At 41.3% G+C, this 59,955-nt stretch overlaps 5 protein-coding genes and 1 long non-coding RNA gene across 9 annotated transcripts in view; all 6 read left to right on the forward strand.

Moving 5' to 3' along the window:
• LOC126995480 (uncharacterized) overlaps positions 1-1,462 on the forward strand; it is an 8,852-nt gene extending 7,390 nt beyond the window's left edge. For all 3 annotated transcript variants that reach the window (XR_007750338.1, XR_007750336.1, XR_007750337.1), the window contains exons 3-4: positions 870-967; positions 1,411-1,462. This is a non-coding gene — a long non-coding RNA (uncharacterized LOC126995480). The remainder of the gene's footprint in view (positions 1-869; positions 968-1,410) is intronic.
• Positions 1,463-16,509: 15,047 nt separating this feature from the next.
• On the forward strand, positions 16,510-25,572 carry LOC126995481 (glutamate receptor ionotropic, kainate glr-3-like). The gene is made up of 13 exons (XM_050855061.1): positions 16,510-16,640; positions 17,260-17,467; positions 17,997-18,158; positions 18,349-18,595; positions 19,136-19,329; positions 20,152-20,259; positions 21,184-21,345; positions 22,229-22,369; positions 22,680-22,834; positions 23,847-23,960; positions 24,222-24,303; positions 24,926-25,030; positions 25,428-25,572. Exons 2-13 carry the CDS (start codon positions 17,282-17,284, stop codon positions 25,545-25,547), a joined length of 1,776 nt encoding a protein of 591 aa, XP_050711018.1. The 5' UTR covers positions 16,510-16,640; positions 17,260-17,281; the 3' UTR covers positions 25,548-25,572.
• A 1,823-nt stretch (positions 25,573-27,395) lies between these two features.
• On the forward strand, positions 27,396-28,978 carry LOC126995483 (uncharacterized). The gene is made up of 3 exons (XM_050855063.1): positions 27,396-27,572; positions 27,683-27,881; positions 28,170-28,978. Exons 1-3 carry the CDS (start codon positions 27,397-27,399, stop codon positions 28,407-28,409), a joined length of 615 nt encoding a protein of 204 aa, XP_050711020.1. The 5' UTR covers position 27,396; the 3' UTR covers positions 28,410-28,978.
• A 2,599-nt stretch (positions 28,979-31,577) lies between these two features.
• On the forward strand, positions 31,578-33,988 carry LOC126995484 (uncharacterized). Its single transcript, XM_050855064.1, has 4 exons — positions 31,578-32,771; positions 33,218-33,299; positions 33,379-33,483; positions 33,660-33,988. Exons 1-4 carry the CDS (start codon positions 32,668-32,670, stop codon positions 33,768-33,770), a joined length of 402 nt encoding a protein of 133 aa, XP_050711021.1. The 5' UTR covers positions 31,578-32,667; the 3' UTR covers positions 33,771-33,988.
• Positions 33,989-34,918: 930 nt separating this feature from the next.
• Positions 34,919-52,206, forward strand: LOC126995482 (transmembrane protein 115-like). Its single transcript, XM_050855062.1, has 3 exons — positions 34,919-35,822; positions 42,874-43,047; positions 43,945-52,206. The coding sequence occupies exons 1-3, from the start codon at positions 35,110-35,112 to the stop codon at positions 44,297-44,299; spliced, it is 1,242 nt and encodes a 413-aa protein (XP_050711019.1). The 5' UTR covers positions 34,919-35,109; the 3' UTR covers positions 44,300-52,206.
• A 3,002-nt stretch (positions 52,207-55,208) lies between these two features.
• The window catches only part of LOC126995485 (cartilage oligomeric matrix protein-like), a 50,978-nt gene continuing 46,231 nt past the window's right edge, over positions 55,209-59,955 (forward strand). For both annotated transcript variants that reach the window (XM_050855065.1, XM_050855066.1), the window contains exon 1: positions 55,209-55,467. In XM_050855065.1, coding sequence (XP_050711022.1) covers positions 55,224-55,467 — 244 coding nt within the window. In that variant the 5' untranslated portion in view covers positions 55,209-55,223. The remainder of the gene's footprint in view (positions 55,468-59,955) is intronic.

Raw genomic sequence — 59,955 nt, forward strand, 5'->3', positions numbered from 1 at the left:
TCCGTATTCCTTTAGAGTCTTTTGGCAGCACAAATCTTAATCCTAAACAGTAACTTGGTCAACCAGAATAAAGAATTACTCCTCGCCTCCAAAAGACGGTATTGCCTCTGTATTATAGTTAGGGAAGTGAGTACATATCCCTGAATCTAAATATCAAGGTGAAATTAAAAATCAATACATAAAGCACAACTAAGTGTAAATAAATATAATAAGATCAAAAGGTTGGAACCCCCCCATTGTTAGAAGCTTATGTTAGGATTAGTTAGGTTAGTGGTGGGATCAGAGGGTAATAAAGGCCCCCTTGTTAGGAAATTATATTAGGTTTGTTAGATCTGATGTTTAACCCAATAGCTAGCAGTGATGGGCCAAATTTGTGGCTTTACCGTGTACCAGCGACGGGCCAAATTTTTGCCATGACATAAACCCCCCAAAATAGATGATGCATAAACTGATCACAAATGCGTTGATATATATTATGAAATGGTTTGCATGAGTGATGATTTTTTCTCGTTATTCTCACTTAGAGGGACCTTTAACCCCTTCACTCCGGTGATGCCGACGTTGGCGTCCGACGGCGTCATCGTTAGTCCTCTTCTAAACCTCTTAATCCTTTTCCATTTCCTCTTAATCCTCTTCTAAACCTCTTAAGAGGAAATGGAAGAGGATTAAGAGGAATTTAGAGGAGGATTGAGAGGTTTAGAAGAGGATTAATCCTCATCCATTTCCTCTTGACCCTTTCCATACTGTGATGCTGACGTCTGCGTCACGGATGGAAAGGGTTAAGAAACATGATCCCCGCAGCTACCTAGTTAAGTTGGTTGCGTTATTCTGATATGTAAATCAAAGCTATTTCTGTTGTCTTCCCTCAGTGGGGGATGAGGTTACGGACCCCGCTATGAGGAGCTGGCCAGGGTCATCATGGCAAAGGTTCCTCAGGCGGAGGTGACGGGCTTCGTGGGCCGCTCAAGTAAGTGATGGGGCCGGGAATGGCTTGTAGGGAACATTGTCATTGCCATTTTATCCTGAACACTACTGATGTTCGTAATGGGTTGTCAGGCAGTGCAAGTCTTTCTTGACTTTGTGTATTCTATCAGATGGCTATACTTTTACCTAGCATTCACACACACACACACACACACACATACACACACACCATATTTGATAAAACTGTACGAGGGTTGAGTGTTTTTATGGATTTATATGATGTTTATATTGACATGTAGCAAAATTTCCTATCAAACCTTTTTTTGTGTGTGTTACATGGTAAAGCACTATTCATGTTGCACTCCTCATGAATGGATGAATAGTGATTACATAAATTTACACATGAACACATGGTGTGCTGGGAAGAAATGAAGAGGACACTGCTAATCTATGATCTTTTGATTTTCCCTGGTGTTTGCCAAACAGCTTCTTTTGAAGTTAGTATAGACAGCAATGAAGTACACTCCAAGTTAAAGACTATGAGCTTCCCTGACTTTGATGAGGTGGCTGAAATCACCAGTGATGTTGCTGAAGGCAAACCTACACGCCAGGTGTCCAAAACTGAATCGAGTGGATGCCAAGTCATGTAGACCACACGTCTTACCTCTTAACTCACTTTATATTTCAGCATCAAGGTAAAGGTTTGTTTAATATTGTTCGGCATTCATTATCAGCTTGAGTTTTGAGCCTCTTTTGTTAGAACTGCAGCATGTACTTCATCAGTGTATAATGCTAACCAATAACAGGGTATAATCATATGACAGTTATTGTGCCTTCCCTGTTATTTCTTAATGGTGAAATATCTAGCCAGTAGCTACCTGAATTGTTTATAGACTAAGTCTGAACCAGGGGCTTGTAGGTAAACATTAAAAAGTAGAGTGGATCAGTATCCAGATTTGGTTAGGACCTTGTCTGGTGTTCGCTGATAAATTATAATATTGCATACTCTCGTTCAGACATAATAAGGTATACTTTTGTTAAGACTTACTTTTACCCCGAGTATATGATTACTGTCTTAACCTTTTTCATTTGCGATATTAATCCCAGTACTTTACTGAAAAGTAAAATATTTACAAAACAGGAATGTAGACTCACTCATTGTCATTATTGAAAACATTTTTTTTTTTACCCTCCTTTTTTCAGAATCCTTCGAAGTTCATCAGCGATACTTCCAACTTTTTCAAGCATGATCGTGGAGCCTCTCCAATCCAGACTTGAACTGCTGACAGTTGTGGAAAAACATTTTAAGAATTGTGAAAGTCCTGCACCATCATTTAACTTCTGCATTTGGCAGACACCAGCTTTGGTAGAAGAAATATATATATTTTCTCATTGGAACACAAGATGTATAATTTGGTACAGAATATGTTAGGCAGTAATGCTCAATGAAAGGAACTGTTGAAACTTTGGACTTTTCCTGGAAGATCTAGTTTTAATGCTTAGCATATTTTTTCCCCTTTAGTACATATTGATGAAATAAATGAGCAACATTTCATTAAATTAGATTTTTCCTGTTGTTTCAAAGGCTGTTGGTTACATCATAATATCAGAATTTGTATTAACTTTTGTGATTTACAATTAATTTAAAATAAGTATAAGGGACATGTCAAGTAATTTAATGAGACTACACTACAAAATTATCAGGGATTTGATTTCTCCATTTTTTGTTATTATTATTAGTATTATTCCTTTTTTTATATTATTCTATGTGAGCTATGTAATATGTAGATCTGTTGAGAGACAACAATGAGTATGACCATGATAAGAGAAAGGTTTGGCAATCATGTGCAGTACTTAATTATTTCTTTATAACTTTGTAATTTCTTACTTAAAGAGGTGACAAATATGTCAAGAGTTTTAGATACTTGTTTCTTTATGACATGTCCATTATTGTTGTTATTTTTTTCTGTTTGTTTATCTTATTTTCCCCCTCAGTAGCATGTCTTTTCCACAGTGCTGTTGTAAATCTAAAGAATTTCCAGCAAGTCTGTACAAAACTGTTTTCACAATGTCAACAGTTTTGTCATAACTGCTTTCTCACTCTGACTATTTACACATGTAAATGTTTTACTTTGAGCTATATTATGATATGCTTTCTTGACAGTTTTGCCACAGGAATAAATACTGCAATTGAATAATGTTCTTTATTATTGATACATGTTGGAATTGATTGAAGATTATGGAAAGTTTCATGAATTATCTGCCCACTTTATAATGTTGTGGTAAATGGTACAGATGGAAAGAAACAAGGGTGTTGCCATGGTGAGTTTCATTTTGAAGAGATGGAATGGGGTAATTATTGTGACTGCAAGCTAAAAAAAACAAAAAACAAAACAAAAAAACAATATATATATATATATATATATATATATATATATATATATATATATATATATATATATATATATATATATATATATATATATATATATATATATATATATATATATATATATATATATTCAAGACCCAGTCAATCATCCAGTCAATAGCAGCATATGCTGGAGTGCTCATTGCCTTACCCACTTTATGACACCATACCTGGGGCTCCTCTGAGCATTTCTCCATGCAGAAAGAACCTGGTGGGCAAAAAAAAGTCGTTCCAGCACTTCCCTATAATTCTGCAGAGGCACATATTACCAAATGTGTCAGTTTGCCTCTGAGCAGAAGTTATTCAAAGATCCAAATCTTTGTCTTTCTGTATAATTATCAACAACATTACATAATTATGCTGAGCAAGCTCATATGATGCCATGGGTCAAACCAATCCCAGAGGAGGCTACTTAACTACCTTGTTAGTGTTTCATCCTCTTTTTTTTTTTTTTACCTTTGATTGACCTATTTGACCTCTCATTTCTGACACATTTTCCATTAACTTGCTTCCCTGTTTAGTTAGTTCACCCACCCAACCTTTATCCACCATCTGATGCACCACTCCCTCCCCTGTCCCCCAGTCCACCCACCCAGCCTTTATTGATCATCCCTTCTGTTATCTATCTGTCTATCCACTAAATCTTCCTCTATCCACTAGTTCCCCTCAAACCCTCTCCCTATTCACTAGTGTCTTCACTAACCCTTCTCTTTTGAGCAGTCTATCTACCAAGGTCCTCCCTTGCCTATCAGTGGCCCTAACAACCCCTCCATCCTCCACCATATTTGCACTCATCCCTAAGACTGATCCACCAATATCCCCACCAACCTTTTGCCTCTTTAACCAATTCTTTCAATAATTTCCCCCTAACCATGACCAAAAAAAGTGTTTCATAAGTAAGTAATTTTGAATGATCCATATAATTTTAATTTATTTATAATAATAATAATAATAATAATAATAATAATAATAATTATTATTATTATTATTATTATTATTATTATTACTGTTATTTTCACTATTTCTAAAAATCTTATCATTTTAAATCTAATGTCAGTAATTTCAGCCACATAATTTATGCATATACTATGCACTATGGCTGCAAAACCACATTTATTATTATTATCATCATTTCACACACTCACACACACACACACACACACCGAGACACCGTGGAGAAAGGACGTATGTAGAGTCCCTTGATAGAGAGAGTCCCGACAACCTAAGATTTGGACGCCATTATTGGCCCTGTTTTCGCCGCGCTTTTCAAACGCAAGCACACGCTCTCTCTTGTATTTGTGTTTCACAGCCAGATGGGTCGCCCACTGAAACTGAACACACTTGTGTCAGACCTGCACACCTTCCTCTAACAGCCAGCAAGAAGCCAGCAGCCAGCAAGCTCTGGGAAAGTAAATAAGAGACGGTATGTGTCTACATCAACAGGTATCGCCATCCCACCATTACGCCCTTATACTTTACCATAAATTGGTCACCAGCCGTTGGAACGTGTCGTATGGTGACATGAGATTATTATTAGCCTTATGAGCAGCCACTGTCTCAGTATAGGCACTCAGTAACCCACGTTGCCTATGACAACTATAGGCGTGTCACGGCGGGCTGCTGACGACCTTGAGAGGCGGCCGCGGCAGCGCTCAGAGGGTACTGAGAGACTTCAAACAAGTCTGTTGCTTCTCTTTTAGTGTTGCTGCTGTGATGGATGGATTTAACAATACTTATCACTGTAAAACATTATCGGCAACAGTTTGGGAAGTCTTTTTTTTACCTACATATCCCTTCATCGCCTGACCCTTGCCTGCAGGGAGGGACGCTGCCTCCTGGGCGTCATGAGTCTTGATATACTTGTCATGGGCCACGTGGCTGACACCCTGCCCAAGCTCCATCAATGCAAAGGCACTTTACTTCCTTTCCGTTACCTGGTTGCAGAAAACTTTAGCATATGGAGAGAAAATTAGTGTGAACTAATTATCTGGGGGTGAGACCGTGAGGGGTCACTGATTCCATTACTCGCCGGGCTGCTATCTTTCAACACACACACACACACACACACACACACACACACACACACACACACACTAAGATGAAGTTGTTGCAATAAATTTTGTGCGATTACCAGGTATTGTGAAAGTAAGTTATCAATGAGTTCAATAACATATAGTTTAATTTAATTTAATTGAAACACTTATTGTTGATTGAAAAATAATACAGTAAAATACTAAGGGCATGTAAACGTGTTTCATTTTGCTCGAGGGTCAAAATAGGTTTAGAGAATATTGTAGGAAAATGTCAACATATTATATAATGACATTGGTACCCATGAAAATGAAGACTGTACTACCTTATAAATTAGGCTATTAAATAAAGATGGACTTATAACTCAAGCTAGAGGAGTTTCTAGCTGAAGACCCTTCACATGAGAAAATAGTAATTAACCTTACCTATCACCGCTGAAATAGTAATATTTTCCCGCATTTTAAAATCTCAGAAACGAGTAATAATAATCGAAACGGTTAGCAGAGTGATGATTAGCAAATACAATATAAAGAAAAATCGTATGTCAACTCTTTAGAGTGAGTTGGGTGTGATTCTAGAGTTTTACCAGGACAGGTATGGCTCACCAAAAGCTAGCTTCTGTTCATCTAAACTCTTGTAACACGTCCAGTCTATTAGACTGTGGCCTTGATGAGACTGTGAAATATCCATTGTGAGTCTGTTATAGCAGCTAAAGCCCTGTGGGAGAGATCAGACTGAATAATTTTTGACATAAGGACCACAGCTTCCTTCATCAGCTTCGGTGTCTGGACCTGATGCGAACGATAGTTTCGTCCTTGTAGCTGTGTCTCTCTCACAATGGTTTCCATACACAGTACAAAGGGAGGGCGGTTATGACAGCAAGACACACACAATGGCAGTGTGTGTGTCTTGCTGTCATAACCGATGGTTTCCTCCCAAGACGACAGACTGTTAGCACACCTCTGTCTTCTCAGCGGCTTTGCAGCTAATTAATACACTTTGTATCCCCTCTGTGGCATGTTGCTATAACCGAAGGCTAGTCAGCAAGGCATTGTTACATTGAAAAGCAGCCGAATCCGCTTCCAAAATAGGTAAAATTATGTTTTTAAAACCTCAGTTCAAAGTCGCGCGGTGCTCGAAGGGCCAAAAATGGCGCCCAGCAGCACCTATGTCGGGGCTCTCTCTACAAAGGGACTCTAGCGAGCTCCCCACTATAATATAATCAGCTGATCGGCGCTGTTTCCAACGGGGCCTGGAGTAGTGTTTAAAAGGCCTGGGTGATGTTCAAGGTGGTACTCGTCTCCTATTATTGACCTGGTTGTAAGATGAGTGGCCGGGAGGGAGGATGATTTCGGGTGGAATATACCGGAGAGGAGGAATTGGATCACAAAGGAAGGAAAAACAGACGGATATATATGGAAAGTGCTGATGATGCAGGTAGTTTCTCTGGTTTTGAGAGTAAGGAGTCGGTTAATTACAAAAGAATTTTGCTTATGGAAAGGAAACTAGATAAATGGATCGGAATAGTGAAGAGCAGGGACGAGGAGGAATTACAGAGCAGAGAACTTCAAAGAGACTTCAGATCACGAGTGCGCAATTTAGAAGACAGGAAAAAAACCTGATTCAAGAAAATGAAGAGCTGAAGGAGAAATTGGCGAAATATAAAAAATCGATGAAGGAAGGACTGGGAGAGGCAAGAAAGGAAAATGAGAGTCTGAAGGAAATAGTGAGCACAGAGGAACAAAGGGTTAGAGAAGAAGTGTTAGGGGAAATAAAGACTTGGAAAGTTGAAAATGATAAAGTAAATGTAGTTCTCAAAGAAGTAATTGAACAACAACTGAAAGAAGAGAAGGAAAACGTAAAGAAAGAGGTGGTTAAGGCTTTAAAGCAAAACAAAGAATTAGTAAGAGATGTGGCAGATCAGAAGAAGAGCGTAATAATATTTGGCATGAAGGAAAAGAATATAATGTACAAACCAAGAAGGGAAAAGGAAGAACTGAAATCAGTAAAAGACTTACTAAAGAGCTTAAATGATGAAGAACTTCAAAACCTTGAGGAGGAGGTGGAAGAAATCTATAGGATGGGCCCTTACATAGAAGGAAAAACAAGGCCAGTTAAATTAAGATTAAGATCACAAAAGGCAACAGAGGAAATTTTGTACAGAACAACTAAGTTAAGGGAAATAGAAGAATGTTAGGAAATATATATAAAGAAAAATAGAAATAAAGAGGAAAGGAAGAAATGGAATGAACTTCTAGCAGAGGCAAAAGAGAGGAATAATGCAAGATCTGAGGAGGAAAAAAGGTTTTTTTTTTTTTAGAGTTCTTGGAGATCGAGTAAAGAAATGGTACATAAGGGAAAAGCCGAAAGAGAACAGAACCTAGACAAGATTGTAACTAATAAGGTATTAAGTGTGATGTATACGAATGTAGACGGCATAATATCTAGTAAACTGGAACTACAAAACAAGCCCAAGATTGTATGCTTAACGGAAACAAAGCTGAATGAGGTCATTCAAATAGTGTTTGATAATAATTATAATGTATGGAGGAAGGATAGAAAGGATAAAGGTGGTGGAGGAGTGATGATAATGACGAGGAAGGAGTTGTTAGTGGAAGAAGTCATAGTAACTAAAGAGGAGGTATATAAAATGATGGAGGAGCTGGAAGAGAGGAAAGCAGTAGGAGCGGATGGAGTCTCAGGTTATATATTGAAAGAATGCAGAAGTCAGCTGGTTGGACCGGTATATGATATCATTAAATGCTCAATAACAACTGGTAAAGTACCAAAGAAGTGGCGGAGGGCTGAAGTGGTCCCTATATAATAAAATTATAAAAGTGGAAAAAAAGGAAGAACCCTTGAACTACACACCTGTATCATTGACCAGTGTTGTATGTATTATATGTGAGAAAGTGATAAAGAAACAATGGACGAACTTTCTAGATGAGCATAATATAATCACAAGAAAACAATATGGTTTTAGAAAAGGGCGCTCATGTGTAACAGACTTAATGAGCTTTTACTCAAGAGTGACAAGCATAATACCCTAAAGGGACGGATGGGTTGATTGCGTTTATTTGGACCTGAAGAAGGCGTTCGACAAAGTTCCACATACAAGACTACTATGGAAGCTGAAGAATAAAGGAGGATTGAAAGGGAAAATGAAGAACTGGATGGAAAGTTACTTAAGGGGAAGAGAGATGAGAACAGGGGTAAAGGACATGGAATCGGAATGGAGAATTGTAGATAGTGGAGTGCCTCAAGGATCAGTATTGGCACCATTAATTTTCCTAGTACGTAGCCTATATGTAAATGATATGCCAGAGGGAGTAAACTGTTATATGAGCCTGTTTGCAGACAATGCAAAACTGCAAAGACATATAAGAAACAGTAAAGACTGTGAAATTCTGCAAGATGACCTGAACAAGATTTGGGAATGGGAGATAGAATTCAATGTGAAGAATTAGAAATGTCATGTAATGGAAATGGGAAAGAGTGAAGGGAGACCAAAAGGGACATATAAAATAGGAGATGGAGAAATATTAAAGAAAGTTCAAGAAGAGAGAGATCTGGGAGATCATGAGAAACAAGATAATCAACAGCCTGAGAGTCATGTTAATAGGATATTCGGTGATACATATCAAATGGTGAGAAATATAGGATTAACATTCCACTACATGGATAAGGATATCATGAAAAAGCTAATAATCACTATGATTAGACCAAAATTGGAATATGCGGAGGCGGTGTGGTCTCCCCATAAGAAGAAACACATAAAAAAAAACCTAGAAAGAATACAAAGGATGGCAACAAAAATGGTTCCAGAACTGGAGGGATTGACATATGAAGAAAGAGTAAAGGAAATGGAGCTACCAACACTGGAACAAAGAAAAGAAAGGGGAGACCTAATACAAATTTACAGATTATTGAGTAAAATGGAAGAAGTAGATAATGAGAAGTTACTACCAAGAGAAGGAATAAACACCAGGAACACAAGAAGACACAGTAAAAAATTAAGGCAGGGAAGATGCTTGAGAGACATTAAGAAATATAGCTTCCCGCAAAGAAATATAGAGGTTTGGAACAGACTAAGTGAGGATGTAGTATCGGCGAAGTGTGCAAAACTTTAAGGAAAAGTTGGACAAATACAGATACGGAGACGGGACCACGCGAGCGTAAGCCCAGGCCCTATAAATACAACTAGGTAAATACACACACACACACACACACACACAGACACACCCTGACAAACAGACAGAACAACAAACAGACGCATGAACTTATAAATGTTTAATTCTTCATTTAGTATCATTTTTTGTTTTTCATTCCATAATTGTAGATGCAGTGTTTTTTTTCAGACCATAGCACAAACTTAGCTTAATTGCCCTTTTAAGTATTGTAACCACAGTGAAATGCATTGCTCCATCACGCAAAATCAGTCATTAGGACATAAGAACACAACGAAAAAAATAGGAATAACAGTAATAAGGAAATACAATGGGAAATATAAGACTATACAAACCCGGCTAATGGTTCAGAGGTCATATTCTTAATTAAACATTTCGGAGCCCAAGCACACACATTTGACAAGCATTCATAAGAGTATTGAGCATTTCCACGGGTACTTTTATGACCCTGGTGGTAGTTTGACCCTTCTTCTGTACCACGAAGAACCTGAAAAAAAAACCACTCGTGAAAACCTGATTAATCTCCTTTTCGGCCTTTGGAAATAGTTGAGCTGTGAGGCGGAAGCGTCTGAGAATACTGATTACCACGAGGCCTTCGATAGGTTGTTCCCGCCACCCTAAGGTCAGCTGAAGGGCGCGCTCGATGAGAGAGAGAGAGAGAGAGAGAGAGAGAGAGAGAGAGAGAGAGAGAGAGAGAGAGACTATAAAAGGAAATTGTAAAGGAAGGAATCTGGTAAAAAGGAATGTTATAGCCTACTCTTTCAGTCCATTTATTTTGTCACCGTTCATGTCAAGTGGGGGAATCAATACATCGTTTTTTATTGTCGTTCAGGAATGTAAGAGATCGAGGGACCACCGTTTGCTTAAATATATACGAAGAATGTTTGATCGGGAACACGGAATATCGTTTGCTGAATCATTTTTCCCCGTCATTTGAAAAAGAGTTGAAGAACTAGCTCTCTGTAGATATTTCATTTACGCGCCATCGAAAAAGTAATAATTCTATCTATCTATCACTATCTCCCCCGAAACAGTTCTGATACTGTATATGTCATCTGTCGTCCATCCATAAAAAATTCTAATATATAAAGAAAAATGGTAGAAAAAAAAATATATAAACAGCATAGTTGATTCTTGCAGACGGTCAGGCAATCCATCGTGTTGGCTGGAGGCGTCGCGTGGAGGCAGAGCACAAGTCATTAGACAAAACTACTTTCCAGAATCTGAGGGGCTATATTTTCCCCGGAGTCGCACAAGTCTTGGTTCAGTCTTAGTAGCGTGTTGAGATAAATGGCTGAGTGTACACACCGCCGCCGCCGAGACGCGAGTTATTGCCACTGGACTCACTTTACGGGCCCGAAGAATAGATGAACCGGTTTTTATGAGTGCTAAGCTGGGAAGTTTATTGTATACGTTGACCTCCACTCGTTATCTATATATTTTTTTCTTTATTTAATTATTGCATAGCCTAAATACGTTTTACTGACATTTAGAATATACTTAATGTTGCGTTCTTTCACTACATACATGGAATAGGTATATAGTAAACCCTGAATCACCCTTTTTCGTGTGCGTTTTCCCATTCCTCTGACTTGACGTCTTTCCAGAGAGGGTTATCAAGTCACCCGTGTAATCATAGGGTAGGGTGGGATAAGATGCCCCCCTGGGGTGAAAGGCCCCCCCTTGGTTTTGTCTTTCTTTCTTTCTTTTCTCAACCAGTCACATGATCAAGTAGGCAACGCCAACTCTCTGTGCTCACAGGAACTACTGGAGTAAACAATGGACAGTTGCTCTGGCCACAAGGGGACATTTCTTCTTTTTGACTAATTTCTTGTGAGTTTTCAGTGATTTTAATGATACCTAATTAACGACAAAGAACTGTAGAGTTAGCCTGATGGCTATGGATACTTGCTCTAAGATGTCTAGGCCATATTGCATGTGATTATACTCTGCCTACTTACTTGTAGGAAAGATGGTGACATTTTGTATATATATGAGTTGCCAGGGTAAGAGGCCCTCTGTGCCTTTGGGGTAAGTTGCCCACAGGGAGGCCTTTTACCCCACATGTGGGCCTTTTACCCCATTATCAGCAACAAAGAAAAAAACTCCATCTCCAGCTTCGTCTGATAAGGATGAATGGCCTTGTTTGGTGTGTGGGGAACCATTTGCTAATAGCAGACCTTCAGCAAAATGGGTCCAATGTCGGGGTTGTAGAAATTGGTCACATGCAGAATGTACAACTGGAGTAGGCCTAGATCTGTATGTAAGTCAAAACTGCGAGTCTGATTAGGCATTACAGTATTGCTATAAATATAAAAAAATAGCAATACTTTAATGCCTAATCAGACTCGCAGTTTTGGCTTACATACAGATCTAGGCCTACTCCAGTTGTGCATTCTGCATGTTTAAGTTTTTGAAAGCCATCCATAAGTGAACACGTTTGAGTTTGAGGCTATAAGGAAGTTGGTGTTTTTAACTGCTTCAGATATCAATATTCAACAGAAAGGACATATTTTATCAAATTAATTGAATATTTAGTTCCATATATTTTTCATGAAAGTATTTGTTACAAAAATTCAGAAGAAAGGGAAGCTAGTTTAATATTACTAGTCTAAAAGAAGGGGATACCTTTTAGAAAATTGATTAATTGTTTAGTTTTACATTCTATTCATTAGGAGACACAAATCTGACTGTGTTCCTATATTTCACATCAAGAGAGATTTATAGGGTATAGTTTTCAAAAAGGGAATACATTTTATATTTTTATAATGTGAAAAAATATTTTCCTTATGTTTCTGTGAGTTTTATTATTGTAAACCAGAGTGGGGTAAAAGGCCTACCCAGGGGGCTTCTTTCCCCACATGCGAGGTAAGAAGCCCCCTTTATTACTTTTTTTTTAAATTGTCATTATAATAAAGTCAAAATCATAATGAGTGGATATAATATATTTCATAGATAGGCCTTAGCCTAAGCTTTCAACAAAACTTTTTTTCAAAATTCTATTGCAAAAAATGTGGCTACAACAGCCAATCTCCCTTAAGGGGGGCAACTCACCCCACCTTACCCTACTGACTTTTGTCTTCGGTGTCTTCCTCGATATGCTTTTTAGTAGGCCTCCAGGTTGACGGCATAAAAATATATTTATCTTTGTCTTGCCTGCTGTAAAAAAAAGAATAGTAGTTGTCTCTGCGACTTTTTATAGTTGAGTCGTGTTTATGCTTTTCAGTAAAATCTTTTCTTTTACACTATAGCATATATATATATATATATATGTATATATATATATATATATATATATATATATATATATATATATATATATATATATATATATATATATATATATATATATATTAATTTTCTTATTAAGAAAACAGCATACATCCTTTTTTCAACAAATTTAGCATCACACGGATTTTTTCACCCTTTACATTCGTTTTACGTTAACTTTTCTGGTTGACCACTTCACCTTTGTCTAAGACGGTCACTGATCTTGTGAACCTGTTAGGAGTGCACCTGGTTCTGTTCTATCGCCCATTTATTCATTACTGATTTCGAGTCCAACTCGTAATTAGGCCGTGGTGAAACACACACACACACACACACACACACACACACACACAAAGTTGAATCAATTGCATTTATTGATTATTTTATTATCATAATTATAGCGGGAGGAATTTTTTTCAGTAGTAATAATGGCATTATAAGCAGAACTAGTATTTGCAATAGAAATAGTAGTTGTAGTATTATTATTATTAGTATTAGTATCAGTATTAGTAGTAGCAGCAGTAGTAATAGTAGTAGTAGTAGTAGTAGTAGTGGCATGGCCCAAGACGGGGGAGCTGGTATCTCAGCACCAGGGCCCGGTCTCATAGGGGGCCCGGCCGCCCGGGCATGTGTGTAAATTAAGATATTTATGGGGCCCGGAATTACTTGCAGCACCAGGGACCAATGGTAGCTCTATCTGGCGCTGGTAGTAGTAGTAGTAGTAGTAGTAGTAGTAGTAGTAGTAGTAGTAGTAATGATGAAATTATTTTTAAGACACTTTACCAAATTTTATTTCACTCTTAAAAAAATAACCGTGTGCTGTGTCTTGCAAACATTTCGTAGAGAATTCAAGTGAAGAGAGATCTGTTACAATTTGCATATCTTTATCAGCATCACAATTCATCCTCTTTGGTAGAGAGGGCACCACATATTTTTTTACTCATATAAACCCTCTGGTGTTACTCTTATTACTGCTGGCATGAGCGCCACTTTTCTTGTCGCAGCGGCAATACTTCTTCCCTTGACATATCGCGACAATGTTTACCGAGCACACAAGAGCCTGCCCGAAGCTCTACAAGTCTGACTTTCTCCGCTGAATCCCAAGGAGCAGGTCATCCAATATTCAGGAAGATTAATCGTTTTCAGACGAGGTCCTGAATCGATGGATGGGGGAAGGAAAGTTTCAAGAATATTTACTTGCTAAAAGAAATGTGTTTACTATATATATCAGGTCTTCTTCTCCGCAGTGTTGCATTAACCAGTGAGTGATGCGGAAGTGTTCTCGTAAAAAAAATAGACTTACAAATATGGATAACTTGTCACGTGTCCGCAAACAAGGGTCGGTTTTCTAAGACGTATATATAAGTGGCGGAAATGACTTGGGCGGCAAAAGGCGACCAGCGAGGCGACGCGAAGGAGCTCCATGAGGGTGACTGGGAGGTGCCTGTGAGTGCTTCCTTCTTCCTTCCTTCGTCTGTATCTTCTCCTGCCTACGACTTGAACTGTTTTTAGAGGAGAGTATCAAGACACCTTTCCACCCGAAATTGACCTCTCTTCTGGCCTCCTGTTCTGTTTATTGTCGTTGGAGCAGCGTTTGGCGGGACTTTTTTTGTTGTTGCTGTAAAAATAAGAAAAAAAGATTACAGCATCTTGACTCATTCCGGGTACTACACAAGAACTTGGCGGCCACTCATCTAGTATCACGCTCATTCCAATGCTTTCCTTTCTCTTTGCTGTATCTCTTTCACGCCTCTGCGCCCTCCTCTTCACGCTCATTCCAATGCTTTTCTTTATTTTTCCTGTATCTCATTCACGCCTCTGTGCCCTCCTCTTCACGCTCATTCCAATGCTTTTCTTTATTTTTCCTGTATCTCATTCACGCCTCTGTGCCCTCCTCTTCACGCTCATTCCAATGCTTTTCTTTATTTTTGCTGTATCTCATTCACGCCTCTGTGCCCTCCTCTACCCCATCTCCTATCACTCCTATCTTCTATTGTTTTAGGAAAGTGAACATTTTTTTTCCCGTTTCCTCCCTGCCTCGCTACAGCCCAAACATGGTACAGATTGCCTAGCTCCCTCCTCGAACTTCCTGTCAGACTCTTCTTTGCCAATTACTGCCACTATCGAATATATTATCCTTTTCCTTGGCCTTTCATAGTTGTTGCAGTCCACGATCAAATGTTCTATCTTTTCTTTGTATCTTGCCCCCCAGCTACAACTTTGGTTTTCCTCTTTTCTGTTAATTTCGTTTACTTAAAAGTGCTCTCTTCCCCAGTCTCCTGCGTGCCAGACAACCCTCTTTCTGGTTTATCTTTCCTCTTGTACCACTAATTAATTCACTCCTGTCATCTATCCATTCCATCTTCATCAATTATCATTTTCATCCTCTTAATTAACCTCTATCTTTCTTCCACTCTCCTGTCAAGTTTTCTCTCCTCTTCCTGCTCTCTCACTCCTTCCTCCAGATGGACTTGGTTTCGTTCTTCTATTGCATTTTCTTTGCCCACCACTGAACTTTACCATCTCTCTTCCATCTCTCTAACTCTTTCCTTCAGATGGACTTGGTTTCGTTTTCCTGTTGCAGTTTCTTTGCCCGCCTTTCTTCACTGAACTTTTCCATCTCTCTTCCATCTCTCTAACTCTTTCCTTCAGATGGACTTGGTTTCGTTTTCCTGTTGCATTTTCTTTGCCCGCCTTTCTTCACTGAACTTTTCCATCTCTCTTCCATCTCTCTAACTCTTTCCTTCAGATGGACTTGGTTTCGTCTTCCTATTGCATTTCCCTTGCTCATCTTGCTTCACTCAACATTTCAATTTTCGATCTTCTTGAGGAGCCACAACTTACGTTTTATTATTACTTCCCTAAATGTGCCCCACCCCTTGTTCCCTCAAATGGCCTCTATCGCAGTGCTCCTCGGTGCCAGCGTTGCCAAATTATCGTACTCATCGCATTTCATTTTCGTAGTTGCTGACCGATAACTATAACAACAAAGAACGAAAAACATCAATATTCAACAGTTTTAGCACTAAATTTGATTTTCTCACGTTACCTGTGTAGGTACGAGAGTTTGAGGCATAAAAATGATAAATACGATATGTGGTTAATACGATAATTTGGCTACGCTGCTCGGTGCCCTCAGTCCCCACGCGTCCATTATGTTCTACTGCTTTTCTAGGTGTCCGCATTCCGGTAGTGAGTCAACTTTAATCATTATTGTACAAAATTGTGCAGCCATTCTTTTTCATATACCTTTACCAGCTCCTACCCGTCAATCACTCTGTTACACTATTCATAACCATACTTGACAATCTCCTTGCATCCCCCTCATTGATTTTCCTGTTTTTCACCGCCTTTTCCTCCCTTGTTCACCTCGAGACTGAGGTATGGGCTATATATTTATCCAGCACACCCATGCCATTGTTTCCCTGTAGCCTACCTATTGATTCTTTCGCTGTTGAACTCCATAACTTTGCATTTTCTTTCGCTAAACTTTAGGTTCCTCGCTTTCCCGTCTGTGAGTGACATCTTTCGATTAAAACACACTAAATAAATGCATTACAGAGATATGATTTAGATATAATTCGTTAAGATCATGGCATCTATTCTTAACAATATGGATGACTAACAGCAAGATCTATGGCCTTGTTATATAGGTTAGCGGCGGTGGTGGTGGCGGCGTGGGTGGCTGGGGTGGACCTCGCCGCGCCAGGACCCAGACGTTTGTACCCGAGCGACGCGAGCCTCGGGGGACAGGGAAAAGACTCGCTGCTGACGGTCATCAAGTACATCATAGAAAAGTAAGATGAGAGAGAGAGAGAGAGAGAGAGAGAGAGAGAGAGAGAGAGAGAGAGAGAGAGAGAGAGAGAGAGAGAGAGAGAGAGAGAGAGAGAGAGAGAGAGAGAGAGAGAGAGAGAGAGAGAGAGAGAGAGTAAAAAAAGTAACGATGTCCATATTTATTAATTTTCTGAAGCATTGCGAAGAGGGGAAAGGCCAGCGAATGGACAAGGAAATTCTTCACCATAGCTACCAGCGTTGCCTCTCTACATTATGCGAGGCTATGATTGTGTTGTGTCGAGGGAAGAGATAGCTCAGTGGTCTCTCCTTCCAAATTGGCGAGTGAAAGAGAAGAGATAGCTCAGTGGTTTCTCCTTCCAGCTTCCTTTTGCAAGTATTAGAGGGAAGAGTGGTTTGATTGTGTTGTGTCCAGGAAAGAGATAGCTCAGTGGTCTCTCCTTCCAACTTGGCGAGTGTAAGAGAAGAGATAGCTCAGTGGTCTCTCCTTCCAACTTGGCGAGTGAAAGAGAAGAGATAGCTCAGTGGTTTCTCCTTCCAGCTTCCTTTGCGAGTATGAGAGGGAAGAGTGGTTTGATTGTGTTGTGTCCAGGGAAGAGATAGCTCAGTGGTTTCTCCTTCCAGCTTCCTCGGCTCGTGTGACATCATGGTGCTGTACGACCAGAGGGGCAGAGCGGCGGATGCAGAGGCCCTCTTACGTGTCGGGCGTCCGGCGGTGGTGGAGGGCCTGCGTGCTGACGAAGGCGGTGACGGCAATGCTCTGAGGCTGCCGGACGAGGCGCAGTTCCCCGGCGCAACTGACTGCCCGGCTTACTTCATATTCTCGGAAAAAGTGAGTGTAGTAATGGGTTTTCCTTCGCGCTGCATTCCTTGATTTCTGGAATGGGAAGATTATTATACTTGGAAATTATTTCGTTTTCCAGAGTCATTTCATGTTCTCAGAGGAAACGTCGTTTTTTCCTCTGCATTGCACAAATTTATTTCTTGAATGAGTAGATTTTTTTTTTTACGGTACACTAGGCAATTCAAGGTTTTATATTTTATGCACGCCCTTTTTTCGTGCATAAGAATTAATTTCACCATTTGGCTGGCTAGTGTCTCGTGTGACCACCCTTTCAACCCGAAATTTTTCAGTTTAATCCAATGTTACTGGATGAAAAATAAAAATTTCATCGTAAAATATGACGAAAGAGACGAATGTAGAACTGTAAAACCTGCAGGTAACTAAGGGTTTAATTTAAGAAGTATACACCACAGCAGGTTGCCACTAGCTTTCAGTTTTACTTTTTTGTGTTTGTCTGTTTGTCTCTCGTGTGTTCTTTACTTTTCCTTTTCTTCCCGTTCTCGATGGTTTCCTTCAGGCCGAGTCGCTCCTCTCGCTGGTGGAGTCCTCGGGGTTCCAGTCACAGCTTCACTACCTGGGACGATTCATCTTCGTGACGGCCCAGGCGGCGGGGGCGGCGCGGCTCATCCTGGACAACCCGGTCATGGCTTGGCGGCCCCACGCCCTTGTCATTAAAGCGGTACGGACTGACTGAACACTTTCTTCCTGCATTTTGTTCGTCTATCAATATATATATATATATATATATATATATATATATATATATATATATATATATATATATATATATATATATATATATATAAAACACAATCATGTCTCAGTCTATATCTGTCTATTTGTCTATCTATCTATCTATCTATCATCAGTCCAGCGGGGTCAGGCAGGGCGTGAACTACGAGGTGTGGAGCCACGAGGTGTTCCGGGAGGACGTGGCGGATAAGGAGCGCGTGCACCTGGTGGAGCGGTGGCGGCGCGGCGAGGCCCAGCGCGGCACCCACCTGTTCCCCGACAAGCTGAGTAACTTCTACGGCAACGAGCTACGGGCGGTGACCTTCGAGCACGCGCCTTCCATAGTGGAGGTGGAGGAGAGCTCTGGCGACCACCACTACGACGGTGTGTCTTGGCGGAGATTAATTTAGAATCCGTTGTCTCAGACGTATCGACGCCTCAGTTCATCTGTTTGAAAAGCCTCTCGTGGAAGTTGATAGATTTCCATGAACTGTTTTGTGATGCTAGTAATAGTTTTACACGACTTCTGCATCTTGAACGTGAAAAACACTCATAGAAACCCGGTTAATCTTCTCTGTGGCCTTGAGAAATAATCGTAATGGGAGCCCGATACGTTTAAGACTATGGACCATTGACAGCCTCCGCTCACAACCAGGCACTCGAGTCATTAATCCATTGATGAGTTATATATTTGGTTATATATTTAGTTGGTGAATAACACACTCACAGGAACTGCCTTGTGTGGGGCGTCAGACCTCTTGTATAAGAACATAGGGAAACTGCAAGAGGCCGGCTTTTTTATATTCTTGTGCATCCTTGTGTATGTGTTTTAAGATGAATCAGATAAGTAAGCTGAAAAGGGACGCTGTATCGATGCCCGCTCCATACACGGCTCATTACAAAGACCTGACACTCACTCCTCAGGGATCGACATTCGGCTGCTGTACATTCTGGCCGATGCGCTCAACTTCCGCCTCAAGATCGTGAACCCTTCGGACGGCGGCAAGTGGGGTTCCGCGCTGGACAACGGCACCTGGACGGGCCTAACCGGGGACCTGACGCAGCATCGGGCACACATGGGCGTCGCCAACCTCTTCATCCACATCCACTACCTAGAGGTGAATGGCGCGGGGACTTATATCCTCCGGCCTTATTAAGTGCCCTTTTCTCCTTTCCGCAGTGCATCCATAGTCTTTTTTACGGTATAGGAAGCAGCTCAAGGGCAAACATAAATGAAACAAGAAAGCCCGCAAACATAAAAGGCTCCTTAAAAAAAGCCCGCAAATAAAAAAAGCCCGTTCTTTATTTTAAGCCCGTATCTCTATTTTAAGTTGTCATCATGCCCACAAAGCATAATGATATAACACAAGAAATTACATGGCAGCTTCCCTGGTTAATAAAACTTTGCCCTTCTTTTATTTCCAGTCTTCAAAAGGCAATGAAGCAGGATCGACACCCTCTTAGTCGCTTCCTGTTTCATCAGTCTCTTTTGGTCCAACTCGCTCCATTTTCCATTCATCCCAATATAATCACGCTAGTACGCATGCCACTCTGTCACGTTTAGTCCCCTGCGTTTTCCATTTCCCTTTATCTAGTCCATCTTGCCCTGTTGTGGCCACTTGTTCCATCACTCACTCAGCTCATCTTGTCTCACTTTGCTCCCCTACACCGTTTCGTCCCTCATTACCTTTCCAGTTTACACGACCTCGTTTATCACCGCGCTCGTTACGTATCCCATTCATCCCGTCCCTTCCCCCTGCGTTTACCAGTTACGTTTCATACAGTCTATCTTGTCCTGTTGTGATCCCCTGTTCCATTCAGGTCACCATGCTTTAGTTTGCTCCTCTGCTCCGTCTCGTCCCACATTCCCCTGCCGCTGCCCCCTTGCTTCGCTCCGTTCTCCTTCACTTGTCCCTGTCCTCTGTCTCCGTTCCCTGCAGGTCGTGGACATGACGGTGCCGTACGACATGGAGTTTGGCTGCTTCATCACGCCGCTGCCCAAGCCTCTGCCGCAGTGGGTCGCCCTCTCGTACCCCTTCAGTCTCCAGGTAATTCAAAAGTGGCACAATTACTGCGCAGAGTTAACTGGAAAGTAGGGCAAGGCTTGTGTCGCGGTGAGGTTATATTATAAAGCGATGCCGAAAGGGAGTCTGGCAGTATGAGGGGAAATGATGAGCTTAATAATGTGTGTTCCAGTGGTTTTTTTTTCTTCGCCATCATCATCATCAGCATCATCATCATCTTCAGTCATTACTAGTCAACTGCAGAACAAGGCCTTTCCCAACGTCCTCCACTTCTCTGTCTGATGATAGTGTGCTCCATCCTGCAACGGCAAACGCTCTAATTTTATCTCTCCAGCTGATCCTCGGCTTATTCTGACTTTTAAAATTTCTTTTTTTATTTATTTATCTATTTTTTTACAACAAAGGAAGCAGCTCAAAGGGCAAAAAAAGGGAAAAAGTAAAATAAGTGTAAAAAAGTGTAAAGAAAGTAAAAAAGTGTAAAAAATGTAAAAAAGTAAAAAAAATGTAAAAAAAGTAAAAAAAGTGTATAAAAAAAGCCTTGGTGTTTGCCATTCGGTTACTTATGTTGTCCATCTGTAACTATTTCTACGCATATAACTTGCCCAGTTCCATTTCTTCGTGTGAATAGCCTTCAAAATACTTTCAACCTTTATCTTTATCTTTATCACGATGTTTGCCTGTTAAGGGTGAGTCACTGAGTTGGAAATAATGCTGGATCCTTTCGTGTCCGCTTTTCAATCTGACCTTCTGACCTTATTTACTCTTTACTTGCCCACTAATTTATTTATATCTATTTATTTATATATTTATCTATGTACTTATTCGTCAGCGATAATGATCGGTGGTACATTTATGAGGTGGTAAAAGCTAGAGAAATCCTACTTTTTTCTTTCTTCGACTCCGTATGGTATGTTCAGGCATGTCTGCAAAGTATTAGCTGTCCTGCAGGTGTGGGTGCTGACGATGGTGTTCCTGGTGGTGGGCACGACGCTGCTCTACCTCGCCTCCCTCGCCGCCCGCGTCATCCTCCAGAACGAGACGTGGGACGGCAGCTTCTCCCGCACCGTCTTCTACGCCGCCGGCATCTTCCTGAGCGTCGGGATGCCTCAGGTGGGTGTACAAGGCGGCCTCGTGACTCTGTTCGACCTTTTACTTCCATATAAGCATACAAATCTACGTAAAATCAAAATAGGAGGAAATGGTTTACATGTTATATTATGTTTCTGAACGGTGGCGTCAATATATACTGATGTAGGTAATAGGCAACGCTTGGTAAGAATAGTTGGTCAATGCTGAATCGTATCAGCACCTCAATATTCGCCTGTTTAAAAAGACCTTCGTAGAAGTTGCTGGGGCTTTCCTTGACTGTTTTGTGATGCTAGTGATAGTTTTACCCGAACTTTACATCATGAACGGGAAAATCACCCCAGAAAACCCAGTTACTCTTCTCTGTGGCCTTGGAAAAATCGCAGCTCGTATCCTTTCATATAGTAAGAGAGACCATTCCTTTCGAAAACCTTCCCATCAAGGGTGTCATAACGTATCTATATCGAACTATATAGCCCTGTATTCTCGGACGGTCTTGCCTCTCACAACCACTATAATTAAAGGCCACAAAGGAAATCAGTCGGGTTATCATGAGTGTTTTTCATATTCATGGTGAAGAAGCATCGTCAAACTATCGCTAGGCTCATAAAACTACCCATCGAGATACTAACATAACCTCTACACAAGCCTTACCAAATATGGGTGTGTAAGTTTATTTTCTCCTCTCATATGGTATATATAGCTAACATATGAGAGGAAGAGATAGGTGTTTGGACTGTGTGGCAGAGCAGAGGGGAGGAAGGGACCCGCGGTAGCCAACGTCACAACGGACTCGCCAGTTTGGTTTCACTGTAACCTATATACCTCACTTCCTTTCCTTTGCCTCTCCTCCCTCTGTTGCGGCCGTGGAGTGAGTCATGAGGTGGTTCGCCTTCCCTTCCCTCAGGTGCCGCGGAGTGACGTGACGCGGAGCTACTTCATCATGTGGGTGTGGTACGGGTTCCTGCTCACCGCTGTCTACCGCTCCTCCCTCACCGCCTTCCTCACCATCCCCCTCTCGCAGGAGCCCATTGACACGCTGCACCAGGTAGGGGCTCACAGACGGAGGGGAAGGGCACTTTTATTACTGAGAGCTGTACTCTATGGACATTATCGCTTCGAAAATACCATCTTCTGTTCTTTTTTTCTCTCTATCTATCTATATATATTTTTATTTAACTAATCTGTCTCCAAGTATGTTAAACAGTCAGAGCTTTCAACAGATCATTTATCAATATAAAAAAAAACAATAACAACTACTAATTTCGTCTGAAAGTCATCCACACATTCCCTCTGTCAACTTCACACTCCCTTTGTCGTCCTCACACTCCTTTTGTCAAGCTTATGCCCATCTGCAGCTGGTATCGTCGTCCCTCCCGGCCTGGGGCGCCACGGGTCTCACCTTCAAGAAGATGCTGCAGGAGAACCCAGACCCGATGGTGCAGCGGCTCGCCCTTCGCTATCTGCCCGTGAGCGGCGCCGAGGAGGGCATTAGGCTGACGGCGGAGCGGAAGTGAGTTGGTTGTCAGACTCAAATCTTATACACTGGGATTTCCTTCAATAGCTGTGTAGATACTTTGGTCCATCTTCTTAAACGTATCGGGCTCCCATCACAAAATAGTTCATAAAAATCCCAGCATCTTCTATACGAGGGACTTTTCCAACAGGCGAACTGAGGTGCCGATACCTTTAAGACGGACTTTTACCTCGAGAGCTTTTGTTCTACTGACTATGAAGACCCACCAGCTATTTACCTCTTAAGTGCCGCCAGGATAAAGAGGTTGAATAGATAACATGCATGATGGTGATATATACGAGTTTTTTTTATTACAGTTGTGCATACGAACTGCCATGTGTTGTCCGACTGTCTCCTTTTACAAACTCCTTCTGCTCTTGACAGGTTGGCCAATCACTTCCCTCAGCTTTCTTGTGTTATTGTCTCTCTTTTCTGTCTCCCCCCGAAATTGTCCTCTCTTTTGGCCACTCTTTACTTTTATCTTTTTTAGGAGCAGCGATTAGCGGACTTTTTTCTACACTTTTTTTTGTTGTTGTTGTTTCCCTTGAGCTGCTTCCTTTCCTGTAAAAAAAAAAGTCCCTGTCCACCGTTGATAGTCTGTAGAATGATTTATTGGAGAAATTCCTCCGATTGTTTCCGCTCCCCCTTACCCCACAGACTGACTTGGCAAACACCCTGTCTTCCGGTACAAAACACTTACGGTCATATTCTTAAACATTTCAGCTCCCAAGCACACATATTTGGCAAGGCTTTAGTAATTGTGGGCATTTCCAGGGGTAGTTGTATGACCCTGGTGGTAGTTTGACCCTTCTTCTGTACCATGAACCTAAGGAAACACTCTTTCGAGCCAGATTAATTTCCCTGTAGGCACTTCAATATATGTGAGAGGCGAAAGCGTCTGCTAATACCGACCTTATAGTATGGAGGAGCGTAAGAGCGTGCCTTTGTGAACTCTGTGACGTCACGTGCGCGGAGCCTGTTCAATCACTGGTTCGTTCCCTCCTCCCAGATACGCCATGATGGAAAACCGGCAGTTCCTCGAGTACATGATCGCCACTAACTACACCAACAAGTACGGCGAGGAGACGCTGCACGTGATGAGGGAGTGTTTCCTTCCTTTCAGGTGAGAGAGAGAGAGAGAGAGAGAGAGAGAGAGAGAGAGAGAGAGAGAGAGAGAGAGAGAGAGAGAGAGAGAGAGAGAGAGAGAGAGAGAGAGTACGGCGAGAGAGACGCTGCACGTGATGAGAGAGAGAGAGAGAGAGAGAGAGAGAGAGAGAGAGAGAGAGAGAGAGAGAGAGAGAGAGACTTTACTAGTATCCTTAACACTCCCTTGTACTATAGTTACCGGCGATACCCTAAACACAAGAGTCCTGTCCTCCTGCAGGATCGGTATGGCCTTGCCCAAGAAGGCTCCCTACAAGCCCAACTTCGACAGGGTGGTGCGCCGCGTCGTGGAGGCCGGCCTGGTGAGGGACGCTCTTGTTGGTTAGGAAAATGTCGCATTGGCTGATGAGGAAAGGCATGCATTGATATCATATCCTTTTCCTCTTACCTTACTCTTTACTTTTTTTTCTTGTTGATCTCAGAAAAAACAGACAGATAGATAGATAGATAGATAGATAGATAGATTGTTAGATATATAGATAGATGGAAGATAGATATAGACAGATAGAGAGAGAGAGGGGATTTATTCAGAAAGACAGACAGACACACCGAAAGATAGCTTGATAGATAGATAGATAGTTAGATATATAGATAGATAGACAGATAGATATAAATAAAAAGAGAGGGGGGATTTATTCAGAAAGACAGAAAGACATAGATAGATAGATAGATAGTTAGATATATACATAGATAGACAGATAGAAATAGGTAGAAAGACAGAGAGGGGGGATTTTTTTTCTCAGGGTTGTGTTCCTGCCCATGCCTACAGACGCGCGCAGCTATATCGCATGCATGCCCCCAACTTCAAGCACTACTATAAAACTCTTCAGGTTAGTATTATCGAAAGATGACAGACAAGTTATTTCACGATTCATTCTCTTCACAAATAAGTCAAATTTCTTTCTCGTGTATGTGTGTTGTCAGGTTCGCAAGTGGTTCAGCGACATTCTGTTCAGCAGCAGGAAGCGAGGGACGGCGGGCGGCGGGGAGGAGAGCCGCAGCGAGGCGCTCACCGTGGACAACCTGCAGGTGTGTGTGTGTGTGTGTGTGTGTGTGAGATGGTCATTAATCAAGTCAAGAAGTCCTAGAGATTACTTTAAACATCCTCCCTGAATCGTCTTCACGGCGTTGTGTAAAAAAAGGGCGTTATGTGGTTCCCGTAGTGTAGCAGTGATTATAAGGACTCGTGAAGGTTAGTGTTGAGGGGCCACATTTCATCAGCTGTCCCCCAAAACGCAGCGTCTTGTTAATCCTTTGTCCTTATCTCAGAGAGCCCCAACAGCATGCACGGATGGGCCGAGGCGTTAGAGAAAGTTTATAGAGTAACCTTGAACCCAATCAAAATAAAAGCGTAAGCGGCAGGCTATAAGTGTTACCTTTACTACTTATATTACTACATTCTCTGCTGTCTGTGGTGCTTCCCAAGGGCGCGTGGCTGCTGCTGGGCGCCGGCTGGAGTGTGTCAGGGGCCGTCATCCTGCTGGAACTGCTTTTTGGTTCGTCCGGCCGCCGCGTCAGTGCCGGCAGCCATACGCCGCAGAAATGAAATTTTCATGCAAACATAAGAACATAAGAACGCAGGAGTCTACAAGAGGCCGGTAGGCCTGTACGAGGCAGCTCCTTTGACTCTAAGCTCCCGTGTATCTAACCCCACCTAATATCGCTGTCCATGAATTTATCTAGTCTATTTTTGAATGTGACAATTGTATTGGCACTCACCACATGACTGCTAAGCCTATTCCACTCATCCACCACCCTGTTAGTAAACCAATTTTTGCCTATGTCCCTGTTGAATCTGAATTTATCCAGTTTAAACCCATTACTTCGTGTCCTACCCGGTTCTCTTACCAACAAAACCTTATGAATGTCTCCCTTATTAAAGCCCTTCATCCATTTATAAACCTCGATCATGTCTCCACGCACCCTTCGCCTTTCTAGAGAATGCAAGTTTAACTGTTTGAGTCTTTCCTCGTATGGCAAGTTTCTCAACCCCTGAATCATCTTAGTCATCCTCCTCTGCACCGATTCTAACATTTTGATATCCATTCTATAGTAAGGTGACCAGAACTGAACCGCATAGTCAAGATGATGTCTAACTAATGCTAAATATAGTTTGAGGAAGACTTCGGGGCTTCTGTTGCTTACGCTCCTTGAAATAAATCCCAGTACCCTATTAGCTCGATTTCTAGCTTGAATGCATTGTGCCCTTGGACGGAGATCAGAGCTCACTAAGACCCCTAAATCCCTCTCGCACCCAGACCTGCTTATGAGAGTGTCATTTAAGCAATAGTTATGTGAGGGGTTGTTCCTACCTACACTCAGAATACTGCACTTCCCTACATTGAACTCCATCTGCCATTTATCCGCCCAGTCATACAATCTGTTGAGTTCACCCTGGAGAATACTAGCGTCCGACATCCGACATTGACAGTGATTTTGTCAGCTCTGTATATTGGCTTAGAATGGTTCAGTCCACTAAGAGCATCGTTGGTGACATGTTTACACAAATGTATTTAAGAAATATCAATAAATAGTCCAACATTTCGACATTTATATCCAATTTCCTTTACATCCCTCGATGGTGAGAGAACACGCAGAGGTACACGACATACCGATGGCGGAGCATGAAGCTGACGGGCGCGGGGAGGCAAACTGAAACGAATATATTATTTCTTTTCTTAAATTTTCTTAAGGGACTGAGGCCTTCTGTATGTACAAGAAACCTTTTTATTCATGAAATAAGTTTAGAATTATACCAAAGGATTCAGACATTCTCCGGCATATCTTTGTATGGTAGTAGGAAAGTATAGTAACTACAGCATGACTTTCATATTTTCAGACAGAATAAGGCAGAATAAGAAGAAGACAAACATTTGTAACATACAATGAATTCAAGCTATATGTTGCCTTACTTCGAGGTCCCAGCCTAAAGGAGTCTCCTTTAAACATAGCATCGGTGCAGGAAATCATGTAACGCATCAAAGGTCTTTGTAACTCCGAAGGGAAAGACCAACCGGAGTGGTTCGGTAGTCATTAAATCAATGGCAAGTACAATACGTCGTGGTAATGTCAGTGCTAAATAAACAAACACTCGAGCAGGCGCATGTTGGACGCCTTTGTACTGCAAATGATTCCTGTGGCAAACATAACGCTCTGGGCGGGAGGCATTCTCGTTGTGTTTATAGGGCGAGCAGGGCAGGAGCGACGGCACGTCCTCCACGAGTACACCTGACGATGAAGGCGCGGCCGGCCCGGTAAGTCGTGGCTGCGCGGCGCTGGGGTACCTTACTAAATAAATGCTGCATCAGAACCGTAAGAAATCATGACTAGAACTAACCATTCTCATAAAAAAACGTTTATACATTCATTTTTTTTTCTTTTCCGCCAGATGGTTTATGTTGTTATTACTGGGCCTTACCTATGAGTGGGGCGGCGCCACGGCGGGCCTTGGAACCAGTGAAGGGCGACGGGTGAGTCAGTTCACCCGACCCGTCAGCAGAATGGTCCTCAGAGGAGCCCGGAACGAGATATCCCGCCAGCTCACTCTCCTGGTGCACTACGTCGTGGAGAAGTGAGTGTCATCATTTGTCGATTAGGTCAGAACTATTGTTTGTTCACATCATCATCCATTATGTTCCTTTAAGCATTTCCTATTAGACTAATCGCAATCCCCTCCAATAGTTTCTTGCAGGAGTGTGATCTGTGGCTGCTACGCTCGCCCAGCGACTACCTGGGTGCCTCGCTTTCTGCTTCCCTCCAGCAGCTTGGGCGACCCTTGAGGCTGGTGGGTCCATATGTCTCCGAGAGAGGCTTGGAACTACCGGAGGCCACTCAAACCCGGGGCAGGGCCTGCTCTGCGTACATTATCTTCGCCAGCAGCGTAAGCATGTCCTTGCTATCGGGGTAAAGGCCGTTCATGCCAGCACATCACAATATTGTCATTACAGGGCAACATGAAAGACAACTCATCGTGCTCTAACATAAGCTTATTTAATGGATGTTTCATAAATCAGGTTATGAAACAGCACATTCGTTTTTTTATATGATTTAGTATATCCTAAATGATCTAAAATTATTTCTTAAAATAATGCGAAACACAATATAGTGACCCATCTCTCACCAAATCGGTTTTTCATATCCCTTGATCTCACTGAACCACTCTCTTCAGGCCGAGTCCCTCCTCTCGCTGGTGGAGTCCTCGGGGTTCCAGTCACAGCTTCACTACCTGGGCCGCTTCATCTTCGTGACGAGGGATGGGGCGGGGGCGGCGCGGCTCATCCTCGGCAACCCGGTCATGGCTTGGCGGCCCCACGCCCTTCTCATTAAGGAGTATCAAGGGGTCGGCGTTTCATTATTCAAACTAATAACCGATGATGTGAAGTGCCAGACGTTAATTTCCTGCAGATAGTTCAGTTTTGTCTCTCCTTGTTAGCTCAGTTGTAAACAATATATTTCCTAGAGTAAGAAAATTGTTGGCATTTTAAGCTGAGATAGATGCAGAGTCGCGTCTATCGTAATATTCTATCTTCACAGTTATGTAAATGCTTTTGTGGAGTGTTATAAGAAAATAGCTTGATTTTTCCTTTAAATTGAATTAATAAAATAACGTTTGACTGAATATCATTTTTGCTCTGCCTCTGCGTCACGTTCATGTGGAAACATGACATTCCAATCCACAGATTTCGGTAATTTCTGAAGAAATTCCTTGATCCGGCAGGTGAGTGGCGTGAGCTACGACATCTGGAGCCACGAAGTGTTCCGCGAGGACGTGGCGGAGCGCGTGCGCCTGGTGGAGCGGTGGCGGCAGGGGGCGGCGCAGCGCGGTGCCCACCTGTTCCCCGACAAACTCCGAGACTTCCACGGCAGCGAGCTGCGGGCGCTCACCTTCCATTACCCGCCCTCGATCGTGCAGCTCAAGGCTGAAGGGGAAGAACATCGATTCGACGGTATGCAGTGGATTATAACATATTACCCGAATTAAAAATAGATAGATATATATATATATATATATATATATATATATATATATATATATATATATATATATATATATATATATATATATATATATATATATATATATATATATATATATATATATATATATATATATATATATATATATATATATATATATATATATATATATATTGAAAATAGATAGGTCGATAGATAGATAAAAAGACAGACAGTCACACAGACAAAGACAGACAGACAGACAGACAGGTAATGGATGGGAGGAGGTCTGAGGCGGGACGGGTCATGCAGGTGTGGAGATCCGGCTGATGGCGACGCTGGCTGAGGCTCTTAACTTCCGGCTGCGTCTCGCCATCCCCTCCGACGGCCGCCTGTGGTACGGCATCTTCGACGACCTGCAGCTCCACCTGGCCCACCTAGGCGCTGCTAACTTCTTCGTCACCACCAGCGCTCTCCAGGTATACCGTTTCGCCCTTCTCTTTGGTTTGACAGATGTTTCCTCCTGACTTCTTCCTCTACTCTAAAAAAAAATACAACCCCTTTCTAATGCCCCCTTTCCTGAGTAACTTTTTTTTTTTAGGTTAACAAGCTAGACCAAAGGCAAAATAAAATGCAAACTCCCCAAAGAATGCAGGAACCCCCTCCCCCTAAAAAATGAAAGCTTAGTCTAGTTTAGTTCATGAGGCAGATTTGTCTTTCCTCTGTAAGGACTCGAATCGTCTCCAACATTTCTTTTCCCCCCTCCAGATGCTAACTATACGTATACAGAAGCCTTACCCACCCCCTTCAGTATAAAGTATGCATTTTGGGACTTGTTAACGTGATTCTTCTTGCAACATGAACCCATACACGCAAAGGACCACCAAACCATGAAGGGAAAAATAATATCCGGGTTAGGTTAGGCCATGCATGTAGCGATCCAGCAGTGACGAGTAGGCTACAGGAGATGAAGAGGCGTGAGAAGGCAGTGTAGGTAATGGCAATAACTCCATAATTCATTGTATCTCAAAGTTTTCTTACTGTGACTGAGTTTTAATTGAAGCAAAGTTACCCCTACGACAAATCTGCAAACCTGTTGAAAGAAAAAAAAGTAAGAGCTGTGCGCATGCCTCCTGTTAGCTCTTTTGATTTGGAGAGCCCTGACGTTTTGTGTGTTGGTGTGTGGTGGTGGTGGTGGTACAGGTGGTGGACATGACGGTGCAGCATGACGAAGAGCCCGGCTGCTTCATCACGCCCCTGCCCGCGCCTCTGCCCCGCCTCGTCGCCCTCGTCTACCCCTTCGCCGTGGAGGTACTACTACTGCATGTATGACCCAGGCCCCATGCAGGCACTTGTTTTGAATTGTTGATCATTCTTTTCTTTTTTTTTCTTTTTTTTTTCCTTTTCGTTTTTATTTTTCTCTTATTGTTTTTCCGCTACTGCAACTACTAAATTTTCTTCTTTTCTCTTTGTTACTGTTCTTGTTTTGTTCTTGCTCTTCTTGTTCTTGCTGTTTTTCTTCTTTTTCTTCTTTTGTTTTTCCTATTTTAAAATTATTACTACTACTACAATTACTTTTTCTTCTTCGTTTACTTCTTGTTCTTGTACTCTTTGTCCTTCTTGTTCTTGTTCTTCTTCTGTTCATCATCATCATCATCCTCTTCTTCCTTTTTTCCTCCTCCTTCTTCTCCTCCTGCTACTGCTCAAGGTTTGGTTATATAGTCCATTTAATCAGTTTCCAGTTATTTTTTATCATTTCATTAAAACAGTGATATGTGTGTGTGTGTGTGTGTGTGTGTGTGTGTGTGTGTGTGTGTGTGTGTGTGTGTGTGTGTGTGTGTGTGTGTTGCAGGTGTGGGTGGTGACCGTGGCCTCGCTGGTGGTGGGCACGCTACTGTTCTTCGTCCTCTCCTGGGTCACGCACCGTCTGCTGGAACCCTCCCTCCGGCCCCTCACCCTCACCGACGCTCTCCTCGACGGCGTGAGCGTGTTCCTCGGCTTTGGGATAACGCAGGTGAGTCGCAAACGAGGCCTATGTACTTAACTGAGTCTTCCTAGCACCTCGATTTTCACGGCCACCTCAAACACAGCTGTAAAAAAAGTTAGAAGCGACCAGACGAGGATGCGAGGTTTTGGAGCAGCGTGATTCATGGGGCGACTCGTCTTGTCTTCTCTCAGGTGCCGCGGAGTGACGTGACGCGGAGTTTCTTCATCATGTGGATATGGTACGGGTTTCTCCTCACCGCTGTCTACCGCTCCTCCCTCACCGCCTTCCTCACCATCCCCCTCTCACAGGCACCCATCGACACGCTGCACCAGGTATATGGGCGAAGGGCATGGCATTACCTTGAAACACCCGAGGAGAGGGACGTGCAGTATCGTTGACAGCGCACTTCCTTTCAAACAGTCGGAATATTACTTCACCCCCGCGACTTGACAAATGGTCCGTGTCAGTGTAATCAGAAATACCAAAGGGAACACTTTTGGCCGCTCATTACTTTTGTCTTTGTGGGAACAGCGATCAGCGGGCATTTTTTTTATACCTTTTTTTGTTGCCCTTGAGCTGTTTCTTTAGCTGTAAAAAAAACAACAACCTCATATTCACAGTCTTTCATGCGCGACCTCTGTTATATTCCATCTTACTTATTTTCTGTGAACGGGAATCTTGTTTGTATTTAAGGAGCCAACTCTGAATTCAATAGCCGACAAATGACTTAAATATTTCGTAGTCCAAGTTAGTGCTGCGTCAACCCAAGAGGAAATGACAACCGCATTGCTTTGCTCGCCCTGTTTATGTGTTAATATACTAATGCATCGTATCATATAACGAGAAAAACATATCAACACGACACGGATGCAGTAACATAGCTGATCTCTCATTGTCTGGTGGTGGGGTGCCGTCCTGCAGCTGGAGGAGTCAGACATCCCTGAGGTGGGCTCCGTGGGCACCAACTTCCTGACGCAGCTGGAGGCGAGCAACGACCCAGTGGTGCGGCGTCTCTCGGGCCGGTACCGCGCCGTTGACACCCCGGAGGAAGGCCTAGCGCTCACCGCCAGCAGGAAGTGTGCAGTAGTAGTAGTAGTAGTAGTGGTAGTAGTAGTAGGAGCAGAAGTATATAGTTGTTGTTCTTTACTTTTCTTATTTTCTTCCCTCACTATACACGCAAACTAAAAAGAACAAAATGAAGCACCAAAACAGAGAAAACAGTACCGGTAAGTGATGAAAAATGTGCATGCAGACGTAACAAAGTCATCTTCACTTTATAAAACAACAATGCTTTAGACTTCCCTCGATACCAAGCCACATAAATTAAAAAAAAAAAACCCTGCCCCTCTTTCACTTTCTGCACGGCCTTTTTTTTAGTGCACCCTGATACTCACGGTGATAAGCCTCATATCTGCCGCTTTCTTAATCTCGATCTCCACTCCCAGTTCCCAGTTTGCTATTGCTCCATAGTCTGCTTCAGGATTCGTCAAGCTTTCTTACTGCGACCCAGTTTATTTTTAAGCATTTCTCTCACGACTGATTTTTACTTCTCTTGACAATTTTAAGAGCTGTGTACAATCTGCCGTCTGGAATTTATTGATCTATTTGCAAAGGAGTAACAACCCAAAGAATAGTCTATCGCGACACATACAAGGTCACAGGTCTCACCATGATGAACCACGGCGTGCTCATGACATGAATATGGTCCTTCAGGTACGCCCTGATGGAGAACCGCCACTTCCTGGAACACGTCATCGCCGCCAACTTCACCAACAGGCTGGGCGAGGAGACGCTGCACGTGATGCGGGAGTGCTTCCTCGCCTTCAGGTAACGTTAGGAAGTCTCCTGGTGATGTTTTCAGATTTTCATCTAATGTGTAGTGGATGCGTGTTATATAATAGTAATGAAGGCCACACAAAGGTGGGATTACCAAAACTATTCACGTAGGTAACTGAAGAATATAGTGTATTATAGTAGCTACATTTCTTACTGTTTAATCGCCTTTCCAAAAGTGGGTTTGGTTTGGTGTTTGCCTTGCAACCAAGAGGTTGTGAGATCGATTCCGGAGCCCGGTGACTTCTCGGTAGTGCTTTCTTGTGACCCAAGCTGAGCTGAATGGCCTTAGCTATCTAGCTTGGGAGGATTAAATAATCACCTTTTTAAACTTCCAAATAAGTGACAACTAACGAACGCACGAATAAACCAATTGCACAGAACTGAGTAACAATATCCTCCAGATGCCGACTTGTCGCCTCTTTTCTTTCTCCCCTCAGGATAGCTCTCGTGATGCCCAAGAACGCTCCCTACAAGCCCAACTTTGACGCCGTGGTGGTGCGGGCGGTGGAGGCCGGCCTGGTGAGCTTCCAGAATGGGTCTTGATTGTGTGTGTGTGTGTGTGTGTGTGTGTGTGTGTGTGACTTCCGTCTGTCTGTAGGTGAAGTACTGGAACGAGGACATGCTGCGGAGGAGCCGTTGCATGGGCCAGGAGGAGCCGCAGGACGACAGCGACGAGCGGCAGTTCACCGTCAGCGACTTGGAGGTGGGGAGACGTTCTCTTACCTTCATCTTCATAATCTTCTTCATCTTAGTTATATTTTGAAGGTCAAGTGAGTTTAACACACTATATGTAGAGCCTATAGGAGAGGGAGTGTTATAAGGAACCTCTGTCGATCGTATTTTGCTGTCTGTCTTCTTTTCTATCACCTCGCTGTGCAGGGCGCGTGGGTCATCCTGGGCCTGGGTGTCATGTCCGCCTTCGTCGCCTTCCTCGCGGAGCTCGCCACTCGCCACCTGCACCCACCTGTCCTGTGTCAGTTTGGGTTCTGAAGACTCACGGTAGCTCTCTTGTCGCCGCTTAGTTTCTTCAGGAGCCCAGAAACGGATCTTCATCGCCCTCTGTCGCGTAACGAAAGTGGTGGAAAATAGTTTGGCTGTTATCCGTCTGTCTATTTATCTGTCTGTCTGTCTGTTTACCTGCTTGTCTGTTACCAAAATATATGAAAATGGATTTACATATTGTCCCCAAGTATACATGAGAACATCCAGAGGTGAATTTCTCAACCTGATCAAATTTTGGAAATATTCGATAAAAACTGACTGACTGATGGCGGATTGACTATAAAAGCTGACTTGACAACTCGGGGGACGCCTGTGATTAGAAGGCAGGTGATGAAGCTGGGCCTCCACTCATATGGTCATGCCCCGTTATCCGGAAGGGGTTTTCTTCGTCCCGGGGAATGGTCCTGCGGCTCCTGCCCCTCTGTGATAAAGTCTGATAAAAATGACTGGATGAACATTCAACATAAAATTTTAGACTAAACGGTAAGTGCTATTTGTTTGGATAGAAGACAATTTTAAGGACGTTGCTGCCATGGAAATTTTACACGCTGCGCTGCGAATATTTTGTTCACTGGCCTGTTTTGAAGGTTTTAAATTAGTATTATTTTTTTGTCTCAGCCAGAGAATAAGACAGGTAGATAGTCGTGTGTAGAATGTAGATCGAGGGGAGAAAAAAGGGGGAAATGGATAAGGTGGAAAAAATTCAATATCTGGCCCACTTTCCGGTTTGTTTGTGGTTTTGTACACGTTAAATTATAAAAGGTTAGCCATGTCAGCAGTAAACAAGGGATAGAAAGATTTGAGTTCGCTGTCTTGTACCTTAAAGATAATGTGATTGGGTATGTTAATGAAGAGAAGATGAGAAGATTATAAAGAAAAGAAGAAGAGAAAGAGGACAGGAAAATAAGGGTACTGTTTAGGGACAAGGAAATACAGTGTTCGCGTCCCGTTCAAAAGTCACAACTCGTCACGTCACAAACATAAATGTCACTTCAATTTATAGTTTTTCACTTCTGCTGGCTACTTTTGGCAATTATCAAAAGACTTAAATATTCCACACAATATTCTCACATTTTCCTGACATATTTCTCTTACTTTTTCCTTGTTTATCATTAGTGTCCTGTGTTTTCCTCTAGCGATTGGGTGTGTGCCCGCGGGAGGTAGATGGACCAAATAAATAAAACTGGGACTTCCAGATATATAAAAAAGTATCCGACGGCTTGCACGTGAGTGAATATTGGTTTAGGCTTCCAGTTGAAGCCCCCACACAGCAGCACTGGAACAAAACATCTTAAATCCGAACGCAGGATCTGTTGCGTCGCCCAAGATGGCTTCTCCGGGGGCCGTCTTTCGCCACCTGCCGCTCATCAAACACTCGCTCATCGCGCTCATCGGCAACACCGGGCTCTTCGTCAAGTTCGTGTGCGTGCTGCTGATAATCGGGTACGGGCTGTCCTTCTCCGAGGCGGCCGTGGAGGTGCTGAGCGTCACCCCGGGGTACCTCCTGCCGCCCACCTTCTGGCTCTGGACGGCCTTTACGCACTGCTTCCTGGAGGTGCGGCTGTGGCAGGTCTGCGTGGATTTGGTAACCCTGGGACTATGCGGGAAGTTAATCGAGCCGCTGTGGGGGAGCTTCGAGATGGTGCTGTTCTTCCTGCTGGTGAACGTGTGCGTGGCCTTCATCTCGGCACTCTTCTACCTCATCATCTACATGTGCACCTTCAACCCCGAGGTGCTGTTCAGTGTGCAGATCAACGGCATGGCGGGGTACATCGCTGGGCTGTCCGTAGCGGTGAAGCAGATTATGCCAGACCATGTTCTCCTGCACACCCGCACGCCCCTAGGGAAGGTGTCCAATAGGCATGTCCCGCTGTTGCTCTTCCTGACGGCCCTGCTGCTATATGTGTGCCACCTGCTGGAGGGGCTCTACACCACTATGATCGGGTGTGGCATCGCGGTGTCGTGGGTGTACCTGCGGTTTTATCAAGTACACTCCAACGGCACGAGGGGTGATATGGCGGAGACCTTCGCCTTCTCCTGGTAAGTAGTTGGGGTGTCATGCTGCGTTACCAGATTGTCGTACTTAGCCTCTTATGTTTTCCGATTTCCAACCCAAAAACTGTCTCCTCCACTGCAATAACTACATTTATTTATAGTTACCGTTGAAAGGTTTAATTATTAGTGTCTTTTCGCCATGGTTAAGTGTCTAAAAACGGTAAATACAATGGTGGATACGATAATCTGGCAATGCTGGTGTCGTAGAGTGGCATGCAGGTATTTGGGAGCTTGTACGTTGGTTCTTATAACTGGTAATTTACGAGGGGTGACATGGTTTAGATCTTCGCCTTCTCCTGGTGAGTAGTTGGGGCATCTTGTAGAGTGGCATGCTAGTGATGGTGAGCTGGTATGTTAGTTCTTATGACTGGTAATATATGAGAGACGACATGGTGGACCTTCGCCTTCTTCTGGTGGGCAGTTGGGTGCCTTTTAGAGCGGCATGCAAGTGATGATGGGCTGGTGTTTTGGTTCTTTTAACTTAATTTCATTTTTTATTTGATAGAAAAATTATTATGATATTTTTTTAAAACAACTGAATACGTCTGAAAATGTCTCATCCGTGAAATCCTGGTGGCAAAACTTAAGAATAACCACTCCAAACCTTTATTCGTAGTAATTTAGCACGTGAAAGAATTATTATCATAATGCATTTTCGTATATGTTTTACCTTGGGGAGGGGCCAGGGGGGCAAGCCTCTTTAATTATTGAGTTAGGTGGCTTGGATTTTCTAAGTCCATTGTTATTGTTTCACAACCGCCTCTATACACAGACTGAGCCTCATACCTGCCTTGCAGTGCATCCTACAAACTAGTTCGTAAGTCAGTAATTTCCAAAATGCGCATGGATTATAATGATTTCGGACCAAAAAATGGTCTTTTAAGAGTTTTACGTTATTTTTTTCTCTATATTAACGCAACTGATGCCGCAGCTATTTGTGTTTTCTAATACATTCGTAAAATGTTACTATGCGATGGTATCAGCGGCGGCACCTAACGGCGGGTTCCTGAAGTCAGTTGTTTTCAAGCCGCCATAATGGATGGAAGGCCCGACACTCACTCCCTCAAAATGTCCGTCTACTTTACCTTTCGGTAAGTGTTAACTGAGTATTTAACCTCTTTATTGGTGTGCATGTAGGTTGACAAAAGGACCGATTACTATCCCAGTACCGGGTCCAACAAAGACACGGGCGTGTCAGGTGTCACATATTGTGTGACAAGCACGTGTCAGAAAACAAACGGATATTGTTCAATGCGCGATACTTATAGTGGAGTTTGAGTAAAATGGAGGCCAGGGTCATACGTAGCAGTCGGTCAGTTAACAGCAGGAGCGTCAGTTCGATCTGGATGACAGCTGTCACAAATCTGTTTTATTTTGTACCTTAAACTACTCGGTAAAAATTATCTAGCATCAACTTACAAGAATTGGACGGGTTAACCGTCAGTATTGTACCATATGTAATTATGAAACATGACATTTCCCAAGAGTTGCTCGACTACGATTGGGGTGGTGGGGTGGGGGTTCAACTACGCTGACCATCCAATTACACGCCTACACTGTCAACAGACCGCTATGCGGCTGCTACGTTATATAGGAATAGATTACAAGAGTATACGTTAGGGAATTTCCTTTCTTTAGAGACTAGGGATTTTTCCCGATTTGGGGGATTTTTGTAGGGACATTTTGAAAGCCCATTTTTCAGTGATTTGGCCATCCACCACCAAAAGCACTGTTCCTTACAGGGATTAATCGAGCTAACGACCACCAAAACCACAGCTCCCTAAGGGATTAATCAAGCTAACGCCGCCGCCGCAAAATAGCACGCATTCATTACCTACCGAATGAAGCATCACTAGGTTTTCATATATTTTTTTTCTACAAACGTTTGGTTAGCGACGGTACGCTTGGTTAGCAACAGTACGCTTGGTTAGTGTTGGTATGCTTGGTTAGCGACGGTACGCTTGGTTAGCAACGGTACGTTTGGTTAGCGTTGGTATGCTTGGTTAGCGATGGTACGCTTGATTAGCGATGGTACGCTTGGTTAGCGATGGTATGCTTGGTTAGCGATGGTATGCTTGGTTAGCGACTAGCCCACGCATGTGAGACCAGGTCCACCACGCGTGGTTATTTGTTTTTTTAGAACACGCGGCCCAACGGCTGCCGTGCTGAGGGCCGGGTATAGCCCGGGCCTGTTCAGCCCGAGTCCCGGATGACCTTGAGTCATGGCTCAGGGCTGTTTTGGGGTGGTTAGCGATGGTATGCTTGGTTAGCGATTAGCCCACGCATGTGAGTATACGGTAGGGATTTTCCTTACTTTCGAGACTAGGGAATTTTTCCTGATTTAGGGATTTTTCTAAGGAAATTTTGGAAGGCCATTTTTCAGTGATATGGGCTTCCCCCCCTAATACCCCGGTTCCCCACAGTTCCCCAGGCTTGTCTTCGGGGATTGGGGAGGCTGGGGTGGTGGAGGGGGTGGAGTGGTGATTCTTAAGATTTACCGCAGCAGCAAAGCTCGCCTCCTTTGTGGTCTTGTGAGTTACTGTAAGTGTTAATTTTTCCTCCTTTCTTAAGATTTACCATATGTTGACTGTGACCCTTGGAAATCAGTAGTATCCTGAATTTCCCTCTTCTGAACTAATGATTTCTGCACTTCAAAACTTACCAGAAACAAAAATTTTGTTTACACAGAAAGGAGGAAAAATTAACACTTACAGTAACTCACAAGACCACAAAGGAGGCGAGCTTTGCTGCTGCTGTATCACGTATCACAAGTATATTTTTATTGAAAATAATTTATCCAATCTAATCAAACCTATTATCACCTCCAAATTTTGGGGGGCTACGCACCCCTTAAACCTCTCTTACTCTAAAGTCTAATCTAACCAGACAACACTTCCTTATGTGGAGACTTCACTCCCCTTGGCATCCCCATTTAGCCATTTCTGCAGAAAATGTTTATTAAGAAAGATGAATAGTATGGCAAGAAATTTCAGAAAAATTAATGTCAAATTCCACAGTGCAACAGAAGTAGAACTAGATGGATACCCTAATCCTTTATGAATAGACTCAATTTTGTTTATTGCACTTGTGTAGTAAGTGCCTAGGATCCTTTACCAATTAGCAAAACAGTACTGCTATTAATTTACTAAATCTTACAATATCATATCTGCATATTTTTTTTCTATTTCTCTATAGAGTATTTTCGATCACGTGATCTTGTGATGTCATTTTTAGTAAACAAACCCTGCATGTTCGGCCGTGAGACCTCCTGCTCGGACCTGCTTACGGGCTTCCTTAGTTTTCAGCTCCAATTAAGTACTCTCAATATTAATATTCACGTTTGGTGGTGGACAGGGTGATATTTTAAAATAAATTAAAACTACACGTGTTAATCAAGATCTATACACCATCGAAAAGTAACAAATGTGTTCAAATAGTGAGGCACTACCAGACATATCTGCAATTTTTTTTTTTTTTACCCAACCCCGACTACAACATGAACAACATGAAGGCCTACAAGAGTCTGCAGACGTACAAGTTTTTCACAGGTGATTGTTAGGTGAAGGGAGTGTGTGTGTGAGCCAGCGAGTTCTCCACGTCAGCCAGCCATCGGCTGAGGCAGGAAATGTCTGGATGCACATGTTCTTTGTCATACATTTTGACCATCTTATTTCACTGTCTCATAAGCATAATGCCTTCCGCACACTTTCCAGAGGGCAAATTTTGAAGTCTGGGCTCTGGAAATCCTTGATATCCTGAGGCGGCTGCTTTCCCTCGTCAACTATTTTGTATACCTGCGGTGATCTTCACGAGTCGTCACTTTAGGAATGCCATAAAAAGAGACCTGGGTGTTTGTTGAACTTATTCCAACACCCAGTCACGCAAGAGATGTGTGGTATCGCTGTATTTACACCCGCACACTCAAAAAAGCAAGCAAGAGCCAAAGGCAACCCAAGGAGTTTCTATAGTCATCGTGAGACATCCGTCCTCGCATGTCAGCATTTCCATGGAGACTGCAGACTGCGTTTGTTGGTCTCACACTCCCATGATGCACCGCGGTGTGACGTCAATCGAAAATACTCTACTATCATAGTAAATGGTTATTAACTATATCCGTCTGAAACCACATCAAAAGTGGACTTTCGATGACAAGTTATTGTTGTGATATATTTTGTTTGTTGGGAGTACACCTCAAGAGAGGAAGGTAGCTCATGCTGTTACAACTGATTCACTTCATTCATTGTAAAAGAGCAGTGTATGTTAGGGTTAACAAAAGCACAACCAGTCACACCAACCTTGACCTCTTTACTATGACATGATGCAATGCATTCAGCAACTACCTGTGAAAATTGGCTGCTTCAACAGTAGTACATGAAAACAGGAAGACCTTTGTTACTTCGTGCTTTTTCCAAACACTAATTTATATGAGCTATGGCCCAGTGGTTGCTTTTGGGAGGCATGTGAGAGCCTTCTACCAGACATGTAACAAGGTTATTGCTGATCGTGGTGTGAGATAGTGAATGTGGAAAGGACTGTTGGGTGACTAGCTCCAGAGATAGTGAGAAGAGGTCCATATGGTTCATCCACACACTGCCTCCCAAGTGCCTCTATGACTGCTGAGGTTTCAAAAGATTCAAATGCTTTTTCATAGTTAATGACAGCCATGCATGATGGTTTATTGTACTGAGCAGATTTTTCAACAACTTGGGTAATGATGTAGATGTGGCCACTTAATAGTAATACTCTATGAAATTCAGCTCTTGGTTGTTTTGAGTTTAGTGTCTTACTTATTTTGTTTGTTATGATTTTAGTGGAAACTTTGTAGGTTACAGGAAGAAGACTAATTGGTTGGTTCTTTCTTTAAATCTCTTTCACCACTTTTTTGTTAATTAATATATTGGTGGAGTTTTACCAGGCTCTGCCTTTTGTATGTACATATTTGAGCTAATTTTTAAGTATGATATTGTCTGAATCTTTGATTAGGTGGATAATCAAGCCATCTCCTCTTCTAGGAATGGGTCTTTCCCTCCATGCCCCCCTTTCATATTAGCCCATGATCTTCTTAAGATAATAATATATTTAAACAACAAAGTCCAACTTTTCTTCCAAGGCTTATGCCCCCCCCTCGGAAATTACTATTGGCTCTCTAGGGGGCAAATTTCCTAGTTTAAGAACCACTGTGCTAGATAGTTATTCCCTATTCTTTGACAACACTAAGTTGTCCCTATCTTCTATGTGAAACATTGTCGGTGTGTTCTTAACTTACGATTGTGACTGGAAATTTGAAATCTTATCTTTCACAAAGTCTGTTTCCTCAAGGTTTGGTGTTCTGCTTTATCTCCATCAATTCTTTTTCCTCCCCCAGATGATAACTATGTACATGAACCTTATTTGTCCATGTATAGAGCATTCATCACATGTGTGGGGGAGGGTCCACTCCTACAGCTCCTCTGAATAGTCAAAGGTCATTTGTCTCATCAGGTCCCCTTCAACTGACTGCCTTTGGTCTCTTAGAGGTCTTAGCAATATTGCTTCCCATGTTATCATTTATTGATTGCTATTTTCATTTTCACTGCTCTCATGTACTACCTCCATCCTTCCTGTGGCCTTGCTGCACCAGGCTTTCTACCTGCTCAAATGAAGAATCCTCTGGAATTGAATTATATTTTTTTTTTGGTATCTACTCCTTTTATGAGTTTTTATATTTACTGTATATATTTATATTACTGCAGCCATCATTTATTCTTTTTATTGAGCCCTTGGTCTGTTTCCTTTACGAGAAATAAAAAATTAGGGTTGCACCGATAAGCAGTTGGGCCGATTACCGATTACCGATTAATCGGTTGCCAATAATCGGCCGATACCGATTAATCGGCCGATTACTTTGAAATTGTAAATGAGATTAATATTAATATTATTGTTACTGGTGGGATACTGATATCACAAAGTTAGAGACATACCTCTACTCTCATGTTTACAACTTTGTTTACTGGGCATGTCATCTTTTTTTTATAGACAAAATTCTGGGCAGCTGTCATCTTTTGTATGAGAGCAAATACTTTGTAATTTGTTACTTATGATTTGGCAACATCCTGATTTTAATGTTAAAATTTGTCAGTTTTCTCGTTCTTGTGGTGATAAATATATACAGATGCTACTAGAAATGGTAGTGTACAGAGTTTATCAATCTCTCACGCCTTGTTCTGATTTACTGTGTTTTACACTGTGTTAGCTTAATTCTAATCTAAAACACGCTTTGTTCTAATTTTTTCTATAGTATACTATAAAATATGCAGAATGATTACGTATATATTAATTTGATTAAATAATAGCTTTGTGTAGCTACAATGATGAAAAAGTTACATAAATATTGTCCATCAATTAGGTAAAACTGAAAATGGTATGAGGGTATCATACTAACTCTGTAACAGAACGTGGTCAGTACCCAAACGGTGAACATCAATGACCACCGGCCAGTGTTTATTTGTCTGCCATAATTATGGAATTCTGCCATAATTTGTACGCGTTTTTCTCATCCACATATGTCTGCCATCTGCCATAATTTTGGGAAAAAAGTTCTTGAGTAGGTATGATTCATGTTTTGCTAAATGAGGGAAAAAGGAATGACCAAATATCTCTCTCAAATAATTAATGAATTTGAATTGTCTAATGTACATTTGCATATTAACTTGTTTGTAATAAATGCTGTGGAAAGGTGTGTCAAAGTTTTGGTAACATCCATCCTCCTTATATCAAATATATATTGTGTGTTGTGTGCCATAAAAAAGAAAAAAAAGAAAAAATTTTTGATATCGGGCCGATTATCGGATTAAAAGGATTACGATTAATAATAAAAAAAATTGATACCCGATTAATCGGTGCAACCCTATAAAAAATAATGAAAATGTAGGATACTCAAGCCTGTAGATGGATTAGTAATGTAGGCCTTTATCAGTGTGTCTCTATTCCATGATGTTTTGTAGGTTGTAGCTGATATTACATCCATTCATTTCTAATTATGGGATTTGTCCGGCAGTTTCTTCCCAACAGTCCTCCAGCCCCCCATCCAGGCGGTGGGAGATGCAGTGTACTCGTGTCTGGTCAGGGTGAGGCTGTGCCGGAGACCCATCCGGCGGTACGATGTAGGGGCGCCGTCCTCCATTGCCATCTCATTGCCGGGCATGGACCCCCACGATGCAGAGAGACGGAGGTGAGAAGGGGCCAGAGGTGTTATGGACAGTGGACAGAACTTTAGCTACTAGGAAGATTTAGAACATAAGCAAAATTAGAGTTCCTATTAATCCTTGGAGTGCACAAAAAGAAACCCAAAATCTACTACTTTTTTATGTTTTTTGTATTATAAACTTGAAGATAAACATTTAGGACATCATTTAGTGAAAAAAAATATATCGCCCGTCTCTGTGAAGCTTCATGGATAAGGTGTTGTAAGAGGGTGGCAGAGGGCAGTGTCATGACAGCTGTCAGGTTGTGGGCTATGGGGGAGGGACAAGGGACACTTATTAGGCTATTTTTGTTATGTTTGCTTCTGACATATGTAAATGTACATTATAATACAATCTCCATTTATTAGAAATTTACAAAGACTTAAAGATTTTTTGCATTATATAAAAGTAATATATCATTATATGCAAGTGGAAGAGTAATATGTTTTTAGATTTGGAATTATGAAAAAAGATATACAAGTAGGATGTAAAACAGCAAAGAAAATATGATTTTGTGTCCAGCCACACCAAGATGGAAGAAGAACTGAAATCCTCTGCTCCTGCTCTCCCACCAATTCCTCACCTTTCTTGTATAAATGTCACAGAATCATTCCCTTGCCAATTCCTTCCTTTAATTTTCTTTCCTCCATTCTCTTGAAATTCCCATATATGTCTCATCATGTTATTGTCACTATCACAAAGGGGTCAGAACCATTACTTTATCATACTTTGTTTTAATTCACCATTTTTTTATTTGAATTCATCCTCTACATATAAATTTTTTCCCACACCACTGCATCATGCTGATACTGAAAAATTAAGAATTGAGCAGTTTGTGCTTTACTCATCCTTTATCTTTTTCTATATTGAGGCTTGACTTTCAGACAAAAAGCACTGCGTCTGCTCAGTGCTCGTCTCAATCAGGACAAGAATGAAGGGGGATCAGCGTGGCCCACCCTGGATGACTCTCCCGGCTCCCGCGGTCAGTCTCCCACCCCATCCACCAATCCTCCCTCCACTCACACGTCATCCCTCACGCCCAAGTCCAGCAAGTCAGTTACCATTGCTGTACCATCCGACAGTACTGAGCTGCCTTCCTCTCCCAGCCAAGCAAGTACGGTGCCTCCTCCCTCCTCCTCCACCTCCCCCTCCTCCCCTGTATCTCCCAGCAGCAGTAGTGCAGGCCCAGCCACAGCCACGCTAGTGAACCTTGAACAAGAGACCTCGCCTGCCACCTAACTATCTCTGTGACTGGCAGCAGAGTTTGGCCTTGTTTTTACTAGTTTTAAGAAATTTAGCCATTTCTTGTAATGCCTAGGATATTTTTTATTATATCCTGAGTGATAAGAAAGGGAGGCATTAGGGAGTATTTACTACAGGTAAGAAAGAGGAAATTTTAACTGTTTACCAAGTACATAACAGCAAATTAATTCCTTTTGTATATTATAGAGAGGGAAGAGGACTTCATTACATATGTATATTAGTAAACCCATTGTTTAATTCATTGTAATTGATGATCAATATACCAGTCATACTATCATGCATGCACAAACACCCACATCATCACGTTCAGAGCTGTCCTGAGAGACTCCTGAGGGGGACAGCAAGGTACCACAAGGAATTGCACTGAGCTAGTCATAGGAAGAGCTTCATGGATGTCATTGTGAGTTTTTTGTGCGCACAAGGATGGGATGTGTCATTTGGGTGCTTCCTTACCCCCAAGAATCTTGGCTGTTTGTAGTTTTGTAATAATTATTAGGTGACTGATATCAGTGAATTGATGAAAACCATTTAGTACATATTGTGATTGATCTGTCCCTTCTGTTTATATACTTTAAGATACCTTTTATTAAAACTTATGATGCACCTGTGCATTTAGTGGTTCATAGACAATTTTGCTCTATCTAGAGTCATCAGAACACACACACACACACACACACACACACACCACACACACACACACACACACACACACACACACACACACACACACACACACACACCACACCACACCACACCACACACACACACACACACACACACACACACACACACACACACACAATTTCATCCATTCTCATAATTTATTTTCATTATACATAGCTTGATTTTTTTTTTTCAAATCTGAATTATTATGTTTCATTAGTTTTGTAGCCAGCCATGTGAATTCACAATCTGTTGTGTATATTTATGCAATATGCCTGTTTTAATATGTAAGAAAATCCATCCCTCTCTAGTCCAGCAGAGCCTGTGTTTTGTGATTGCCAGTGTGGTGCATCAGTGTGTTGTCCAGGGTGGCAGTCTGAGAAAGTTCTGTCTCTGAAAATAAAATCTCACTATCATTTGCTTTTCTTTCATGTTTTGGACTGACAAAAAAAAAAAAAAATGATAATTATGAAGTGGTGTATAAAGGTACTAAATGACTTACAATTAATTTATTTTTTTATTATTTTTTATTTTTTTTACTATGCTAGAGTAGAAAATTTTGACCAATGAAATAAATCTTTACTTAGTGTCAGGAGTTAAAACATTAATAATCTTAGTAACATTTTGCTGGAAAGTTTTTTTTGTGATGTCTGCTGTATAAGCCACTGTACAGACCAACCAAACTAGCCTTGCCTTTCAAGTAAGCCATGCTAAGACTTTCTTCATCTCCACACAAACCAAGCTCACTCACTGGCTTGCCATCAATTTTGTTACCTATACTTCTGTCTGTGTCATGGCCTCTTAGAAACCTGACTCTTCACTATGTATATTTTTATGTGAAGCCCCCAACTTCACAACTATTGTTTTCTCTATGATGGCCAAAGAAGAGGAAATGATTCTTTCATGTGAATGTATAAACTCAGCTAATTGATTTGATGTTTTGATACAATCATGCATTGCAGGTCATGCAAACCTGCATTAATTGGTATTTAGGTGATGCTTTAAAGTAGATTCAGTATCAGCGATGAAAAGGGAAAGGGATAGTAGAATTTGTGTGTGGTGTTGTCTTCATTAAGAATTAAGATATTCATGATCAGTTATTTAAAAAAAATACTTATTGAATATTTCATGCAAAGTAATTTCCTCCAGGGCAGCTTGAAACTACTGAAGCTGGTGATATTTCCCAGCCTGATGTTTGGTTCACTTATATGGTGTACATAAAGATATTTTAAAGGAGCACATTGTTGGTTGCTAGTCTTGCATTAGGTAATAAGGTAATAGGATTGTGTCAGCTGGTAAGCAAATGCTGAATAGCTCTTCTGGGCATTGTCCTTCCAAAGTTGGTTATGATTATTATAAACTTTGCTGTTCATATAAGTCTTCCCCTATCATATGATGTATATTTTAAAAGGATTGGAATGTGCAGTGGCATATGCAGCACTGAAAAGTAATGTAATGAGTTTTCCCCACGTACATGTGTTTGTGTGTGCATGCATAACCATACACATGTGTGAATGCGTGGTGTGCATGAGTATGTTTTTGTGCATTCATACATGTATATGTTTGTAATGGTGTGTACATGTTGACATGCATAAATACAGTGTGTGTGTGTGTGTGTGTGTGTGTGTGTGTGAACAGTATTCATGTGGATCACTGGGCTGCATGTTAGAATTTGTTAAACAAAATCACACAAGGATTTAAAGTATAAATGTTACATAATCAAAGGTGTGTTAACTCTTTACAAACAGTTTAAAATATGTATCACTGAGTTTTTGGATGATAAGATAAGTAGAGAGAAGACTGATGCTATTCTAATTCAACACTGCAAACAAAAGCAAGCTAGAACAAGACAACATATTAGTTACATAAATGGATTAAACTAAATATACTTGGTTTGCATTAACATGCTCTAAATGTGCATGTGCTATACATGTATGCACTCAGCCATTAACCATCTGGTTTTTAAATATCTTTTGAAAATGAATGCACAATATTCATTTGGGACATTCAACAACTCTGATTTAGTACAGGCCACACATCCATGGCTGGTGACATGGAAGTGTAGTTTATAACAGTATTCAAAGAAGTAGAGCTCATCATTCTAAAAGGAAAGTTTCCTTCTTTTATGTGATATGTGAAATGTAATGAATAATAACTAAATTAATTTATCTTCTATAATATCTGAAATATATATGTGAATACAAATATAATTTTGTATATATCTCACTCAGCACTACAAATAACTTACAAACTATAAAATCAACTTTTGTTTGGCAGAATAAGAGTCAATAGTATAACTGTAGTAGATGAGTTACAAGAGAAGATTTTTAACCCCTTGATTATGAAAATATCTTCTTTAACTAATAGAATCTTCTAATGGTATCCAGAGTTAAATGGAATTGATGGTTTTAAATTGAAAGAGAATTGGTAAGGCAAAGTTGGGAGCATATTCTATAGCTGTGTGGTCGTGGTAATCATCTCTGTCTCATTGGTCCTTGAACTTGCAGTGTGCGAGACCCCATTACGCTGGAACGTAGGGCAAGTGGAACATCCAGGTTATCACAGTTTTACCTCTCTCAGGTATCCCCAGGTACCCATTTATCAATAAACCTGAGAGGGAGATTCAGAAGCTCATTGAACTGCATGCCAACTGTGCAAGGATGACACAAAATCTTGAAGAGTTCCACTTTTTTCTTTTTTTCTGTGGGTGCAGTGGTTAGCATGCCTACTTATAAATCCATGAGCCTGGGTTTGAGTCCTGGCCCTGGCAGTTGGTATGCACAGCTCACCCAACTGTTCATTCTCCCTTTTGGGCTGGTCGATTAATGGGCACCTGGGGAGACCTGGGGAGGATAAACTATATTAACCCAGATGTCACACTGGCCCTGTATTGTAGGGTAATGAGTTCTTACCCACCATAGGCTGAAGGGCCAATGTGACAGAGATGAGCACTGAGGCCATGTGCAGCTGTAGCATATGCTCCCAACTTTACTTTTATCATTCATATATAGTTTATGTTTAAAAAAAATTGTCATCTTTCCTTTAGGAAGTAATTTTGCTTCAGTGAACACAGTTATTACATTTCCATATTACTAAACAGGAAAGTATAATGCAAGTCCCAAGTCTGTACTGAAAGAGCCGAATTGTTGAATGTTCTTGTTTCAACCTTGCTTACCACACACATATAAGCACATGTGAGCACATGCACTTACAGGAATACACACACACACACACATAGGAAAACTCTAGCCATTAACTAAGAAAATAAACCCTTTCATCTTCTATAATATAAGAAGTTTGGGATGTACAGTGTAGGAAATGGTTACTTTGATATATCTTTCAATATACACTTGTCATTCTTCAATTTCTGTTTTTTTCCCAGGAAATGGTCTTTAGTCATTCTTCCCTTTCTAAACTTTGTAGGATGATATTTAATTTTCACATCATCATCCCTTTACCAAGCTTCATTTTTATTCATTCTTGCTTGCTTTTTATCACAGCTTTTATGTATTTTTATGTAAAAGTTTCTTGTCATCCCTCAACCATACATTGTTATATTTTTTACATTTTACTGGCTTTCCATGCTCACTTCTTTGAACATTGTTATTCGTTGCTACACCATTATTTTCAGGTACAAGATCTAAAATACATAGTGGTATGAAATATGAGGTAATTTTTTCCAACTTTTCATACATTTTTGTATTTTTATCTTCTTACAAAAAGATCTATTTGTACAGTTCCTTTTCAAATTTCAATGCTCTTATTTTTTCACTAACATAATTCCCATGTCCTACTGCTTCTGCTATGAATCACCAGTATTTTTCACTTAGTTTCATGCTCATATTTTGTCTCCAATCAATAACTTTGTTTGCCTTTTGATTTCTGATCTTTATGATTGCTGTTTTCACCATCATCCTGTTTGCATTTAATGGTGACCAACACAATTTGGTTTGTTGGTTGAGGGTAATTTTTTTGTTTTAGTTCATTTAGGTGGAATTCTGTACAGGGATTATAAAAATCAGAAAGTGGTCAACAATGCCCTTTATCCTCACATACACCTGCCTACACTTGACAGCCCTAAGGATGAGGGGTCATTTTGGTAAAAAAAAGATTGTTTGAACTAAAGTTATATGACTGTAGACTGCCAGGGTTTACACATCATTTGTTGATTGAGTGAGTGTTGTTACTTATAGAATATATTGTTAGTATCAAGAAGTGTGTTGGAGTGATCCAGTGATTCAGTTCTAGCATAGATAACTTGAACCATTATCATCAGGAGTATGATTGTTTAATCTTAAATATATATCCAAGGTGTCAAGGTAATGTGTTGGGTTGATGGTAACATTTAACATGGCTGCTGCACCACTGTTGCAATGTTTTTTCTTGTTTATTTGATAACTTATGAAAGTCTGCTTATGGATATCTGAAACTGCACTTTTGAATAAAAAAATAGAAACTTCATAAATTAGGAAATGTATACTTAGGTGTGTTGGTTACTGATGGCAGGAGAGGAGTGTTTACTGTGCTGTATACCATCAGCTTGATGCAGGTGTGGAACAGCTGTGAATGTTGATAACTATATACACTAAATATTTCAAAGTTTTATCTCTAATATTTAGAGGATTAAGGGAGCTTATGTCAAATACTGATCCAATGTTACACTTATTTAAGTAATTTATTATTTTACTTAATTGTGAATTTAAAATTGTGACTTCTTTCTACCAGTTTCAGAAACCGACAACATCAGACTGACCATAACTGACTGACCATGCACCATAACTTTGCATCACAGTATCTGACTTACTCCCAAGTTATCAATCTGTGCTCCACACGCCCCAAGTCACTATCACGATGAATATCAGTGGGTAATATATGTATATTTTTTTTACTTCAGTGATTTGAAAAAAATGGCTAGATAATGCAGGCTTGAAGATGTATTCAATGAATGCTATTGAAATCTTACCCATTTTGTGTCTTCCCTCTTATCAACTTGGCCTCAGCTTTCCTTCTATACTTCAAGAGATGATATAGAAACAAAATTTGTCAAGTGCACAGCAGTAAGAAATAACCCTAAGTGGCTCACATGGCTGCTACATGCTTGCTGGATAAGGTTGTGGAAAGTTTTAGCTAGCTTCATTTTCATAACAAATGACATCCAGAATAGTAGGCTTTAGTATCATGACTTGTAAGTACCTTGGTATTTTACCTCTCTCGTGCTGTAAAAACTTGTTCTGTTTGATTTATATCTATTTTGTATGGTATGTTTGTATTTGTACATGTATTTCTCAAATATGCTTTGATATATGCTGCATATATTTCAGCCATGTATAATATCAATATATGTCATCACATGCATAAAAATAGATTGTTCCTTGCATCAATGAATCCATAGAAAGTTCATGAGTTTATAGGGCAGAGTTATAGGAAGTACACTAGGGTTTCATTTTATGTGTGCTTGATGCAGCTAATTCGCAGTTATGCACTGAACATATTCCTACAGAAAATTCACTAAAAGCATCCAAAATTCACACGTGTGGTGTGCATGCTACTTTCCACCCACGTACCATGATGCTGCAATGTCTCTTTGTGTTCCAGCTTTTCGCATCACACACATCTCACCAGTTTTATTAACACTTCTTGTGTGTGCACTTTTTTCCTGATATATTTGCTTAGTTCTGTGATATTTGTGGTTTATTTGTAAGGATTTTGATTGCCATGGCTCCTCAGCATTCTTTATTGACTGTTAGCTCTTCAAATAAGCTTAAAAAGACAGCAATCATGCTTGCCTTCCATAATAAGTCAGTCATTCAGTTTTCTTCAGCTCCAGGAATAAATAAATAGAATCCTCATAATCTAATGATAACAAAAAAGAGGAAAAAAAGTAATATTCATCAATCTTGAATTAAGAAAGGAAATTCTTTGGCTATAATGATATTCAGAAACTCACCATTGTCTCTTGTTCACCATGTGGGACCTCTGCAATTGTTATTTTTGACAAGTAATTATGTGTTCATATATGGACAGTTAAAAGAAAGTTTTCACATATCTCATGTTTATAATGTTACTTATAGTGCCTTGTAGTGTTGTATGTTTTGGATAGAAAGGATGACGTATGGATATAAAATATAAATAATATGTGTGGAACATCTCTTTTTCTTACTGAAATAAACAATTATTATGTGCAGTTTCACTGTACGTGTGGTATTTGTAGAATAAAATCTTTATTTAAGGAGACCCTAGTGTACTACATGTTTATGGAGTGGAAAAATGCTTTTAAAACTGGAAAGTTTGAATTAGTAGCATGGCTCCTGTAAGTCGGTATAAGGCTTAATGGTTGGTTCCAAATCCAGACTGGAGGATTAATTTTTTTCTTTATAATCATCTCTTGGAAGGAGTTTTCAAATAAATAAGAAAGGTACATTTACAGATATTCAATACACCAATATTTGTGTCCATTTTTATAATTCAAGAATAGCTTTGATAGGCTACAATGCCAAATCTATATGGAGTTTGCAGTTTAGGATCTGACCATTAAATATTATTGGTACTGAGTGTGAATGATGGACTGTTTGTCAAGTGGTGGTTGGAGTGAAGGGTTTTCCAGAGTTTCCGAATGAGTGTTGGTGTTGACTCAGCAAGTGTGTGCATATTTGTGCAGGTCTGTATCACATGGTTAAATGGCTCTCCTGGACTTAAGTAAAATGTGTATATTTAGACAACAGCTTCCCAGCAGCATCAAGAAGAGAGATAGTGGGTTAGATGCAGTGGCAAGGGACATGATCTCAGCTTGCAGTGTAGCCAACAGGAAAGGCAGAGCAAGACGTGGAGATTTTTACCAGCCAGGTGAGCCAAGTAATGAATTGTTAATTTTCACTTTGGGACACGTGTCTGGGTTACAATGAAGTTACTTGATTAATATTTTTATGTATATTTCTTTTTATGTATATTTTTGGTGTTCCAATATTTATAGACAATTAGTGAATTTATATAATGTCAGTATTTGATAAAAGTTATCTCTAATTATGGCATAATTTGATAAATCTACGTATTCTAAGGGCTATTAGTTATCATTTAATTAGTATCGCCTCATAATGATTTATAATTTTCATATTCGGTTATGAATCTTCAATAGTCCTCATATTGAATGTATAGAGATATTAAATTTAACAGTTCACTAAATGTATCACTTATTTTTTTATATAATAAATAGTATATTGCCACTCATAGATTAAATAACCTCATTTCTCACTCTAAGGAAATCATTATATATTTATCCAGTACGAATGAATAGCTTAACCTGTAGCACATTTTCTTGGCAATTTTGAATATCAGTTGACATTTATGCCTCAAAACGGCCATAAAAAGAAAGGAGTATGATTTGTAGCGTTTTTGTTATTGCCGAGTTACTTCCTATTGCCTTGACTGCTTTCTCTGGAATGTCGTCTTCAGTTGCATTTGTGTTCAGAGTTACCCATCAGATTTCTCTAATACCAGTATATTAAAAAAGCTCCCCTCTCAGTGCCTGTTATTAAATATTTTAATGATGGAAGAAAAATTATAGTCGCGTATTGGAGTCCGCTCACGTCTCCACTGCAGCGTCACACATTCGTACACCTTCGGTAGGAGCTTCGTGCTCGAAGGCACCGAGCTTTCATATCTAATTCAAATCCATTGCGAAGTTGCATGAGTTGAGCTGCCTAACGAGGAATATTTAATTTCTTCATATATGTTACCCGGTACTCCATGTTCTGAAGCTGAATTTCGAAAGCGTACGCAAGACTCCCGGAGATTTTAAATTGGAAGATGCAAACATTGCGCATTGAGTAATGGTCTAGAAAAATCGATTGGAAAAAGTAACTATAAAATTAAAATGACCATTACTCCAGAACACGCACCTTTAGTGAATTACGTGTGTTAGCAGCAGAAGTGGACATGCAACGTTGTCCCAAAGCTTTGTGACGGATTCTTACATTTAGTTCCTCATCTGCATCGTGCTGTTTGTGTCGTTCCTTCGTCTTAAAGTAAAAAGCAATGCATTAAAATCAATGCAGAGAAAAGTAATATATATATATATATATATATATATATATTTATATATATATATATATATATATATATATATATATATATATATATATATATATATATATATATATATATATATATATATATATATATATATATATATATATATATATATATATATATATATATATATATATATATATATATATATATATATATATATATATATATTTTAAAATGTTTTGAAACCAACGGTTCAAGAATAATGGAGTAAAAACCTGAATTTCCGTATCTTGTCAAAGCGTAGGGTGTGCTGTGGCTTAACCGATGTCTCTAATGAATAAATGGGACGAAGATGATATTGATTAAGTGATTCTATTAAAGTATTAGGTCAGGACACATGGCAGTGGGAATACCATAGACAAATAAGGAAGTATGCATAAGCCAACTCGTTATAACTCGGTAGTTAAAATGAAATGAACTTAATAGACGTTTCAGTGGAAGTAGAATTAGAATCTTAAGAATAAGGAAGGACAGATTCGTGTGACAATGATAACAAAAATAAAAAAAGCAGGTCAACAGAAGCTAGTGTGTGGGTCCACCGGCCTTGTGCATAAGACGTCTTTCTTTTGCCTTAGTCCTTGCATTTGTTTTTCTCTTGAGTTGTTAATGTATAATAATTGCCAGAGAGAGAGAGAGAGAGAGAGAGAGAGAGAGAGACCCCAGGAAAAGGTGTAATTGCACGCTGCCACTGGGTGTAATAAAGGCAGCCAAGACGCGGCGTAGCATCGGAGGACATCGCAATTATCAAAGCACGCAAGAAAGAGGTCAACGATGCGGTCCAGATGGAAAAGAAATCGGCGGTGACAACGAATAGCCGCTCTGTGTTTGTCTATATGCCCTGAAAGGCGATGTGAGGACCCGCCGGGCACTCTTACAAGGAAAACGAGATAAGGGAGCGTCGAGGAAGAGATAGGCACTGCATGTCAAGGGTAACGAAGTGAGACCAGAATATATAGATCATAATTGGGTTGACGTCATGCTTGGAGGCTTTCGCGAGGGTAAAAACTTAGGAACTGTCGATCAAGGTTTTTTTTTTATTGTGATGTTTTAATGTTTTGGGGCTTCTGTATAGAGGTTAAGGGAGCGCTCTTGAGGTCAGCGGGTCAGCCATTCTCTTCGTTCTTTCTTTCTTTCTCTCTTTCTTTTCTCTTTCCTAATAATTTTCTCCTACTGATTTTTTTTAGTGGGTCATTATTTTCTGCCTTTCTTTCGCTCTCTTCCTTTTGTCTTTCTTAATATCTTTCTCTTACTGATTGTTTTTCGTTGTTTGATTTTATTTATAATTATGAGAGAAAATAAATACACATGGTTGCCTTTTCTTAAGCAGATGTGAAACAACATCTACCAGTTTGTACTTTAATCTTTCGTTTGATTTTGTTTTTCATCTTTTTTTTTTATCGACGGGGCTTCATCGATTTTTAAAACGTGCAGTAACTTGTGATGAAGGAGTCTCATTTTAGCCCCCCCCCCACACACACACACCGTGCTCTGTCTCAGCGTCGCAGGAAATATACGCTTGCAAATTCACTCTCGCGGGGTGATGTAAGTTTTTTCCTTTCTGCAATTGGTGTTACTGTTATTTGTTTGTAAATTGTTACTCACCACTTTAATTCATACAATTGCTGTGAAAAATTGTGGACACTGTGCCTTTATGTGTAAACATTATAGCCACTATAGTTGTGGTATGGTTCATAAAAAGACATAATCTTACTCTGGCATTTTACGTTGATTTCAGATTGAGGAATTTGAGATGTGGGGAACGTGGGATCCAGAGATCAAGCGATGCCGACGGCGGTCTGTTTACCAGCACTGCGAGTAGTCGAAGTCTACTCACGTGCTTCCCATTAGCTCTGTCTTCAGTTGTGTTTTCAATCAAGTGCACTGAAGGCATGGGTCAAGAAGCAGGATAAACGCCTTCACTGTAAAAAACGTCCACCTTTGTTCTTCAATAGGGCGTACGTGTTTTATAGACCTACACACACGAGCATCAAAAGAGGAATAATAATAAAAAAAACCTCATCAGTGATTCTAAACGATGGCCCAACTCCGGATGTGAATATGCGAGGACGTGGTGGAGAGGCGTCATTGAGGATCAAATGTCTTCAGGAAAGCGACTCCCAAGCTCGCCCACGCAGCCGGTCACAAGTGTATGGAGGTCGAGGGCCAGTGCGTGGGCCGGGGCATGGCAGCCCAGCACGTCCCTGCCTGGCCCGCGCCCGCCACTCAACCCGCGACCTGCGTGCCAGGAGGACCACACCGTGTCTCTCCGCGCCGCCCCTGCATCTCCCTCGTTCCCTCCCGCTCCCGTGACAGCGCCGTCATGAGGGGGTCAGCGGGTCTTCTCTTCCTAGCGGCTCTCGTGGCTGTCTCCGCCGCCGCCACATATAACAGAGGTAAGACCATGACTTTACTTGCCTCCAGAGTCGCGTGTGGAGCCCTCAAAAACTTACAGGAGCTGAGGGACCCCTTTTTTGGGGGTCCTACGATTAAGAAAGCTTTGCCTAATATCGTGGCTCACCTCAAATTTGTACATTCTCTCTCTCTCTCTCTCTCTCTCTCTCTCTCTCTCTCTCTCTCTCTCTCTCTCTCTCTCTCTCTCTCTCTCTCTCTCTCTCTCTCTCTCTCTTTCAATTTTAAAAGGGAATATCTTATCTTTTGCAAGTCATTATAAGCCATTGTACATGAATTTGTTTAAGCGTGTAAATTAGAGATAGATACGTAGACAGATAGATAGGCAGATAGATAGATAGATAGATAGACAGATGGACAGATAGATAGAAAGCTAGAAAGAGAGATGGACACGTTTATTTTATATTAATTTTCTTCGGAGACAAGCCCTGCAGCAGCGGGGAACATTGCATGATGGGTGTGCACGTCAAATTCGAGACGCACCGTGGAGAGATGAGACCCGTTAAGACATGCGGGCCGGGCGCCTCTCACCTTACTTGGACTTTTTTGCGTGTGCAAGTTTGCGGCATCAAGAGTCCTGCGTCTGTTTTTCATTCTTCCTCTCCCGTGTCTATGTGGGAATAGGACGTTTTCCTCACAGTCTTGGCTTACATGGGGCGTGAGTGACTTCGTATTTCAATGACTATGCCGAAAAGTCTTGAAGTTATTGACGGCAGTAGATATTTTTTGCACCGTGTTCGTAGCCTACTAAATTCTCGTTACGGCCTAGTGTTGATTTACGTTATCCGAGACTGTATGAACCTCGCGCTAACAAAAAAAAAAAAAGTATATGAGGTAAATAAGTGAAGAGGAAGAAAATCAGTGTAAAGTAGTGCAGAAGTTAAAAAAAATACGAGTGAGTGATAAGGAATGAATGATTTTCACTATCATCAGAAGTTGTAAAAAATGCACGTTTGTATGGGGAGGAAAAATGCACGATTCAGCTAGTGGGTTACATTATCTTGTGTGTGTGTTTTGTGTGTGTGTGTGTGTGTGTGTGTGTGTGTGTGTGTGTGTGTGTTCAGTTTGCGTGTTTCTTTTTCTCACTCCTTAGTTTTCTTTCTAGTTTTGCAGAAAATAAAAATATGACGATTCACTACAAATGTGTAGCACACCACCACTCACTTTAATATATAAGAAAAAATACACCTCGCATCTAAAAAGCAGCAAGTCCGTATAGAAATCTGCTCATAAATCCACGCTATCGTCCCTTCCACTATCTGAGGAGGCGTTGGAAGGTGGCAGACGCATGGCGCGACGAGGCAAATTTGGCTTCCCCAGCCCGTCTGTCTCCGCATAGCCCGCCCCTGCTGCTACCCAACGGCGACGGCTCACAGCGCTGTTTGTTGGGATGCCCAGCGTGATAACCTGTGGTACCGAGAGAGAGAGAGAGAGAGAGAGAGAGAGAGAGAGAGAGAGAGAGAGATTTCGTTCACGTCTTTTTGATGCAGACTCAAAATAAACATCAGCAGTACGTTCTATCGGGAAAAGGGAGCGCATACAACAGGTGCTTGGCTCTGAGGCGCCGGTGGTGGTGAGCTGTGGCGTGTGGAGGCGGGACAACGTTGGGCGTGGGAGGGGAATAAGACCACGCGTTTGAGTTTGAGGGACTCGGCTGTGTGTGTGTGTGTGTGTGTGGGAGGAGAGCGCCGTGTGGGGGTGCTGGTTGGAGGAGCCTCGGGAGCGGTGCCGTTCAGTAACAGCAGCCAACTACCTGTCTGGAGGGGAGCCACCTGGCATCCACAGGTGTTGGTGCATATTCCGCTTTTTCTAAACCGTAGCTCAAAACTGTCTGGGGAGGAGGGAGGGGAGGGAGGCTGCCCTGGCGTGGGACCTTGGGGCGGCTGTTCAGTCGTGGACAATTTAATTTCAACTGCTCGTGTGTTCGATCAGATTGTTTAATTTATCTGGAGTAGGGGACTTCTTAACTTGGTCGGGAATGAAATATGCCTAATATGGAATATCTGATCTAGGCAGCAGTCCACCCGTGGCAGTGAATATATGTAATTGAAATTTATGTTTCCCTCTAACGTACAAATATAGTAAAGGGCTGTGGAGGAGGGATGACACGCCGGGATGTGTTCTGCCACAGGGGCAAGCTCGGCCTCACTGCCTGTGGGGGGTAAAGACCCTCCATTTCGGGACGCAGGGCAGACTGTGACGACAATTTACCTTACCGTGGTGTCCAAGTTGCTTATTTAGTAACGACCTGGATGTTAGGATGAAGAGCAGGGTAGACTGAACACCTTATGTCAGACAGAACTCAAATTTATTAAGATTTAATGAACTGTAGGTAGCTGATGTTTATATGAAGGTTTTCCTTTGAGGAAAAACAACAACAACCCGGAAACTATTTGTAAGGAAACTGCAAGAAAATTATGAATATATAGATATAGACAGTTACGCTCTATTTTTCAAACTAAATACAGGAAAATATTGTTTATTCTGAATAAAGAAGCAGCAACAGCAGCAGTAATATTAGCAGCAGGAGCAGCAACTAGTAGTAGTAGTAGTAGTAGTAGTAGTAGTAGTAGTAGTAGTAGTGGCAGCAGTAGCAGCAGAAGTAGAAGTGGCAGCAGCAGCAAAAGAGGAAGAAAAGAAAAGCAGTGTTGTAACATGATACATAAATGATAAAATGAGCGTCCTCAACGCTTCACACCGGATCCACTGTGTTCGAATTATTCAGCACAAAACACCACGCCATTTATTTTTCATGAGCTGGGTTATATATATATATATATATATATATATATATATATATATATATATATATATATATATATATATATATATATATATATATATATATATATATATATATATATATATATATATATATATATGTATATATACCCACACATACACACACACACACATATACTACCTCACTGCCTAACATCCTTGGGAGGCAGCTTGGCGATGTGGCAATGCAACATACACAGGACCACTTATGGGGCAGGACAACTGTGTGACAGCTTTACGGGCACAATATCTAACTGAGGCTGGTCACACTATTTCTTTCCCTTCCTCCCACCCCCTCCCCCCTAACAACGTGCAAGGAACTGTGACTCCTGTGTGTGTTCTGCCGAAGCCCTCCCCCTCCCTGCAACCCCACCTCTTTCTGTCGTCACCTTCACGTCTGCCTTTGTCGTTCCAAGTATTCAAGTCTACGCTACGAGATTTACAAATTTTACGGGCATTTTAACGTGTGTGTGCAAGGTTGCTGAGAGCGTCCATAAAGTTGCTTGAGCTTAACTAGAACGGCAATCACGTCATGGCGCTGTGCTGTGTCATGGCTTCAAATTATTCGGAGCGTGGAAGGTGTGAAGCCCTACACACACACACACACACACACACACACACACACACATCATTTCACCGCATAAAACTCAATGCAATATGTCAGGACGGCTTTTCCTAATCATGCTTTAGCGCCTCTCCTCCTCCTCCCTAACCGCCACTCAGGAGAATATAATACACGGCACTTTGCAAACATAGCGTCACTTGAGCGCGCCCTGACGCTGGCTCTTGTGGACATCATGGTTTTATATTATACTGATACGCCGAGTGCCCTTGAGGGAAACATTGACGCATGAAATTGAATATGCAAAGAGGCCCTCCCTCCTGTGTGAGTCGGGGTGTTGTTGGCTCTTTATTCCACTGTAGGGGAGGGGAAGGGTGGGGGGTTAGGAGGGCTCAGAACAGCAACCGAGGACAAAAATTATCTGCACGTGTCTCCGTTGTGGGCCGAATTCTTATTCCCCGCCTCTTCCTCTCTTCCCTCGTGCTGACCGCCGCGCTCTGGGAAAGAAGGAAAAGGAAGACAGAAGCCTTTATTCGGTGCGTGGAATGTGATATGTGTGGGTGGGTGGGAAGGTGTGTGTTTTAGATTGAGAGAGAGAGGGGAGATTAAGTGAACAACACATCAGAAGTAATATTATTATTAGTGGTGGTAATAGTAGTAATAGTAGTAGTAGTAGTAGTAGTAGTAGTAGTAGTAGTAGTAGTAGTAGTAGCAGTAGTAGCAGTAGTAGTAGTAGCAGTAGTAGTAGTAGTAATAGTAGTTGTAGTAGCTTTCCCTCTGACCGAGAAGCCGTCGTGAGCTGGGATTGAACTCATCTCTCGGTCGTGAAATAAACAGCAAACCCACTGAGCCACCCAGACCCTAAGTAGTAGTAGTAATATAATAATGAAATAATAATAGAAATACTATCAATAACTTTCATGAAAATAATAGATAATAATGATAATAACAAGATATAATTACAACCATGGCGTTCGTAGTCTCTGTATTATCCGAACCCGCAGCTTCCGTCCCTCTATCTCGTCACCCTTTGAGGCAAAGATTCGAGCGAGCCAACAAGCGAGGTCAAAAAAACAAAAAACACGAGTTTGACGTGTGAGGTGGCGCCATGGCTGTGGGTCACGGGGAC

The sequence above is a fragment of the Eriocheir sinensis genome, chromosome 8 (assembly GCF_024679095.1).
Source record: "Eriocheir sinensis breed Jianghai 21 chromosome 8, ASM2467909v1, whole genome shotgun sequence".
NCBI lineage: Eukaryota > Metazoa > Arthropoda > Malacostraca > Decapoda > Varunidae > Eriocheir > Eriocheir sinensis.

What these genes read in the sequence shown, in the direction of transcription:
- LOC126995483 (XM_050855063.1), top strand. Translation starts at nt 27,397, where the DNA reads ATGTTGTTATTACTGGGCCTTACCTATGAGTGGGGCGGCGCCACGGCG. An exon ending in GTGCACTACGTCGTGGAGAA is followed by an intron (nt 27,573 to 27,682) that starts GTGAGTGTCATC and finishes CCCCTCCAATAG; the next exon opens with TTTCTTGCAGGAGTGTGATC. An exon ending in ACATTATCTTCGCCAGCAGC is followed by an intron (nt 27,882 to 28,169) that starts GTAAGCATGTCC and finishes CACTCTCTTCAG; the next exon opens with GCCGAGTCCCTCCTCTCGCT.
- LOC126995484 (XM_050855064.1), top strand. Translation starts at nt 32,668, where the DNA reads ATGGAGAACCGCCACTTCCTGGAACACGTCATCGCCGCCAACTTCACC. An exon ending in GAGTGCTTCCTCGCCTTCAG is followed by an intron (nt 32,772 to 33,217) that starts GTAACGTTAGGA and finishes TTCTCCCCTCAG; the next exon opens with GATAGCTCTCGTGATGCCCA. An exon ending in GGGCGGTGGAGGCCGGCCTG is followed by an intron (nt 33,300 to 33,378) that starts GTGAGCTTCCAG and finishes GTCTGTCTGTAG; the next exon opens with GTGAAGTACTGGAACGAGGA.
- LOC126995481 (XM_050855061.1), top strand. Translation starts at nt 17,282, where the DNA reads ATGGTGCTGTACGACCAGAGGGGCAGAGCGGCGGATGCAGAGGCCCTC. An exon ending in AGGCTGACGGCGGAGCGGAA is followed by an intron (nt 22,835 to 23,846) that starts GTGAGTTGGTTG and finishes CCCTCCTCCCAG; the next exon opens with ATACGCCATGATGGAAAACC. An exon ending in GAGTGTTTCCTTCCTTTCAG is followed by an intron (nt 23,961 to 24,221) that starts GTGAGAGAGAGA and finishes GTCCTCCTGCAG; the next exon opens with GATCGGTATGGCCTTGCCCA.
- LOC126995482 (XM_050855062.1), top strand. Translation starts at nt 35,110, where the DNA reads ATGGCTTCTCCGGGGGCCGTCTTTCGCCACCTGCCGCTCATCAAACAC. An exon ending in GAGACCTTCGCCTTCTCCTG is followed by an intron (nt 35,823 to 42,873) that starts GTAAGTAGTTGG and finishes TTTGTCCGGCAG; the next exon opens with TTTCTTCCCAACAGTCCTCC. An exon ending in CACGATGCAGAGAGACGGAG is followed by an intron (nt 43,048 to 43,944) that starts GTGAGAAGGGGC and finishes CTTGACTTTCAG; the next exon opens with ACAAAAAGCACTGCGTCTGC.